Source organism: Quercus robur, chromosome 5, assembly GCF_932294415.1.
Source record: "Quercus robur chromosome 5, dhQueRobu3.1, whole genome shotgun sequence".
NCBI lineage: Eukaryota > Viridiplantae > Streptophyta > Magnoliopsida > Fagales > Fagaceae > Quercus > Quercus robur.
In genome coordinates, this window is record NC_065538.1 from 88618171 (window position 1) to 88690259 (window position 72089).

A 72089-nucleotide genomic window follows, 5' to 3' on the forward strand; every position below is an offset into this window, starting at 1 on the left:
GTGCAAGTAATATTTTTCTTTTTTCTTTTCAGTTCTTTTGCTAATATTGTTGTTGGGTATTGTTAGTGCTACTTTTTGATAGTTTTTTTTTTTTTTTTTGGATTGAATTTTGTGAATTCTAATATGAGTTCTTGTGAATTTATGTTTGGACATAGACAAAGTCTATTGTGACTTGTAAAACTAATTGGCAAACATGTCTGAGCTCTTGGGATTGCCATCATAGTATCAGCAATTAATTAAATATATAACAAGCATGCTATATGACCAGATTGTGCTTGTTATTGCAAAAACAAAGCCATATGATTCTTAGCTGATAATTTAATCAATAGTTTCACTGTCAGTTCCTTGTGTAATTCCAATCAGCTTCGATTTGGCTTTATATTTTTGAGAGCCAAAACCTACTAGATTTTGGCAGTAAAATCTTGTAGATGAATTAGCTGTTTATGCAAATGAATGTTCTACCTTGGATCTCTTGATATACTTGACGCAATTTATGTGCAAGGAGTTGTAATACTTATATTTCAACTTTCTTATCCTGGCAGGCAGGAGGAATTTTTGAGGGATGTAATGTAGTTTCTGACCCTCCGTGGACATACTCGTCTCATTCATCAAGGTGGGTTAGCTGAGTTCCCTGATGCCGTTCTCAATGCAAAGCGCGCCTTGACCTTTTCAACTTGTATAGAGAAGTAAGTTCTTTACCTTATTAAAGGTTATTGAAAATATGCCAAGAATTAACTTTTAAAAAGTTGGTCCCTCAGGTGGTTTCATGAGGAGGCTTTCATGTTGGGAATGGCATCAATTGGAAAGGACAAGTTTTCTCAAAGATGCATAATCACACATTGACCAATAGAATGGTTGTATGGTTTTTCAACTTTCATTCTTGAGATGCTTTATGTTGCATGATATGCAATTGAAGGTTAGACCTTAATTACAAAATTAATATTATGTCACATTGCATAATAAATGCCTTTTGTGATTGCAAGCTTATCTAATTGGGAAAATTTGAAGTATTTGGGAGATGGTGTTTGCTAATGATGATTTTTTACTATTTGTTTTCAAAATATTCTTGACACAAATTTATTTTCAATATTTTCTATTGAGCTTTATATCTTAACTTGAGGGGGCTAGATAGGCTGAAAGTAACTCTATTAGTTTTTTTTTTTTTTTTTTTTTTTTTTTTTTTTTTTTTTTTTTTTTTTTTATAAATTGCGATTTTCTCTTGGGATTGGTTTCATATGATGTTATTCTTTCATACTTCAAATTTCATTAACTTGTTGTAACTTACAAGGATTTTGGAAAACTTTTGGAGGACTCAAGTTGTATTTTTCTTGATAATTAGGGTGTGGGGAATACACTAAAAAGGCATTATGAAACTTATCTTCTAGAATATGAACTGGCTTATGATGCTGTAGATGGAGAATGCTGCTTGTTGTGTCATAGGTCTCTCTCTCTCTCTCTCTCTCCATGTTGCTGTTTACTGTATGCATGCACACAAAACTGGATGCCTTACTACATAATTTGAGTCTACATGATATAACAGTAGTGCAGTTGGTGATTGGGTGAACTGCGGAATATGTGGTGAATGGGCTCATTTTGGCTGTGATAAGCGGCAGGGGCTTGGTGCTTTTAAGGTATAGTTGCCTTATTTGAGTTCTTATACAAAATGTGGGTGAATGTTGTGGTAATTTACATGAATCCTTAGTAAGATTTCTTTTAATTCAGTGGTGTCATGAATTGCAAATTTACCTTAGCTTTTGGTTTCCTTATTATATCCATCTGCATGAAGATATAGACAGCATGAGTAGATTCGAAAATGTATATATGATGTCTTGACGTCTTTATGATGATTGGCAGGACTATGCTAAAACGGATGGGCTAAAGTACATTTGTTTGCATTGCAGCATCGCAAATTTCAAGAAAAAATCTCAGAAAATAATTAATGGATATTAATAGATGTCAGGAAGACATCTTAGGAAACTACTAGTGAATATTGATGAGCCTTAGCCCACAACCTGCATGCCCTCCCCATGCTCTTTTTGCTCTAGAAAATCCCCCCAACCCTCTCCCAAATATAATCTGAGGGAAGGTGGGTGTAGCCGTGTAGGAATGTAATTAGCATTTTATATTCCCATTATTTTTAATTATAGATAGATTATGCTCAACACAAGCCCCTTAAATTTTCCCATTGTTCCTCTGTACCCTACAGAAGGAGGAGTCTCAAAACAAAATTGTAGATGTCAGTTTTTGCAAATTAATTCAATAACATAGTTCTGTAGTTGTATGATATTGAAACAATCAAATAATTTCTCGTGTTAAGGTGTATTCCCCATTGTTACAAATCATTTTTCCCCATTAAACTAGGTATGCTGTCTATATAATACAACCTGCTGTTTAGTCCTAGCAATGACAGTTCTATCACATTTTAGATTTCATTTTCATGTAACTTAGAACTTTGCTAAATTCGTGTAACTTGATCATGATAACAATTTGATATGTATTTGATATGACATCAAGAGACTTTATCGAGTTATCATAACTTTCACATGCATTCTCCTTATTTATTTCTCCACTAGTGAGGAAAATACTGAAGGCTATATTGGAATATAGATTAATTAAGTTGTTATTGCTTGCTTAATTAGCTGCTAGAGCATTTTCAGGTCCAAACCTGTCTATTGGAAGCCATATCCTTGAAGTCACGTACAAAGTTTATAGTTATCATTTTGATCCAATTGCCATGCAGAGTTCAATTGTAGAGGTGATGGCTGAAGTTGCTCTCGGTTTGGCTCATATTAAGGCATACTTCCATAACATATTCTGATACAACTTATAGAGCACATGCTCTTGGGCATTTTGACATTAATCCACAACAAAGTGAAATAGACCTTTTACTGTTTAAAATATAACAACATTATCCATATTATTCACCTAGATTGAAACTTCTAATAGTTCTATTCATATTGTAATTACAAACTAATTATTACCATTGACACATTAGATTAATTAGAATGTTATTTAGATGCCATTAGAGCATTGGCATCATGTGTGCCAAAATATTTGGCATTTGGCACACCAAACACCAAAAACCATGCCTCATGAGGTGTTAGGGAGCTATCCATTTGATAAGCATTACCAATAGCCATTTGATAAGCATTGTATGATTAGCATTGTTAATTGAGCAGTGGCTATGCTGAGTTGTATTCAATTAGTTAGTTGAATTCTGTTAGTCAGTTAGTAGTTGCTGTGCTCAATTAGTTAGTTGCATTGTAGTTTAGATGAGAAAATGAGATTGAATTGTATAAGAGGAGATTTCAGATGTTGAATGGGAATTATCCAGAAAATTAATCACTTGCTCTTCCTATTTCTCTCTAAGTCTCTCTTTTCCTTTGTTTAAGTCTTTCCTTTGCTAAGGAGGTGGTTACCCTCGAAGTAACCAATCTTTCTTTCCCAAATCCATTTATGGGTTTGTTAAATTTTGGTTGTTTTATGTGTGATTTTGGTTGGTTCTTGAGATGATTTTGTTGCAAATTTGGGTTGTGGTAATGGGGGTCGGTGGAAAGTGGAGGTGGCTGTGGGTTGTGGGTTTGCTAGTTGTTATTCAAAATCTTCATATGAGAGAGGGAGAGACAGAGAAAGTGAGTTGTGTAAGAAATAATAAAAAATTAATAAAAAAATAATATTTAAATGAAAAGCTAAAGAAATAATAAATTAAAAGTGAGTTATATTGATTTTAGTGGGTTTTTCTTTGTTGGGATTTGTTGCTTGCAAAATGTTGAGACACACACAAATTTATTTCCTGTAATTGGGTTTATTTCATTTTTAATTGAAAGTGGGTCTTGATTTTGAGCTTTTATATTGTAACCGTTTGTGACATATTATTTATCTTCATTATTGTGAGTGGGTTCCTTAACTGGGTTGATTTATCTATTGTTTTGATGAATTCCAAACAAATATTTGTTCATTATTTTGTAAGATAGAGAAATTAAATGGCAAAATAGAAACCTCAAATTTTTTGTTTCTCTAATAATTTTTTTTTTCGACAGCATGGATGAGAAGAGTTGTTTCTGCATAGGTTGTATAAATCATCATTATGTGAGCTTTTGGGTTTATTTTGACTTTTCTATTGCATTTTGCCTATATTTAAAAGCTTTATAATTATCAAGTGATGTAAGGTTACAAGTAGAAGGCTATTTTTATTTAGAGGTTAGTAAAACTAAATATGTTTGTAGGGTGCAGTATTTTGGATGAAATATACTTGTTCACCTTGATTTTACTAATGTGTAGAGTTTCGTTCCATGTTTGGGAGACTGCTAATTCAATTATTGTACCTTCAATTATCTAGACATGGTTGTTATCTCTATTTAAATGTGAAATATGGTGAGGGGGTAGTCTTTGATGTTGCACTTAGACCCTTTATTCTTAATTCTCTCATATATGCTACTATCCACAATTCCACATTCCTCATCATAGCCATACAATTCTTTAGGTGGAATTAACGTGTTAAATGGTAGTCTGGCTTAGTTGATGATTAAAATATTTATATTTTTGTACATATGTGGTAAATAAGTCTAGGGAGGGGTTGTTCGTTTCTCTTTCTCAGTTATGTTACTTTTACATTTTTTAGGGCATTCACATCTCAGTATATTAGACTATTACTCTATTTTAGGTTGCGTTTGGTATTGACTTAAAAATTCAGATTTTTTCACTATTTAGCTTATTTTGCTATTATTCAATTTTTTTGTTACTATTCATAGATCCTATTGTACTTTTTAATACTATTCATAGATCTCAATATACTATTTCAGCTACCTTTTAGCTCTATTTATAATAATTTCAGCAAAAAAATTTTCAGTTTTAGCTATTAAGCTATTCTCAAACGGACTCTTAGTATAAAAATCCTTTTTTAAAAAAAAAAAAAATTTACCTGTCCACTTGTCAAAAACTCGCATCAAATTATCTATTAGGATACTTTATTTCATTAAAATACTAATTCTCTTTATTTTTTTTAATATTTCTCTCTCTTTACCCACAACAATCATCATTCACTCTTTTTCTTTTTCTAAGGATAATAAGCAAAGAAATAATAAAAAATTATTTTTTCATAAATACAATAACTTGTAAATTTACATAAGCACAGTAGTTAAAATCCGATTTGCCCTATAGATACATAAGCCGATGTACGTGTCTTTTGGGGTTCATTAGGAAAATTTTGGGTCTTATGTTAACACATCACAAACACTCGCCATTCTTATTTTCATTTTTTTTTAATGCTTTGTCTTTCTTCTTTGTGAGTACTTCTACTGATACATCAAAATTTTACAAGAAACTTGAGTTATCAGCTCATCATATGTCAAAATAAAATAAGATTATATCAAAACTCATTACAACTCAAAACAAGATTGTTGTGAAAATGTTACTAGATTTTATTGTGTCCCTATACTATCTATTTCTTTATTCATTTTTCACATTTTTGGATTGCGTAAAAATAAGGGGATCTCCAAAGGCAACTCAATGGCATCTTGTCTTGTTCATGCACCCTTATAATGTTACATGAATGATTGTGATGATTGACAACCTTTAACATAATCTGCAAACATAACACAACACGACTAGTCAATGTGTATTATGTAAGTTTCTTGACACGGGATGATGGCTCATGAGATTGAACCATCAAGACAAGGATCGCCCCTATTAAATCTCTTGCATGAACTGCAAGATGAGGCCTGATTGGAAACATACAAGACAATGCATGGAGGACATATAAAATCTAAAAAAAAAAACAAAAAAACTACATGTTAGATCTGAATGATCAAGTAAAAGCAGTTGTTACCCAAGTCATATTTTCCTTGCTCCATGACCTTTTCTCCAACTCCAGTTTTAGTTTACCATGTTCAAACTAGTTAGCAAAACTGGACTCAAACCTCGTCGCATCATCAAGCCCTTCTATTACTCTCTCTCTGTTTTTTTTTTTACAAGATAGAATTCTACTCTATCCTAATCTAAGTGTATATGTGTGTGAAGCTCCCTCTTGGAGACTTGAACCTCGGCCCTTGCCCCTCACACACCCCATACTCCACAAGCACTTATACTTGTGGAGTAACCATCACACCAAGGGTGTGCGGTGGTGCCCTTATATTGCTCTTAACATTGATGGTAGTGTCCTAGCCAATCCTAGTAATAAATAAATAAAACTATGCCTTTCGTTTTTGTACTCCCCATATAAATAAATAAAACTCCCCTTTTCTACCAAAAACATAAAAAATGCATTCTTTTCTTATTACATTTTATGCAATATGTCCCCTACTTCTCAATGGCTGACCCCATCAAGATTAAGGTAGCAAAAATGTTTAGTCGATTCCTTGATGGCTCCTTCCTAAATTCCCATGACGATAATCAATTCAAATTTTCATCCGTTCCTAAACTCCAATTACTTCAGTATTTTGTCTTATGAACCAAAACAAAACAAAACACATGAAAATTCTACAAGAAAGAACTATAAAAGCCCACTGTATTTGTATTAAAAAATTAAATTAAATTAAGAGTATCACCAATTTTAGATTACGAAAGAAAACTTCTCTTAAACACTAGAACAACTATCAAATTTCATATTCGAAGCTTCTTTCCTTCCAGGTTGATAGTGGTTGGCACCCTCACCAAACTTCATCTCTTTCTGGTAAGTATCTTGTTAATCTGGTGCAGCTCATTATTGAGCTTCTGGTCCCTGTTTTGTTTCTGTGTTTCGACCATCTTGCATCTTCACGCCAAACTGAAATGCAGCTTTTGGCATTGCTTCTTTCTGCTCATTGTAAGTTGCCCATTCCTCCTCTGTCTCAAAGTCCCACCGATGAAGACAGCCCTTTGCCTGTTCAAAAATGTATCAATAATGTAATAAGCATCAATTATTATGAATACCAGACCAGTCACTTTACACAGTAGCCATTTATAAATAAAAAAAGAGTGCATCCGAACAAGAATATGGCATTGCAGCATAGAATAAATATTCCATATTATTCAAAACCAATTAAAAGGTAAGTGATTAAAATTTAAGCATCGATTGAACAAATTCAATAAACTAAATGAAATTATTTCAATTAAATTGGACAATATTTTGCTCCCACAAATAAGAAAAGAAAAGAAAAAATTGCAATTTTTATTAAAAATAATTACTGAAAATAAGAACATTTCAGAATTTGAAATTAGACTTGCACATAGAGTAAGAATAATAACAAAACCTTCCAGCTAAAGTTTATTAAGAAAGAAAAATGTGAAAATGAAAAAATATAAAGAAAGAGCAAGATAAGTGAGAAATAAAGCAGGTAGATATGTAAAGGAGAGTTTTGCAATATGACAAAGTATATATATATATATATATATACACACACACACTGTCTTACAAAATTGGGTTTCCAAATTAAAATATCAGTTTGTGTCTAGGTCAAGTCTGTTTGGTGCCTTTGGGATTATGGATAAAACATATTTCATTGTCAATTCATTGACTGTTAGCAAGGGGAGTATGTCTTTCACCAAATCAAGTTTTACCTCACGACAAGCTCCTATGTGATGAATAAATTTGTTATTTCTTAATAATATAAGACAGAACAAACAAGATTACATTTTTATTTTTCTTGACTTTTGGTTGATAGTGACAATATTGAAGAATAGATTCTTTAGCATGATTAAAAAAAAAAAAAAAAAATATATATATATATATAGTACTGCACCTTGTTTCCACCATCATTGAAGCTGCTTCAAGCAGAAGTCTTGACTGATGATCAGTGTTATAAGCTCTAGCATGCATAAGCCACATTATCCAAGACATCAGGACCATCCAGTCCAAACTTGCAGCATTCAAAACCATTGGCTATAAATAACTCACACTGCAGAGAAGCATATTCAATTTAAGGTAGCTATATGACACCTTTCTGCTATCTGTAAAAGTCTCTGTGGCCGGCCTAAATGTGCCCTCTGCATCGATGTACATTGCTTTTCCCTCTCCAGTCTCCACCTCCTTAATCTAATGGAAGCTGAAATGTCAAAGTGTATGCATTGAATAAATTGATATCATATGTAGCAGACGGGCAGTAGCATGCAAAGAATAGAGATTGATTAATGCTGTACCTACTCTACTCAACAAACTGACCTTTCAGATTAGTAATGAAATATCATAAAACCGCTGATAAGAACCTTGTTCTTATCTTTGCTTATGTGATTAAGAAAATGGCTTCTTAAAGGGAGCTAGCCAGGCCTCCAAGATAGAGAGAAAATTCTATTATCAAATCCTCCTTTTATCTAAACAACTCGAGCACTAACTACAAGAATAAGTTAGTTAGTTACTCTAACTACTCCTTTGCAACTAACCACCTAACTACCTATCTATTTAACCACATGACTATTTACAATTATCCACACATATATTGAGCAGGAAGTTACAACCAGATTCTCTATGCTATCAAAGAGTGCATAACATCTGCTCCACTATACAGTACATAACATGGAATGGCATTACTTAAGCTATCCAATACAATAGTATCATCTGGTAACAGCAAGGTCAGGTGCACATCACATCACAGCAACTAGGCTTATTGCAGCTGAGCTAACAGCTCAATTAAGCATAGCAGCCAAGCACAATCATTCACAGAATCCTAACAAGTGCACTGAATTATTATTATCATTTTGGATAAGTAAAAGTGCACTTAAATTCTAATTTTACTTTGTAAAGCGAAAAAGAAAGTATGCATCTATGGCATGTGGCATTTGATGAAGCTGCTTTCTTTTGCAAAGCAAAGGTGCAACATGTAATAAAATGGGGAGGGGGGGGGGGGTAAAATAAGAAGAAAAAAGAAGAAGAAGTATTACCTGGCAAGTGACACACAGACAGAGTATGTGACACAGTTGAGTCTTTCCAGAGCGAAACTCACCATATATGTTGGTAATAGATCCTGTCTCGATTCCTCCTGTCATAAGCTAGCCATGTCAATTGTCAAGTTACAAATACAAAACATCATGCCAATAATTCTTGGCACAAATAAGTTAACACTTCCTCACCTCACAAGTTTGGGTGGAGGGTGAGGTCATGGATTTTAAACCCACGATTAAATTATCTTTAAAACGAAAAACAAAATGAATGATCATTTGATCTCATGCAAAGGGAATTTTAACTAGTGAAAACAAGTTAATGAGTTTGAAGGCCAAGCGCCCCCTTCAACTCCAACTCTAAGAAGGACTCTGACGATGACTTTGCTGACAACATTGTCATTTGTGAGGTCCTTGTCTCTCTCTCTACCTTTGTATCTATCTTTCTGTGTATGTATATATTTCTAGGGTTCCTAATCTATGTTAGGTTCTAAAGACTTAGGATTTTATGTGTTTAGAACTCTAATTTTTATTGTTGGCAAACCATGATCAAAACAATGTGTTTAGAAGTGTTTTAGTCTTGCTCAAAGTTATGCATTTATGTAAAGTTGGAATCGAGCTTAATGCAGAAAAGATTAATGCATTTTGGCTTGGCTCGATCGATCGAAGCTTAGGCTCGATCGATCGAAGCTCGAGCAGAATGTTTTTTCTGCAGAATTTGCAACTCAGCCCTAGTTGTTTTAAAACGTTTTTAGGGTTCTAATTTGTCCTAAGTATAAAAGGCAAACTCTAGCCACGTTTTAGTGTTGCTCATATTGCGGTTTGTGTAAATCTCTTGTGAGATCTAGAGGAGCTTTCCTTTACACAAACTTAGGGTTTTTAAGGAGAAGATTTATCTACACCTTGATGATCAACTCAGTTGCTATCATTGAAGCTTAAAGAAAACACAAGCGGGTGTGCTTGTATCTAGTGGTGAATCCAAGAAAGAAGGAGTCCGTGGATTTGGAGCTTGCACGTGGTCGTGTCAGTAAGTTCTACTGGTTGGTAGTAATAAGAAGTCGAGTGTGGGGGTTTGTAAGTCTTATTGTATGAACTTTGATTCTTTCAAGATAGTGGATTCAAGTTTACCTTGAGGATAGCTAGGTCAAATCCTCCCCAGGTTTTCACCGGTTTGGTTTCCTGGGTGATCATATTTTATGTTATTTATTTTCCACTGCTTTGCATGATTTGATCTTTGTTATTGTGAAAACCTAGACTTGTTAAATTGGACTAAGTAACAACTTGGCTAATTACCTAGGTTAAATCAATTGTTTTTAAGGGGTCTAAAAACCATCAAGTGGTATCAGAGCGGGTTGCTCTTTTGTTGTTGATCTTTTGATCACTGAGCTGATCCTTGACCCCTTTGTTATGGATTCTTGGAAATTCTTTTTGCTTATTCATCATCTTGCTTATTTTGTGTATTTGTTACTTGTTGAGTTTGTTAAATCTTTCCTTGGACGTCTTTGTCTTATCATATGTGGTAATAATTATTTGTGTTATACTGCCTTAACCGCATTAAAGACACGTGATTCTTGTCTTTGGTATTTGGATAGTGGTTGTTCCAGGCATATGACAGGAAACAAAGGATTATTCAAGACCCTCTTTGAAGGAAAGATTGGGATAGTCACTTTTGGAGATGGAAGCAAATCTGTCATCAGAGGCATTGGAACTGTGGACATCCCAGGGTTACCGGTCTTTGAAGATGTTTGGTATGTTGATGGACTGAAGGCAAATTTACTCAGCATTAGTCAGATTTGCGACAATGGACTGAATGTTCTCTTCACTAAGTATGAATGTGAGATACTTGATGGAGGAGGTGACTGTATGTGTGTTGGTGTAAGGACAGCGGACAACTGTTATGGATTGACACCAAGCATAAGCAACAAGTGTTTTAGTGCAAAGATTGATCAAGTTGATTTGTGGCATCAACGGTTGGGGCATGCAAGTCATAAGCAGCTAGAAAAGATTTCCAAATGTGATGCTGTTGTTGGTTTACCTAAGTTTGAGAAGATAGATAAGTGCATATGTGGACCATATCAGATAGGTAAACAGATAAAATCTAAACATCTGTCTATGGCTAGTGTTCAAACTTCAAGACCTTTGGAGTTATTGCACATTGATCTTATGGGTCCTGCTCGAGTTTAGAGTTAGGAGGGAAGAAGTATATTCTAGTGGTTGTGGATGACTTTACCAGATATACTTGGGTTGTGCTTTTGAAAGATAAAGCTGAGGCTCCTGAGAAAATGATACATCTGTGTAAGAAATTGCAGGTTGAAAAAGATACTGTGATAGCCAGAATTAGAAGTGACCATGGAAGAGAATTTGAGAATACCAAGCTGGCTATCTTCTGCAATGAACAGGGCACACATCAAGAGTTCTCTTCACCCAAGACACCACAACAAAATGGAATAGTTGAACGGAAAAATAAGGTTGTTCAGGAGATGGCACGTGTCATGCTGCACAATAAAAAATTGCCAAAATCTTTCTGGGGAGAAGCAGTTAACACTGCTTGCCATACACTCAACCGGGTGTATTTCAGACCTGATTCCAAGAAGACTCCTTATGAACTCTGGAGATGAAAGAAGCCGGTCATTAAGTATTTCAGGATATTTGGTAGTGATTGTTACATTCTACGTGATAGAGAGAACCTAGAGAAATTTGATGCAAAGAGTGACAAGGGATATTTTCTAGGGTACTCCTCTACTAGTAGAGCATATAGAGTGTATAATTTGAGAACCAAAACTGTTATGGAATCGTCAAATGTTGTGATCAATGATGAAGTATGTCCAGAAGCACATTCATAAAGTACTACTCCGGTTCAAGATAAGCCTATGGAGGTTAATGACTCACTTCCTATTGATTATGTTGGGAAACATAGTGATGAGGAGCTAATGGTGTTGAATGATGCAATTTCTGTGCCATCAAGTCCTGAACCATCCACTCCGGTTCATGAGACTCAACAGGTTCAACATGAGTTTAGTCCTTCATCAGAACAGAAAGGTACATCCACATCTCTAGTTAAAGGTCCTTCTTCTAGAGTAAGGCTTAATCATCCCTCCTCAAATATATTGGGAAGTCTGAATGATAACATGAGATTAAAGTCAAAAGCCTTAAGTGTAATTACACACTCATGCTATCTGTCCCAATTTGAACCAAAAAAGGTAGATAAGACACTTCAAGATGCTGATTGGGTAAACTCTATGCATGAAGAACTTCATCAATTAATTTGGAATGATGTGTGGGAATTAATTCCTAGACCAAAGGGTGTAAATGTAATTGGAACTAAATGGATCTTTAAGAACAAGTCAGATGAACATGGCACTGTTATCAGAAATAAATCAAGACTTGTTGCTCAAGGCTGCACACAAGTGGAAGGGATTGATTTTGATGAGACCTTTGCACCGGTAGCAAGATTGGAATCCATTAGGATACTGTTGGCTATAGCTAGTCATCTGAATTTCAAGCTATATCAAATGGATGTCAAAAGTGCTTTCTTGAATGGAATGCTGCAAGAAGAAGTATATGTTGAACAACCTAAAGGCTCTGTTGACCCTTACAGACCGGATGATGTGTATAAATTGAAGAGAGCTTTGTATGGTTTGAAACAAGCTCCACGGGCTTGGTATGATAGATTGACTGCATATTTCACTGAGCATGGCTTCAAAAGGGAATCTGCAAACACTACTCTCTTCATAAGAAAGGATAAGAACAGTTTTGTTGTAGCTCAAATTTATGTTGATGATATTGTTTTTGGTGCTACTAATGACTCTCTTGCTCATTCTTTTGTAGATGAAATGAAGGCGATGTTTGAAATAAATATGGTTGGTGAACTAACTTATTTCTTGGGATTACAGGTGAAGCAAACGGACTCAGGGATCTACATCAACCAAGCAAAATATGAAAAGAATCTAGTCAAGAGATTTGGATTGGACAATGTTGCACATGCCAAAACACCAATGGCCGCCAATGCAAAATTAACAAATGATCCGTCAGGTGAGTTTGTTGATGTTACATTATACAGAAGTATGATTGGATGTCTTTTATATTTAACTGCTAGTTGGCCTGATATTGCATTTAGTGTTAGTGTTTGTTCTAGATTTCAATCTAATCCTAAAGTTTCACACTTAAATGCTGTCAAAAGAATAATTAAATATGTTGCTGGAACTTGTGATTATGGATTATTTTATAGTAAAGAGTCTAATCTATCTCTTGCTGGTTTCTCTGATTCTGATTGGGTTGGTAATGCTGATGATAGAAAAAGCACCACTGGTGGGTGTTTTTATGTTGGAGCTAATCTCGTTGCTTGGATGAGTAAAAAGCAAAATTCTGTGTCCTCGTCTACTGCTGAGGTAGAATATATTGTTGCTGGAAGTTGTTGCTAACAACTTCTTTGGATGAAAAAGGTTTTAACTGATTATGGGATATCCCAAGATACCATGGCTGTTTATTGTGATAACTCTAGTGCTATTGACATATCTAAGAACCTTGTTCAACACTCTAAGACTAAGCACATAGAGATTAGGTATCACTTCATTAGGGATCTTGTTGAAAGAAAGATTGTGTGTCTTGAGTATATTCCTATTGAACGTCAGAATGCCGACATTTTCACCAAACCCCTTGATAGAAGTAAGTTTGAGACTCTTCGTCAAGTAATTGGTGTGATTCTGTGTCCCTGATCGGTCTTGGTCTTCATGGTCCTTGTGCTTCATTACTCTACCCTTTGTGACCATTGTTCTTTGGTTTTGTTTTTTTATTTTTTGTTTTTTAGGATTTGCATTGCATAACATTCATGCATTTCATTCTAGGTGTTATTTATTTATTTTTTTTTAAAAGGGAAGAAAAAGGAAGCAAATTGTATTTTGTACTATCCTTCTTGGTTTTTGAAGAACAAGGTTGGTCAATTTATTTTCACATAACATGTCGTTTGTACATTGTTTAGCTTTGATGAGCTTACTTATTGCACTCTACTAATTGAAGCTTTGTAGTGCATGTTGTGTGGGAAAGATGTTTATGGTTTTTGATTACTCTGTCTTAATCTTAAAGTCACATGTTTTTCACTGTCGGACTTGAACTTTTAGAGAAAGGCATAAATAACCATCTCACCACTATTCACTAGCCAATCATGAACACCTTAGTGCATATCATAAGATTTTGTGCTCAAGAAAGTGTAGCACATGCACGAAAAGAACATAAGGTGAAGCCTCGGTTTAAATTGCTTAATACTTAAAATTGGGGTGTACTATTAGGCTTGATGCCAAAATCGCATGACTTAAAACTGGTGTGTATATTATGAGACATAAATTCAAGAAACTTACATGATTGCAAGCTTATGATCTAGGAGACGTGGGAGTTATATGATGTAACTCTTTGGGTGATAGTCTCTTTTAAATTCTCTGTGATGAATTTTGTAGACTTTTTGATTGATTGCTATTAACATATCACCTCACATGTATCTCAAGTTTTTGCTAGTTGCACACATTACACGAGTTACTCTTTGCTAAACTTTGTACATGTTATTGTGTGTGTTTATGCTCTGACCAGCCATGTTTTGCAAATACTTTGAATTTTGTGCAAAATTAATTTGTTGCATGAAAATTTATGGAGAATGCAAGAGATTTTATTTTTGGGGAATTTGGGCTTAAAATTCTTGTTTTTTGAAAGTCACATCATCACATACTCATGCATATTGCTCTTAAATTTCAATGCTTTGAGTCAATTCTGAATTTTTTTTTTCAAAAAACTGTGTTTTTCCTCAAAATTAGTGAGCCTCTGCCCATTTTGATCGATCCATTTTATTTTTCGATCAATCGAAAATTTTTAAAACTGTTAGAGAGAGACTCTGTCTGTTTCGATCGATCGAAACTGATTTTTGATCAATCAAACTCTTTTAAAATTGTTTTGTTAAAGTCTCTGTCTGTTTCGATTGATCGAGGCTGTTTTTCGATCGATCGAAACTCGTGAATCATGTTTTTTAAAAAGTCAGATTGGACTTTTTCAAAACTTTTCAAACTTTCCTCTCTTTCTCCGACTTGGCTAGGCTCCACCAAGGTTTTTTTTGTCATTTTCTTCCGCAATTTTTGCAAGGTTTTTGTCTCCCAAGGCCGGTAAGTCCTTTTTGCCCTTCCTTTTGCATTTTATTTCATGTTTTCATGCATTTTTCATGCATATTCATTGGGTATTTTCGGCACTTTTCATATTTTGGGGTTTTTGATGATGCAAACCATTTTTGGTGAAATTGATCATTGGGTTTTTGTTCTAGGATGTTATTATCATGATTCTTGTAGTTTAATTTGATCAATTTTGTGGTTTTTGAAAAATTGAAAATTCTAGGGTTTGAAATTGATCCGAATTGGGGATTTTGTTCAAATTGGGTTAAATTGATGAAATTGGCTTGTTGATTTGATGTATTTGGTCATTAATTTTTGAACTCTATCATGTATAATGATCAATTCGTCAATATCTTTCAAATTGATCAATTGGTTTTCCAAATTTTGGGGTTTTTGTGTTAATACCTCTATGTTCAAGCCAATTTTGTGAATTTGAACTTTTTTGGACTTAATTGCACTGCATTAGGACATGCATCATGCCATTTAAATTGTTCATGCATCGTATAGATTTTTGTTCTATATTTTTTATGTGCTAACTTGCAGTCTGCCCTTGGTTTTGTCTTTTGTGTTTTTGTTCCTTTGCTCTGTGTTTTGGTCCTTATCCTAGTACCATGCCTAGGAAAACTAGAGCTCATAGGACCCCTTCCACTTCCTCTGAGTCTCCCTCTACGAGTGAGGGGTTTAGGAATGATAAGTGCAGAGAGGCCTTTGATACTTTGAACAGTAAGTGTAAGATTTAGGCTGAGCGAGCTATAGTTTTAGATGAGATTGATCCGGCCATTAGGGCTAACTTTGAGTCTAGAGGTTGGTTGCCTCTCTTAGAGATAGATCATCCACCCCCGACCGCCCTGATTATAGAGTTCTTCTCGAACCTCTCTTGCCACGTCTATGATTCCAACACCCTTGTTAGGAGTTGGATATGAGGTGTTAAGTTCACTATTACCCCTCGGGTAGTGGCTGATGCTCTTGGGGTTCCGGTTGTTCGGGAGCCTGACTATCTCTTTGATGAGTCACCCTCATTAGATGTTGTCATGTCATACATCACTGGGTCATCTATCCAATGGGGTTCTGATCCTCGGTTCACGTCCGCTGAGCTTACCGAGACTGCCTATCTTTTCTTTAGGATAGCGTGTCATTCATTGTGGCCTATTTCTCATTTCCACACCATCCCTCTAGAGCGATGTGTGTTTTTGTATGCTTTTGTTTCTGGTGCGTCGATCAGTTTCCCTCATTTGTTCCTTCGTTCTTTGAACGAGGTTCATAGGAGTTCTGCCGTAGGGCATGCGCTTATTCATCCTATTTTCATTCATAGGATATTGCTTTTTTTAGGTCTAGATAGTTTCCCATCTGGTGAGCCTGTTCATATAGTTGCTCCTATAGGTGCCACATTTCTTAGACAGAGGGCTGCTTACCTGCGAGTTGCTCCTTCACATCCTAGGGGTGCGTCATCTAGTGCTGTTCCCCCTCCTCCCTCTTCTACAGGTGTTGATACTGTTGAGACATTGGGTGCTGCTGTTGATGCTGTTGTTCCTCCATCGACTGCTTCGGATGATTCATACATTCGACGTACGTTGGATCATGTCTTGACCATTCAGGCGGCTCATGGTCAGATTTTGGTGGACGTGCTCGATGAGATCTGTGCCTTGCGTGCGGAGTTGGCGCAGTTTAGGCCACCTCCCTTTTGATGATGGATTTTGTTTGCCCATTGGCATTCCGTCACAAAAAGGGGGAGTACTTTGTAGAGTTTTTGTTTTCAGGGGGAGAGTATTTTCTTTGGTTGGAGCTTGTGGAGTTTAGATTGTAACTAGGTGCTTCACATTGTATTTTATTTTTTAGCTCTTGCCATGTTTATGATGGGATATTCATGTTAGGGGGAGTATTTTTTGGTACTTTATATGTTTCTTGTTTCAAACTGTTTATTGATTTATGTTTATGAGTTATTCATTGATATATGTCTTTATTGTGCGTTGTTTGAAATCAAGAATTTAATTTGTTTACTTGTATTGTTTCCACACATGTGATTATGCATTTTGTTTAGTGTTTCAGGAAATATACAGGTTGATTCAATTGAGCTGCTGTCTACACTTGCAACTGATGGATAGTAGTTAGGATTGAATTTGTTTTATGAGCATTATTTTTGCAAAGGACTTTTAATTTGTAAACTTTGAGCTTCTAGTTGTGTTTTGTCACGGATTGCCAAAGGGGAAGTTTGTTAGGTTCTAAAGACTTAGGATTTTATGTATTTAGAACTCTAATTTGTATTGTTGGCAAACCATAATCAAAACAATGTGTTTAGAAGTGTTTTAGTCTTGCTCAAAGTTGTGCATTTATGTAAAGTTGGAATCGAGCTTAATGTAGAAAAGATTAATGCATTTCGGCCTGGCTCGATCGATCAAAGCTTAGGCTCGATCAATCGAAGCTCGGGCAGAATGTTTTTTTTGCAGAATTTCCAACCCAGCCCTAGTTGTTTTAAAATGTTTTTAGGGTTTCTAATTTGTCCTAAGTATAAAAGGCAAACCCTAGCCACGTTTTAATGTTGCTCATATTGCGGTTTGTGTAAATCTCTTGTGAGATCTAGAGGAGTTTTCCTTTACACAAACTTAGGGTTTTCAAGGAGAAGATTTATCTATACCTTGATGATCAACTCAGTTGCTGCCATTGAAGTTTAAAGAAAACACAAGCGGGTGTGCTTGTATCTAGTGGTGAATCCAAGAAAGAAGGAGTTCGTGGATTCGGAGCTTGCACGTGGTCGTGTCAGTAAGTTCTACTAGTTGGTAGCAATAAGAAGTCAAGCGTGGGGGCTTGTAAGTCTTATTGTATGAACTTCGATTCTTTCAAGATAGTGGATTCAAGTTTACCTTGAGGATAGCTAGGTCAAATCCTCCACAGGTTTTCACCAGTTTGGTTTCCTGGGTGATCATATCTTGTGTTATTTATTTTCCGTTGCTTTGCGTGATTTGATCTTTGTTATTGTGAAAACCTAAACTTGTTAAATTGGACTAAGTAACAACTTCGCTAATTACCTAGGTTAAATCAATTGTTTTTAAGGAGTCTAAAAACCATCAATCTAAATTGCTTCTGTGTTTGTTTAGATATTGAGGAATAGGAGAGTGACGGTGAGGACTTGGCAAGGGAAGGTTGCGGTGGACATTCATGAGTATTACAACAAAGATGGCAAGCAACTCCCTGGAAAAAAAGGTCCCTTTTTTATTATCATTTTAGGATTAATTTTTCAATATTTGGTTTTGTTGAACTGGGTTTGTGTTGGATTCTGTTTGTTTGTTACTGTTGGTTATTTATGTCCAGACTGACACTTTTATATGCTTTCCTATAAATTTGGGTACTACTTAGGGTTTTTATAAAGAATTTGGGAACTCTCTCTCTCTCTTTAAATAGAATGAATGATCTTTATTGATTGAACATGAGAATACAACTTAATTTGTACACTGTAGCTATCTATATATACAATCTGTGGAAGTAAAGGAAAGTAACTAATTCCGTAAAAAGAGGACAAATGGTTACAACAGTCCCACTTGTGCAAGTGGCCAAAATGGCCATATACCACCTTTTTTGGAAATTTTTAGCAAAAAATCACTTTTTTGGAAATAAATGGCAAACTACCACTTTTTCTAGAACTTGAGTTTCAGAAACTCGAGTTCCTCATTAGTTCTACCACCGTGGCACTGTTGAGTTGGATTTGTGCGATTAAAAAAAATTATGTGGTACTCGAGCTTGGTAAACTCGAGTACCATTTACACAATACTCGAGTATACCAAGCTCGAGTACCTTTTATAAATAAAATGCAAAAAAAAAAAAAAATTTTTTTATACATTACTCGAGTTTGGTAAACTCGAGTACTGTGTAAATTTTTTTTTTTTTGTTTGAGGATAAACAACAAATAAACATAAAGATAAAAATAAGTAGCTTTTTTTATGTTTTTATTTATTTAAATAGAAGCATTGTAAAATATAGAGATTTTAATTTCGAAATATGAATTTAATTTCTACATTAATTAAAATTGTTCATTGTTTTCTCATAAAAATTGTTCACTGTTTTCTGTATAAAAATTGTTCACTGTTTTCTGTATAAACAATTTCTACGATTTTGCATAAAATTATTTTTTGTTCAGCATTATTTAAGAAATTCTTCGCTCTTTTTTTGCATAAATTATTTTTTGTTCACTATTTAAAAAATTGTTCACTGTTTTCTCATAAAACACCTAGTGAAATTGTGTTTTCTAAATTTAAACGCCAAATCTGAATGCTTTTTCATGTTTGAATTTCACAATAATCGAATATATTTTTCTGAATTGATAAAATCTGTTTCTACATTAATAAAATTTTCCCTCTGCACATCATATTTACTGTATATTCAAATCTGCTTACTGCATTCATAAAATCAGTTTTCTGCATTAAGTTAAACTGTTCACTGTTTTCTCATAAAAATTGTTCACTGTTTTCTGCATAAACTATTTCTAACTTTCTGCATAAAATTATTTTCTGTTCAGCATTATTTAAAAAATTGTTCACTCTCTTTTCTATGTAAATTATTCTCTGTTCACTGTTTAAAAAATTGTTCGCTGTTTTCTCATAAAACACCTAGTGAAATCATGTTTTCTAAATTTAAAAGCCAAATCTGAATGCTTTTTCATGTTTAAATTTCACAATAATCGAATTTGTTTTTCTACATTGATAAAATCTGTTTCTACATTAATAAAATTTGCTCTCTACAAATCATGTTTACTGTATTTTCGAAGCTGCTTACCGCATTCATAAAATCTGTTTTTTGCATTAATTAAAATTGTTCACTCTTTTCTGCATAAATTGTTTTTAGCATTGGCGCAGTTATTGCACTTATATGGTTTTTGTGTTGTTTTTAAAAAAACTATGTAACCATATGAATAATGGACAAACTCCATGAAAGAAAAATGAATGATTCGTATAAATCACCTAATGGTAAATGCCTCGAAAAATTCGAATTTGTAAAAAAGTTCGAATTAGTTGAATGTAGAAATGTTCACTAAGTAAAACTATTTTCTACATTAAGTGAAACTGTTCACTGTTTTTTGCATAAACTATTTCTAGCATTCTGCATAAAATTATTTTCTGTTCAACATTATTTAAAAAATTGTTCACTCTCTTTTCTACGTAAATTATTCTCTGTTCACTGTTTAAAAAATTGTTCGCTGTTTTCCCATGAAACACCTAGTGAAATCGTGTTTTCTAAATTTAAAAGCCAAATCTGAATGCTTTTTCATGTTTAAATTTCACAATAATCGAATTTGTTTTTTTGCATTGATAAAATCCGTTTCTACGTTAATAAAATTTGCTCTCTACACATCATGTTTACTGTATTTTCGAAGCTGCTTACCGCATTCCTAAAATCTGTTTTTTGCATTAATTAAAACTGTTCACTATTTTCTCATAAAAATTGTTCACTCTTTTCTGCATGAATTGTTTTTAGCATTGGCGCAGTTATTGCACTTATATGATTTTTGTGCTTTAAAAAAAAAAAAAAATGTAACCATATGAATAATGGACAAACTCCATGAAAGAAAAATGAATGATTCGTATAAATCACCTAATGGTAAATGCCTTGAAAAATTTGAATTTGTAAAAGAGTTCGAATTAGTTGAATGCAGAAATGTTCACTAAGTAAAACTATTTTCTGCATTAAGTAAAACTGTTCACTGTTTTCTCATAAAAATTGTTCACTGTTTTTTGTATAAACTATTTCTAGCATCCCGCATAAAATTATTTTCTGTTCAGCATTATTTAAAAAATTGTCCACTCTCTTTTCTACGTAAATTATTCTCTGTTCACTGTTTAAAAAATTGTTCGCTGTTTTCTCATAAAACACCTAGTGAAATCCTGTTTTCTAAATTTAAAAGCCAAATCTGAATGCTTTTTCATGTTTGAATTTCACAATAATCGAATTTGTTTTTCTGCATAGATAAAATCTGTTTCTACATTTATAAAATTTGCTCTCTACACATTATGTTTACTGTATATTCGAAGTTGCTTACTGCATTCATAAAATCTGTTTTTTGCATTAAGTAAAACTGTTCACTGTTTTCTCATAAAAATTATTCACTGTTTTCTGCATAAACTGTTTTTAGCATTGGCGCAATTATTGTTGAAAACAGTGAACAATTTAAAACTATGTACTAATGTACTAATCATCCTGATTTGATGAAAATTTCAAAATTGTTGAACGTACAAAATCGTGAAATCTTAATAAAAAATCGAAATTGTTGAATGTACCAAATCGTGAATATTCAATGGAAAATTGTGTACATTGGATCTACAAATATTCTAGACTTGTTGAGAAATTTGATTTCGTTGAACGTACAAAATCGTGAAAATTCAAGTGAAAATTGTGTATATTAGATGTACAGATTGTTCGAATTTGTAAAAAACAAAATTTAGATGTGCAGATCGTTCGAATTTGTTGATTGTATAAAATCTTGAAAGTACAGAATAAAATTGTGTAAATTAGATTTCAAATTTTTCAACAAATTCGGATGATCAGTACATTAGTACATAGTTTCCCATTTAATTTTCACGATTTTGTACATTTAGCGAATTCAAACTTTTCAACAAATTCAGACTATCTGTACATCTAATTTACACAATTTTCTTTTGTACTTTCAAGATTTTATACAATCAACAAATTCGAACAATCTGTACATCTAAATTTTGTTTTTTACAAATTCGAATGATCTGTACATCTAATGTACACAATTTTCTCTTGAATTTTCCCGATTTTTTACTTTCAACGAAATCAAATTTCTCAACAAGTCCAGAATATTTGAACATCTAATGTACACAACTTTCCATTGAATTTTCACGATTTGGTACGTTCAACAATTTCGATTTTCCATTAAGATTTCATGATTTTGTGTGTTCAACAATTTTGAAATTTTCATCAAATCAAGATGATTAGTACATAGTTTTAATTTGAATTTTCACGATTTTGTACATTTGACGACTTCAAATTTGGAAACAAATTTGGATGATCTGTACATCTAATGTAATTAATTTTCCATTAAGTTTACTCAATTTGTTATGTCCTTCAATTTTCATTTGAATTTTCACGATTTTACACAATCAACAAATTCAAACTTTTCAACAAATTCGTACTATCTGTACATCTAATGTACACAATTTTTCCTTGAGTTTTCACAGTTTTGTACATTCAACGAATTCAAATTTTTAAACATATACATATGATCTATACATCTAACGTACATACTTTTCCATTGAATTTTCATTATTTTGTACTTTCAACGAAATCAAATTTCTCAACAAGTCTAGACTATCTGTACATCTTATGTACACCTTCACGATTTGGTACGTTCATTGATTTTCCATCAATTTTTCTAGACTTTCTACATTCAACTAATTCGAACTTTTTTACAAATTCAAATTTTTCGAGGCATTTACCATTAGGTGATTTATATGAATCATTCATTTTTCTTTCATGGAGTTTGTCCATTAGTCATATGGTTACATATTTAAAAAAATACAAAAACCATTTAAGTGCAATAATTGCGCCAATATTAAAAACAGTTTATGAAGAAAACAGTGAACAATTTTTATGGGATAACAGTGAACAGTTTTACTTAATGCAAAAAACAAATTTTATGAATGCGGTAAGCAGCTTCGAAAATACAGTAAACATGATGTGTAGAGAGCAAATTTTATTAATGTAGAAACAAATTTTATCAATGCAGAAAAACAAATTCGATTATTGTGAAATTCAAACATGAAAAAGCATTCAGATTTGGCTTTTAAATTTAGAAAACACGATTTTACTAGGTGTTTTATGAGAAAACAGCGAACAATTTTTTAAACGATGAACAAAGAATAATTTACGCAGAAAAGAGAGTGAACAATTTTTTAAATAATGCTGAACAAAAAATAATTTTATGTGGAATGCTAGAAATAGTTTATGCAGAAAACAGTGAACAATTTTTTATGAGAAAACAGTGAACAGTTTTACTTAATGCAGAAAATAGTTTTACTTAGTGAACACTTCTACATTCAACTAATTTGAACTTTTTTACAAATTTGAATTTTTTGAGGTATTTACCATTAGGTGATTTATACGAATCATTCATTTTTCTTTCATGGAGTTTGTCCATTATTCATATGGTTACATATTTAAAAAAAAACCACAAAAACCATATAAGTGCAATAACTGCGCCAATGCTAAAAACAATTTATGCAGAAAAGAGTGAATTTTTTTTATGAGAAAATAGTGAACAGTTTTAATTAATGCAAAAAACAAATTTTATGAATGCGGTTAGCAGCTTCAAAAATACAGTAAACAAGATGTGTAGAGAGAAAATTTTATTAACGTAGAAACAGATTTTATCAATGCAGAAAATCAAATTTGATTATTGTGAAATTTAAACATGAAAAAGCATTCAGATTTGGCTTTTAAATTTAGAAAACACGATTTTACTAGGTGTTTTATGAGAAAACAGCGAACAATTTTTTAAATAGTGAACAGAGAATAATTTACGCAGAAAAGAGAGTGAACAATTTTTTAAATAATGCTGAACAGAAAATAATTTTATGCAGAATGCTAGAAATAGTTTCTACAGAAAACAGTGAACAATTTTTATGAGAAAACAGTGAACAGTTTTACTTAAAGCAGAAAATAGTTTTACTTAGTGAACATTTTTACATTCAACTAATTCGAACTTTTTTACAAATTCGAATTTTTTGAGGCATTTACCATTAGGTGATTTATACGATTCATTCATTTTTCTTTCATGGAGTTTGTCCATTATTCATATGGTTACATATTTAAAAAAAAACCACAAAAACCATATAAGTGCAATAACTGCGCCAATGCTAAAAACAATTTATGCAGAAAAGAGTGAAATTTTTTTATGAGAAAATAGTGAACAGTTTTAATTAATGCAAAAAACAAATTTTATGAATGCGGTTAGCAGCTTCAAAAATACAGTAAACATGATGTGTAGAGAGAAAATTTTATTAACGTAGAAACAGATTTTATCAATGCAGAAAATCAAATTCGATTATTGTGAAATTTAAACATGAAAAAGCATTCAGATTTGTCTTTTAAATTTAGAAAACACGATTTCACTAGGTGTTTTATGAGAAAACAGCGAACAATTTTTTAAACAGTGAACACAGAATAATTTACGCAGAAAAGAGAGTGAACAATTTTTTAAATAATGTTGAACAGAAAATAATTTTATGCAGAATGCTAGAAATAGTTTCTGCAGAAAACAGTGAACAATTTTTATGAGAAAACAGTGAACAGTTTTACTTAAAGCAGAAAATAGTTTTACTTAGTGAACATTTTTACATTCAACTAATTCGAACTTTTTTACAATTTCGAATTTTTCGAGGCATTTACCATTAGGTGATTTATACGAATCATTCATTTTTCTTTCATAGAGTTTGTCCATTATTCATATGGTTACATATTTTTTTTAAAAACAACACAAAAACCATATAAGTGCAATAATTGCGCCCATGCTAAAAACAATTTATGCAGAAAAGAGTGAACAATTTTTATGAGAAAATAGTGAACAGTTTTAATTAATGCAAAAAAAAGATTTTATGAATGCGGTAAGTAGCTTCGAAAATACAGTAAACATGATGTGTAGAGAGCAAATTTTATTAACGTAGAAACAGATTTTATCAATGCAGAAAAAAAAAATTCGATTATTGTGAAATTTAAACATGAAAAAGCATTCAGATTTGGCTTTTAAATTTAGAAAACACGATTTCACTAGGTTTTTTATGGGAAAACAGAGAACAATTTTTTAAACAGTGAACATAGAATAATTTACGCAGAAAAGAGAGTGAATAATTTTTTAAATAATGCTGAACAGAAAATAATTTTATGCAGAATGCTAGAAATAGTTTATACAGAAAACAGTGAACAATTTTTATGAGAAAACAGTGAACAGTTTTACTTAATGTAGAAAATAGTTTTACTTAGTGAACATTTCTACATTCAACTAATTCGAACTTTTTTACAAATTCGAATTTTTCGAAGCATTTACCATTAGGTGATTTATACGAATCATTCATTTTTCTTTCATGGAGTTTGTCCATTATTCATATGGTTACATATTTTTAAAAAAAACACAAAAACAATATAAGTGCAATAACTGCACCAATGCTAAAAACAATTTATGCAGAAAAGAGTGAACAATTTTTATGAGAAAACAGTGAACAATTTTAATTAATGGAAAAAACAGATTTTATGAATGCGGTAAGTAGCTTTGAAAATATAGTAAACATGATTTGTAGAGAGCAAATTTTATCAACGTAGAAACAGATTTTATCAATGCAGAAAAACAAATTCGATTATTGTGAAATTTAAACATGAAAAAGCATTTAGATTTGGCTTTTAAATTTAGAAAACACGATTTCATTAGGTGTTTTATGAGAAAACAGCGAACAATTTTTTAAACAGTGAACAGAGAATAATTTACGCAGAAAAGAGAGTGAACAATTTTTTAAATAATGCTGAACAGAAAATAATTTTATGCAGAATGCTAGAAATAGTTTATGCAAAAAACAATGAACAATTTTTATGAGAAAACAGTGAACAATTTTACTTAATGCAGAAAACTGATTTTATGAATGCAGTAAGCAGATTTGAATATACAGTAAATATGATGTGCAGAGGGAAAATTTTTTATTAATGTAGAAACAGATTTTATCAATTTAGAAAAATATATTCGATTATTGTGAAATTCAAACATGAAAAAGCATTCAGATTTGGCGTTTAAATTTAGAAAACATGATTTCACTGGGTGTTTTATGAGAAAACAGTGAACAATTTTTTAAATAGTGAACAAAAAATAATTTATGCAAAAAAGAGAGTGAAGAATTTCTTAAATAATGCTGAACAGAAAATAATTTTATACAAAATCGTAGAAATTGTTTATACAGAAAACAGTGAACAATTTTTATGAGAAAACAATGAACAATTTTAATTAATGTAGAAATTAAATTCATATTTCGAAATTAAAATCTCTATATTTTACAATGCTTCTATTTAAATAAATAAAAACATAAAAAAAGCTACTTATTTTTATCTTTATGTTTATTTGTTGTTTATCCTCAAACCAAAAAAAAAAAAAAAAAAAAAAAACATAGTACTCGAGTTTACCAAACTCGAGTACTGTGTAATTTTTTTTTTTTTTTTGCATTTTATTTATAAAAGGTACTCGAGCTTGGTATACTCGAGTATTGTGTAAATGGTACTCGATTTTACCAAGCTCGAGTACCACATAATTTTTTTAATTGCACAAATCCAACTCAGCAGTGCCACAATGGCAAAACTAATGAGGAATTCGAGTTTCTGAAACTCGAGTTCTGGAAAAAGTGGTTGTTTACCATTTATTTCTGAAACATTGTTTTTTTGCTAAAAATTTCCAAAAAATGTGGTATATGGCCATTTTGGCCTGTGCAAGCTGTATTTCTGCTTATGTCATCCTTTTATCCACGTGTCATCCTTCTATCCACGTGGCAAGGCTCCTTCATGCATGTGAATAAAGTGTTCATGATAAGGGACGAATTGAATAACTTCTAACAGTTTTGGACTAATCCAATTTCTTTGAGTTTCAGTTCCTTGAGTGCTGCCCTGTTCTCTGTCTCTGGTCTTGTATCTGTTAATAGCTTGAGTGCATTCTTCCTTGCTTTTGACACTCCCCCTCAAGAGCAAAGCTCTTGCTTCTTGATTCAAGGATAGATACTCAGGATATTGAATGGTTTGTGCAAAAATATTGATAACTCCCAACCTTTTTTGCAACCTTAGAAAGTTATCCACACCTAGAGCTTTAGTAAAGATATCTGCCAATTGATTCGTTGAATTAACATGGAAGGTCTTAATTGTACCATCTAAAACCCTATTCCTCACAATGTGACAGTCTGCTTCCATGTGCTTGGACCTTTCGTGGAAGACTGGATTTGCAGCAATATGTAACGCAACCTAGTTGTCATAGTACATCAAGGCAGGTTTGTTATGTGGGACATGAAGGTCCTTCAACAGGTACATCAACCAGAGAATTTCACATGTAGTTGAAGCCATTGACCTATACTCTGCCTCTGTTGAAGACCTTGACACCACAGCCTGTTTTTTTGACTTCCAAGAGATCAATGCATTTCCAAGAAACACACAATATCTAGTTAATGACTTTTTGGTATCAGAGCAGCCTGCACAGTCAGCATCACAGTAAGTTTTAAGTTGCAAATCTGACTCCACAGGAAAGAAAACTCCTTGCCCTGGTGTGCCTTTGAGGTATTGTAATATTCTTGTTGCTGCCTTTATGTGAGGGACTCTAGGCTATGATAAAAACTGACTAAGTCTGTGAACAGAGTAGGTAATATCAGGCCTGCTAAGTGTAAGATCCATTAGCTTCCCTATTAACCTTCTGAATTGACCTGGCTCCTTAAGTAACTCACCATCACCCTTGGACAATTTTAACTGTTGTTCCATAGGTGTTTCTTTAAGTACTTCAAGAACATATTTTCTTTGATTTAGACTAATACCCTTATCACTCCTTGCAATTTCTAAGCCCAAGAAGTATTTGAGAGAACCTAGGTCCTTAATTCCAAACTTCTGGTCTAGAACAGCTTTAACTGAGGCAATACAACTTGGATTATTACCTGTTAGAACCATATCATCCACATATACCAATAATGCAGTGAACAAATCACCATTGGAATGAATAAACAAAGAATGATCTACCTCAGATTGAATGAAACCAAGCTGTAGGATGGTGGTAGACAACTTTGCATTCCATTGCCTTGATGCTTGCTTCAATCCATAAAGGGATTTCACAAGTTTACAAACCAAAGGGGCAGAAGAATGTGGTGAAGAACACTCCCCCTTACTGTAAAAACCAGGGGGCAAACTCATATATACTTCTTCATCTAAGTCTCCATGCAAAAAAGGCATTGTTAATGTCTAGTTGATGAAGAGGCCAACTTTGGCTGAAGCAAGTGCAAGAAGAACTCTGACAGATACAGTCTTTGCAACTGGAGAAAAGGTTTCCAGAAAATCTAAACCTTCTCTTTGGGTATAACCTTTGGCCACAAGTCTGGCCTTGTATCTCTCAACACTACCATCTAAGTTAAACTTCACCCTGTACACCCATTTACAGCCAATGGGGGTCTTTCCAATAGGTAAAGGAGTAAGAATCCAAGTCCCAGTCTTCTCCAAAGCCTGAATTTCCTTATCCATTGCCTCTCTCCAAACAGGAATTTGAACTGCTTGGGGGAAAGTAGCAGGTTCTGGATGACAGGCATTGACAGTCATGAGATAAGACTGATAGGAAGGATTAATGTGTGAATAACTGAGAAAATCAGCCATATCATATGGGCAACCTGAATCAGGAACTTTTGCAGCTGAAGTGCAACCCGGATCAACAACTATTGCAGCTGAATTGCAAGCATACTCTTGCAGGTAGGCAGGTGTTTTATGGACCCTGGTGGATTTTCTGGTGTGTGGAAGTGCAGTAACAGGTATAAGAACAGTAGGTGAAACATAAGTAATTTCTAAAGAATTTGAATTAGACAAAACAGTGTCATGGGGAATGGATGTAGAACTGTTAGTATCATTGACAGATGGAGGCAATGTAATTGGAATATTTGAAGTATGAGGTGGAAGCCCAATGACATCTGAAGTGTGAGATGGAATATAGACCTCTGAAATACTAACAGGAGTGACAAAAGAATCTAAATTGCTATCTGTGGGAGAATGAGAACCAACATCAGAAGTAACAAAAGGATCATTGAAATTAGTATTGCCTTGAACATAAAGAAAATGATTTTCATGAAAAACAACATCTCTAGATGTAAACACAGTTTTGGTAGACAAATCCAAAACTCTATAGCCTTTAACCCCTAAAGGATAGCCCAAAAAAATGCATTTTTTAGCTCTATATGATTGTCAACGTCCCTATTTCGCTTTGCAACTTGTTAATGTAAAACATTAACAAGTTTGGATGTCATTATCTTTTTTATAATTTGATTTCAAAAACATTGCAGATATATTTAAGTGTTGACAATAAATACCTTACTGATATGAGCACTTCTAGTTTCCTTTGCTACATTGCTTAATAGGATAAAAATTTCGAACTTACCATAGTTTCTGTATAGAAAAATATAGATTTTGGGAGGGCAATCCTATCTTTTCACTTGGAGAAAATGTAAATTTCATGCTAAGTAGGAAGAATAAAAGAAAACCAACACGAAATGAAGGGTAAGATCTCCATTGATAGTGATTATGTTGTGTTTCCTAGTCCGCCTGTGGACATTATGCATATTCTTGAGGCTGATGCCTGTGGTCTGGCTGTAAACAGGCTCTGTCCTGTATCTTTGTTTTCTGTTTTGTTTTTAATACATTCCTTTTCTACCAAAAAAAAAAAAAAGGGTAAGATCTTTTGTCTGCACATTGTTTTTGGGATGCAGTATGGTCAGCCTTTGATAGGTACAGTAGGGTTGGATTTGATGCTTTAATTTGGTCCCCCTGAGTCTGAGTGAGCCCAACCCTCTCTCTCTCTCTTTCTCTCTCTCAATTTACCGATTTTCCCTTAACGTGTGCGTTGGGTTTCTTTCATGTTTTGCCAAATTGGAATCTATTGTCCGGTGGTGGTGGGGTGGTGCCTGGTGAGTGACTGGTGTGGGTGGATAGGACCCACCTGCCCATCCATATCAACATTGACTCACTCTGGTCTTGGTTTACTAGCTTCCTTGCCTTTTCTTTTATTTTTTATTATTTTATTATTTTATTATTTTTTTTATGGGAACTTCCTTGCTATTTGATTGCTTTATTCTTATTAGATTACATATTCATACTTATTTTATTTTATTGTCTAATATTCTTGAATTTATTTAAAAGCTATTTGATTGATTTATTATTTTTTCATATATTGGCAACCAATTTGTCCTTCATTAATTTATGGTAATAATTAATAACTAAATTAAGTTCATAAAAATTTATGTTAATAATTAATAATTAAATTATTGTTGGAAAAATAGCATGGAGTGAATAAAAAATTGATGTTTTCTATGTTCACTTGAAGATATTATTATTAGTGGTGAAAATCCTTGAGTCCCACCTTGGAAATAACAGAAAATATGAGCTTTGGGTTGGATATTGGGTTGGGCTTTAGGCATGTGTGGACTAGGCCCACTTATCCAATTAATAATAATATTTTATTATTTTAATTATTGAGTCAATTAGTCTGTGCACAACAGTTATCACTGAAACAGAATTCCTGTTCAGTAACGTATAAGTTTCATAGTCCCTCATTCATGAAAACCACTTTTCACGCATAAAAAAAACTCTCAGAGTGAGAATATTTTTTGTTCATTCATTTTGTGTCAAAGAGAGAGAAAGAGACATTGAGTAGTTTGCAGAGCACGACCTTGTGTGCTTCGTTTTCATGCTGTAGATCATTTTATCCTAGGAGGTAGTCGTCTGCGAGTCTCAAAGCACCACAGTGATTGTGTGAGGGGCGAAATCTGCTTTAAGGAGATTGTGTCAAACACAAGACTTGATTTGAATTGTTCGTTCTTCACGCATTTGGTTTGTGAGTTTTTAATTATTAGCAGATTTCTTCTTAAATATATTCAGTATTTGTTTATTGCTCTTGTTTATCATATCTATTTGTGTTATTGTTTATATTTAGATTTGTGTATTATTTCTTTTACTTTATCACAAAAGTAAATTGTTGAGATATGTCTAACAATTATAACTACTAAAGAAAAGCACTAGTCATGTCTACGGTTACGCTCTAAAAGGGTCAGTCAAATCCCATTTCATATATGATTGTTCTCATTTATTTATTTATTTTTTTCTGCCGGCAACCTGTAGAGGTGGTTAATGAATAATAGAACATTTTTAATGATCGAGTCATGAACTAAAGTTTCAAAAATGGATGAAAAGAAAGAGATTGGGTCAGAGTCAGACACGAAATGTGGTGCGCGCAAGGAAATTAAGGAAGCGCTGTCCTAATTTGACCAACACATATATGTTGCTGTTAGATTGTTCACGTTTATTTCTTTCTTTTATGTAAAATGCCAAGAAGAAACGGACATTCTTTATTGCATTTGTGACTTTTATGAATTCGAAAAGCTAGCGAAGAATAGTAGAATACCAACTTTTTCTTTTTCTTTTCTAATTATTTATGTCATGGATATGACTAGTAGCATTTGTCAATTTCGTCTGCATCATTTTTGTAATTTTGTTGCACTACTTGGTGGCTATGGCTATATATAAGCTTATTATAAAAGTAAAAGCAGCATGAGGGGACATCCAAAGAATCTTCCAAGTGTTAAGATTTAATGTTTTATTTTATAATATTTAATTGAAAGTATCTTTGGATATTTGGTAGTTTGACCAAGTCTATAGGATATTTGGTTATTTGATCTCAGACAGATTTCATGACTGTGAAGTGTCTCACGTTATTATTCTAGCTTGTAGGAGTTGTGGATAGTGCTTTCCTATTTTATAGTAGTTGTGGTTAATGCTAGATAAAGTGTTGTGATGTTTTGTTTATCAATAATATATTCAGCTTTTATCATTCAGCAAGTCCCTTTCTGCCTTTTGTTTTTTCTTTGTATCAGTCCTGTGTTGGCACGTCTCTTGCTTTCTGTTTTTTCTTAACTCTGTATCACCAAGATGATAGTAGTCCTGTCCGGTGGGCTGTGGCTGCAACTGCCAGTTCAACGCTATAAAATTAATGCTTATGACTATTCGGATAAATATCTGTAGCTTTACTCCTCACACCATTCCTTCCCCACTGGAGTACGTTCGTTGCGCAATAGTTCATTATTATAAACTTTTTACTCAAAGACTTTGTTGTATTTGTAAAAAAACTCTCTAAATAGTGACTTTAGTTTGGTCGGGTGAAAAGTGGGAAATGAAAATGAGAGAAATAAAAGTGAGGAGAAAATAGGGAAGGAGAGGGTCTTTGGTGGTAAAGTACCCATCTATTCTCTCTTCCCTGCACACATATCTAGAAGTTTTTATTTGCTTATTTATTTATTTTATTTAATAGAAATATAAGAGTAAATTTATATAATTTATATTTTTTATATTCTCATTTTTTCAACCATGAAAAAGATATTTTTATCCTTTTTTTTATTCTCCCAACTAAATACATATGATAGAAAATTAGAAATTTTTTTTTTCTACCATATCCCGCGGTTAAAATGGCATAAAAAATTGTTTCTAAAAAAGAAATGGCATAAAATTAAAAAATATTTTACAATTATCTATGTGACAAAATATTAATGGTGGATAATAAAGTAATGATGGACCTATATAAAAACCAACAATAAAATAAACAATTATGAAGTTTATTGAGAAAAATATTGTCTATAGAATATAGATTCCTCCTTCAATATAATATTGTAAATTACTCATTCAAGATAAACAACGTACAGCATTTGGATATATATTTGCTTTACTTCTTTCTTAAGAAAAGAAAAATAGTACTAACTGATCATTAATTAGTACTAATTCATCAACATAAAAACCAAATAGGAATAATTACTTGCTATTTTTAATTGTGATTCGGACTTCTTCTTTTTTTAATTTTTTTCACGTTGCTAAATAATTACTTGTATTATATGAGCTATATCATATGATAGACTTTAGTCGATCGCACATTTTAATTTTATACAAATGCATCATCATCACTTGAACATATGTCTCTTTGGCTATAAAAAAGCCAAAGAGACATATATTGAAGTGAGATGATGCATTTGTATAAAATTATTGAAGTGATGATGATGCATTTGGCTATGTTCATCAAAATAAATGTCTCTTTGGCTATATTCGAAACGTACTATTTCTATGATCTATTTCTGCAACTTTGTCGGAAGCATGGTTAATAAAAGTCTAGGCAGCGGAATTTGATCGTTTCAGCGTATCTATTCTAAGTAAAAAGCCACCATAGGACGTTTGCAGTGCAAATTGAGGATGTGACAAGAAATACCCGTTCTGAGTCAAAAAAAAGAGAGAAGAAAATAAAAAATTACATTATAATAATGGGCCCATTTCACTAACTCCCTCGAATGCCACAAAGGACCATATAAGTTGTATGTACCTTGGGAGAAAGTATACCATATTTCGATAATATCAACTCAGCATCTGTTTTGGTATTTCCTATCTAATAAATGAGTGACACCTATTTCAAAAAACCACATCAGACTACTCCAATAATATTGAAGATTGTGATTAATTTATTGGAATAGTCTGATGTAGTTTTTTGAAATAAGTGTCACTCATTTATTGGGTAGGAAATACCAAAACAGATGCTGAGTTAGTATTACCGAAACATGGTATACTTTCTCGTACCTTGGACATACAGCAGGCATATCTAGCAGCTATATATAAATATGATTTTATATATATGATTTTTTTTATAGCTATATCAAAATTATCAATTTTGTTTGGTGGCTATTCCAATTTCCTTATTATAACATAACATTTTAAAATTGATTTATTTTGGTAAAATATTTAGTGATGTAACATTATTTAAAGTTACATCAGGTGTAACTTGAACTAAACTCTATTATTATTATTATTATTATTATTATTATTATTATAACACAAAATAATAATTAAATTTTTATCACATTGTGTTATACAATTTTCAGTATCTATCAATTCAAAATCAAATTAAAAAAAAAAAAAACACATTTTATCGGGCTTAAGAGCACTCACAGCAGATGTGCCATATGTGCCAAATGCTAAATATTTGGCACACCAAACACAATTTGACCCCATTTATCAGATGTGCCATATCTCATATTTTTTGCAACATGCTACAGTAGAGTCACAAATTTGCCATGGTACGGAACGCGTGTGGCATATGATTTATTCTTTTTTTTATTCCTCTTTCTCTCTCATATCTCCTTTAATCTCACCTGGTAAACCCCAATCCTCTCCTCTCTTTCTCACCTCAATCCTATCCTCTCAAACCCCAACTCTCACTGCTCTTCCACGCCTACGCCAACGCTGACGCCGATGATCACTTCCACGGTGACGCCGACCTCTCTCTAGCAATGGTTTTTCTATCTTTTTTTTTTTTTTTTTTTTTTTTTTTTTTTGTGGTTTGATGGGTTCGGTTCTGATGGAGGTGGGTGGGTTCAGATGGGCTAGGCTATGGGTCGGCGATGTCGGTGTGGGAGTAATGCCGGTGTGGGTCGACAATGACGATGACGACGATGAAGATGGTGGGTTTGGAGTCTGGGTTGACTTGGATTATGAAGGTTTTGGGTTTGGAAGTGGGTGTGGGTGAGGGTGTGGAGGCGGTGGGTTTGTCGGGGTTTGTGGTTGAGGTGGTGGGGCTTCCGATTTGGTGTTGGTGGGCTATGGGTTGTGGGTCAAGGTTTTGGGTCGGCAGCATTGTGGGTCGAGGTTGGTTGCGGCAGCGTTGTGGGTTTTGGTCCAGTGGTTACTTGAGTTTGTTTGTTGATGGGTTGGTTGGGTTGGGGTTTTGGGTAGGTGATTGGTTGAGGCAGTTGATGGGTGCGGAGGATTTGGCTGGGGTTTGGCTGGATTTGTTTGGGTTGGGTTTTGGCTAGGATTTGTTTGGGTCGTGAAGGATTTGGCTGGGATTTGATGGGTTGTTTGGGTTGGGGTTATGGTTGTTTGTTGTGGAATTTGGTTGGATTTGTTTGGGTTTGCTTTGAGTTGTGTTTTTGGTTGTGGAAGATGTGGTGGTTGTGTGGTGGAGGCTGTTGGTTGTTGGCAGCAGTGTGATGGCTGTTGATTGTGTTGATGAGTTGTAAATATTATTTTAATGTGTAGTAAATATTATTTTAATGTATAGAATTGAATGATAAAACATCTGATAAATGTGATGTTGTAAAATAATGTGGTAAAATAATAAAGTAGGCCTTTGGTGTGGTAAAATGACATAATTTTTGCAACAGCCGCTACGAATGCTCTAACAATATTTCCCTTCCTTGATTCGACAACTCCACCAATGCCTTCAAGTTAGGTTGGAGATTTTCTGATTTAAGAAAGTTGGGTCGGGTTGGAAAATACCCCAAACCTAACCTCACCTCTAACTGTGAGGATGAGCCATATATATAACTTTCCAAAACATGATTTGGTTACATGTAGACTACTCTTCAAACTTTTTTTTTTCTTTAGAAAAATATATTTAAATGACTATAAATTTTATTATAAATGATTTACAACTTAACATGAAAATAAATGCGATTGGTGATTTTTGTATAATGTTTAAAAGTTGACATATTGGTTTGTAAAATTTACGTAATGAAATTTGTAATATTCCTACAGAGTCATTTCTTTGATGTAAAATCCCTGTAGTATCAATCTTTTGAAGTTGATTTACATAATTGATGATGTGGCTTTTTTTTTAGTATTCACCAACATTACTTAATTGAATAACAATCACCGCCTATCATGAAGACATTAGGGAATTTTTTTTTTTTAAAATTTATTGCATATCTAGACTACTTATTGTGTTATAAAAAAAAAATTGTGAGTGGTTGACTCATATAAAAGTGATTTAGTCTAATCAAAACTTGGCATGTTAGCAAGTAATTTTTTTTTTTTTTTTTTTTTGTGTCCCTAGCATTTTCCCTGGAGTTTTTATTGTTTCTTTGGACAACAAAATAACAATAATAAAAGAGATGGTGTAACTATTGTCATGCAATTTCTTTGTTGTGAAAAAAAATTTTTTTTTGACAAACAATATGAAAGTAATAAACAATTACTCACAATTTATCATATCAAAGTTATAACAAAAGTTAAAAATTGCGACTCAAAAGTTTATTATAAGTCTAAGTGTAGTTAGGGTTTGACTTACTTTTAGTACTTTTTTAACTAAAATCTCATTTTATTTTAATAAGAAATTATCACATCGCCCACTAACTAAATAAAAGGTGGAGATTAAAGTCCACTATCACTTGCTATTGTGTATTTAAAACAAAATGAGACATCCAGTTAAAAAAGAATTGAAAATAAGCTAAACCCGTGTAGCTGATAGTGATATTCAGTATTCTTTTAACTGGAATCTCCATTTATTTTAATAAGAAACTGTCAAATCGCTCACCAACTAAATAAAAGATAGAGATTAAAGTCCACTATCACTTGCTATTGTGTATTTAAAACAAAAGGAGACATCCAATTAAGAAAAACTGAAAATAAGCTAAACCTGTGTAGCTGATAGTGAGATCCTCCAAAGTTCAGATTAAATTTGGCGATCAGGTGGTTGTAAGTGGAGTTAGTCTTTTTTTTTTTTTTTTTTGGATGATGAGAGTGAGTCCTTGTTAAGCTAGGTATATAAAATTATACAAATACACAGAAAGGGTCCAAATTAAATTATACATCCTTTGATTTCTTTGTTTATATTATTGATTTTTAAACAGGGCAGTTACTTTGTTGGTATCGCAAGGGCCGTAAATAAGTTATAAGTGTCACTCCCATGTTGGAGAAGCCAAAGCCTTTGTTTTGAACAATAAGCTACTGTCGTGTATAACTTTTTTATTTATTTATACGAACTCTCTTGTATTCCATATTTCTATTTTCTAGCTTTACTAGCTAAAAGATTCCCGCTTTTACCAAAAGAAAAAATGTTTATAAGAAGAAAAGATGTAAAAAAGTTTACCCCAAAAAACAAAGATGCATGTACAAATTAATTTTGGATAGTTGGCTTCATTGCTGCATAGCTCTTTCCTAGGTGTAATACATTTCTATTCTACAAAAGCCTACCTTGACTAAATGATTAATTAAGAAAAATCTCACACACAGTCCCACACAGGGGCCTCAATGGTGCGGTTTGGATTCGGCTGAAACTGTGTTTACATTTTCTACGTTTTTTTTTTTTTTTTTTTTTTTAAGCCCGCATTTGTCGACTTTTTTTACAGTAAATAGTATATCCATGCACTATTTACGAACCCATACATTTCACTTTTCAGTAACTTTTTCATCAAAAATGAGTCTCACGGCACTATTCATACATTTAAAAATTATTTTGCTACAGTATTTTCAGTTTTCAGTTTCAGCAAAATAAGTTTTATTTAAATAGACCCACTCCCCTATTAAACCCCATCAACCATATTTCAAAACTATTCTCTTATAGTCTCTTACTGTTGTCTCTCTTTCTCTCTGTAAACCTGGGTTCAGAAGGAGGAGAGTTGAATGTGAAAGTGAGCAAGAGGGAGGTTGTGGCAGCAGTGCTGCCACTGCAAGAGCATTGGCTACCACTATCCAACCTAGACTTGCTTCTACCCCCAGTTGATGTGGGTGTGTTTTTCTGTTACAAGAAGAACACCAGCTTACTGGGAAAGGACCTCTCTAATAATTTTGGCTCCATGGTTGGGGTTCTTAAGAAGGCCTTGGCCCAAGCTCTCGTGACATACTATGCTTTTGCTGGTGAGGTGGTGTCAAACCCTGTTGGTGAACCTGAGATTCTTTGCAATAACCGTGGTGTGGACTTTGTCGAAGCTTTTGCTGAGGCAGAGCTTAAAGACCTCGACTTTTATAAACCTGATGACACCATTGAAGGCAAACTTGTGCCCAAGAAGAAGCATGGTGTGCTCGCTGTTCGTCACGTGTTTCTTATTCCCAATGTATTCACGTACTCCCCACACGCACACAGCGGTAATATTTTTGGCTCCTGCTAGAGCGAAAATTATCTTAGCGTATAAAACGTCCCTATCACGTTATAACGTCAAATTTTCTCCAACCCCTAATGCATCTCAAATGAACCATTTTTTTTTTTCCCTTTAAAGGGAGAAAATCCTGGAAACTTTTTTTGGATATAATTTTTTTTCTCCCTAAAATGTGTTTTTGGAAGATGCTAGCCACATAATTTTACATGCAAACAATTCAATTTTAATAGCCAGTAGAGTATTTTGCGATGAACTAAAAATCTGAAATAATAAGAAACGAGAATAGTTTTTGAAACTACTTGGAAAGAAACATTATGCCTTTTTTATTTATTTTATTTATGATTAATTATCTATTTATAAATAAATAGATCAAAACCAAAAATAGATTTTATCTTAATTAAAACCACTTTTAATGAAGTAGTATTACTTAATTTGTTTTTAAATCAGAAATATTCCTTGTCTTTGTTTAGGCATCTTGTGGAACCCAGTTTGGATGTTACATTTGCTTTATTAAAAAATTTGTGAGTTCTATAAACAACACACGGGACCCAGGTTTGGACACAGACGCCAGCCACATTTGCTATCCAAACTCACACATATCCAAAATTAGGCGACTGATCAAAGTTTGAGGTACCATCCCCACACAAGAAACTAATATGAAAAAAATGCGTTTTACTTTTTGGCTTCTTCCCGAATGCCAAACTGCTGGTTTTGAAACTTTGAATGATATCTTTCATTTGGATTTTACGGTTATTAATTTGCCGCTTCAATTATATTATATTATGATCAATAATTGCTTTGAACAAATCCTAGCTACTATTTCTTATGTGTTCTATTTTTTCAGTTTTTTTAATTTAAATTAATTTATATATTTTTTTTGAGGGTGAAATTAAATTATATGGTTCGTGATATTGAACAATAACTCATAAATTGTTTTATTTTCTAATGGTCATGGCTTGTATGGAAAATGAAAGGTTAACTGTTATTGATAAGAAAATATCTTATCTGTGGGATATGTGTTCCTTAATAATTTGTAGGTTCCACGTGACTATAAAGTCTATGTTAAAGATGGAATTTAATATATTTTTTTTTTTGGTAAAAGGAATTAAATTTCAAATTATTATTAATATTTTTTTTTTTGTTTTTACTCACTTTAATTGAATTTGTCAAAAGTAAGGCATTATTTTTACACACGTGATATTGCTATAGTTAATTATTATTAACTATTTAGAAAAACAAGCTGTAAAAAATGGATTTCTTTTTTGTAATAAAAAAATGGAATCTATTATATATGTAGGACTAACAAACTTCATAAATTAATCATATTTCGGAGAGAAAAAAAAAGAATAAAATTAATTAAAAAAGAAGGGCTCCTTTTGATATTAATTATTATATACCAAAAGTCATAACCTACTAACCCAATAACTTGTTAAAATTAAAACAGCAACCAATCCAAATAAACGCAACAAGTAAATGAATTTGGTGAGGACGAATTAGTCAAATATTAAATGTTTGACAAGGCACGTAGTAAAAAAAAAAAAAAATACTAATACTGACATTTTTGGTTTTGTATTTGGAATATGCAGGTAACCGAGCTCAAGTGTGGTGGGTTGGTTGTGGCGTGCACGTTTGACCATAGAATTGCAGACGCCTACTCGGCCAACCTATTTCTTGTGTCATGGGCTGAGATGGCTCAGTCTAAACCCATCTCTACGGTGCCATGTTTTCGTCGTTCTTTGCTCAATCCTAGACGCCCTGGTTCAATTCATCCATCCTTGAACGACATGTATATTCCAGTGACCTCATTGCCTCCACCCAAAGACCCACAACGTGGTGATGATTATCTTATTAGCCGCATATACTACATTAAGGCTGACCAACTCAACCTGCTCCAATCACTAGCTACCACAACCAATGGTTGCAGGAGGACTAAACTAGAGTCCTTTAGTGCCTTCTTGTGGAAGATGGTTGCTAAACATGCTATTCTTAACAATGTGGACAAAAAGGTAACCAAAATGGGCGTTGTTGTGGATGGTAGGACAACGTTAAGTGATGGAGATATAGACAAAGCTTCACTCATGGGGTCTTACTTTGGAAATGTGCTATCCATACCTTATGGAGGCAAGGAAGTAAATGAGATTGATGAAAATCCATTGAGTTATGTGGCCAAAGAAGTTCATGATTTCTTGGATGGTGCAGTGACCAAGGAACATTTCTTGGGGCTCATAGATTGGGTGGAGTCTCATCGTCCAGTGCCAGGGTTGGCTAAGATATATTGTAGTGGGAGTGAAGATGGACCAGCTTTTGTGGTATCATCAGGGCAAAGGTTCCCGGAGTCAAAGGTGGATTTTGGATGGGGTAAGCCAATATTTGGGTCATACCATTTTCCATGGGGAGGTGATTTAGGGTATGTGATGCCAATGCCAAGTCCAAGTTGCAACGGTGACTGGGTTGTGTACGTGCACCTCTTGAAAGGTCAAGAAGAAGGTTCATTTGAGATGTATTAGGGGTTGGAGAAAGATTGACGTTATAACGTGATAGGGACGTTTTATACGCTAAGATAATTTTCGCTCTAGCAGGAGCCAAAAATATTACCGCTATGTGCGTGTGCGTGTGGGGTGTACGTGAATACATTGGGAATAAGAAACACGTGACGAACCTGGACAGCGAGCACACCATGCTTCTTCTTGGGCACAAGTTTGCCTTCAATGTGTCATCAGGGTTATACAAGTCGAGGTCTTTAAGCTCTGCCTCAGCAAAAGCTTCGATAGTGGTAGCCAATGCTCTTGCAGTGGCAGCACTGCTGCCACAACCTCCCTCTTGCTCACTTTCACATTCAACTCTCCTCCTCCTCCTTCTGAACCCATGTTTACAGAGAGAAAGAGAGACAGCAGTAAGAGACTATAGTCTATAAGAGAATAGTTTTGAAATATGGTTGATGGGGTTTGATAGGGGAGTGGATATATAGAGGCCCCTGTGTGGGACTGTGTGTGAGATTTTTCTTAATTAATCATTTAGTCAAGGTAGGCTTTTGTAGAATAGAAATGTATTACACCGAGGAAAGAGCTATGAAATATCGTCCACTCAAGGTTTTCTTTACATATCAGTAGAGCAATGTTTTTTCGTGCCCACAAATATTGTTTTGGTGGTCCTCCTCTTGGCGTGGAGATGGAGGAAAGGGATATACTTCTATCTTGTATTATCTTGTAGTCGGCCATTGTGAATTAAGAGTAAAGGGTCTAAGTGCAACATCAAAGACTACCCCTCACCATATTTCACGTTTAAATAGAGATAACAACCCTGTCTAGATAATTGAAAGTACAATAATTGAATCAGCAGTCTCCCAAACGTGGAACGAAACCCTATACATTAGTAAAACAAGGTGAACAAGTATATTTCATCCAAAATACTGCACTGTTCAAACATATTTAGTTTTACTAACCTCTAAATAAAAATAGCTTTCTACTTGTAACCTTACATCACTTGATAATTTACAAAGCTTTTAAATATAGGCAAAATACAATAGAAAAGTAAAAAAAAAACCCCCCAAAGCTCAGATAATGATGATCTATGCAACCTCTGCAAAAACAACTCATCTCATCCATGTTGTCCAAAAAAAAAAACATTATTAGAGAAACAAAAAAATTGAGCTTTCTGTTTTGCCATTTAATTTCTCTACTCTTACAACATAATGAACAAATATTTGTTTGGAATTCATCAAAACAAAAGATAAATCAACCCAGTTAATTAAGGAACCCACTCACAAATTTTTACAGTATAAAAGCTCAAAATCAAGACCCAATTTCAATTAAAAATGAAATAAACCCAATTACAGGAAACAAATCTGTGTGTGTCTCAACTTTTTGCGAGCAACAAATCCCAACAAAGAAAAACCCATTAAAATCAATACATCTCACTTTTAATTTATTATTTCTTTCGCTTTTCATTTAAATATTATTTCTTTATTAATTTTTTATTATTTCTTACACAACTCACTTTACCTATCTCTCCTTCTCTCATATGAAGTTTTTGAAGAACAACTAGCAAACCCACAACCCACAGCCACCTCCACTGCCCACTGGCCCCCATTACCACAACCCAAATCCACCAAATTTGCAACAAAATCATCTCAATAACCAACCAAAATCACACATAAAACAACCAAAATTTAACAAACCCACAAATAGATTTGGGAAGGAAAGATTGGTTATTTCGAGAGTAACCACCTCCTTAGCAAAGGAAAGACTTAAAGAAAGGAAAAGAGAGACTTAGAGAGAAACAGGAAGAGCAAGTGGTTAATTTTCTGGATAATCCCCATTCAACATCTGAAATCTCCTCTTATACAATTCAATCCCATTTTCTAGCCTAAACTACCCAACCAATGCAACTAACTAACTGAGCACAGCAACTACTAACTCATGACTAACAGAATTCAACTAACTAATTGAATACAACTCAGCACAACCACTACTCAATTAACAATGCTAATCATACAATCCTTATCAAATGGCTATTAGCAATGCTTATCAAATGGGTAGCTCCCTAACACCTCTGAGGCATAGTTTTTGGTGTTTAGTGTGCCAAATGCCAAATATTTTGGCACACATGATGCCAATGCTCTAATGGCATCTAAATAACATTCTAATTAATCTAATGTGTCAATGGTAATAATTAGTTTGTAATATGGATAATGTTGTTATATTTTAAACAGTAAAAGGTCTATTTCACTTTGCTGTGGATTAATGTCAAAATGCCCAAGAGCATGTGCTCTATAAGTTGTATTAGAATATGTTATGGAAGTATGCCTTAATATGAACCAAACCGAGAGCAACTTCAACCATCACCTCTACAATTGAACTCTGCATGGCAATTGGATCAAAGTGATAACTATAAACTTTGTATGTGACTTCAAGGATATGGCTTCCAATAGACAGGTTTGGACTTGAAATCCTCTAGCAGCTGATTGAGCAAGCAATAACAACTTGATTAATTTATACACCAATATAGCCTTCAGCATTTTCCACACTAGTGGAGAAATAAATAAGGAGAATGCATGTGAAAGTTATGATAACTCGATAAAGTCTCTTGATGTCATATCAGATACATATCAAATTGTTATCACGATCAAGTTACACGAATTTAGCAAAGTTCTAAGTTACATGAAAATGAAATCTAAAATGTGATAGAACTGTCGTTGCTAAGACTAAACAGCGGGCTGTATTATATAGACAGCGTACTTAATCCAATGGGGAAAAATGATTTGTAACAATGGGGAATACACCTTAACACAAGGGAAATTATTTGACTATTTCAATATCATACAGCTACAGAACTATGTTATTGAATTAATTTGCATAAATTGACATCTACAATTCTATTTTGAGACCCCTCCTTCTGCAGGGTACAGAGGAACAATGGGAAAATTTAAGGGGCTTGTGTTGAGCATAATCTATCTATAATTAAAAACAATGGGAATATAAAATGATAATTACATTCCTACACGACTACACCCACCTTCCCTCAGATTATATTTGGGAGAGGGTTGGGGGGATTTTCTAGAGCAAAAAGAGCACGGGGAGGGCATGCAGGTTGTGGGCTAAGGCTCATCAATATTCACTAGCAGTTTCCTGAGATGTCTTCTTGACATCTATTAATATCCATTAGTTATTTTATGAGATTTTTTCTTGAAATTTGCGATGCTGCAGTGCGGACAAATGTACTCCAGCCCATCCGTTTTAGCATAGTCCTGCCAATCATCATAAAGACGTTAAGACATCAAATATACATTTTCGAATCTACTTATGCTGTCTGTATCTTTTTGCAGATGGATCAAATAGTGAAAGCCAAATGGAAGGAAACCAAAAGCTAAGGTAAATTTGCAATTCATGACACCACTGAATTAAAAGAAATCTTACTAAAGGTTCATGTAAATTGCCATAGCATTCACCTACATTTTGTATAAGAACTCAAATAAGGCAACCATACCTTAAAAGCACCAAGCCCCTGCCGCCTATCACTGCCAAAGTGAGCCCACTCGCCACATATTCCGCTGTTCACCCAATCACCAGCTGCACTACTGTTATATCATGCAGACTCAAATTATTTAGTAAGGCATTTAGTTTTGTGTGCATGCATATAGTAAACAGCAACATGGAGAGAGAGAGGGAGAGAGAGAGAGAGAGACCTGTGACACAACAAGCAGCATTTTAATCTACATCATCATGAGCCAGTTCATATTCTAGAAGATAAGTTTTGTAATGCCTTTTTATTGTATTCCCCACACCCTAATTATCAGAAATACAACTTGAGTCCTCTAAAAGTTTTCCAAAATCCTTGTAAGTTACAACAGGTTAATGAAATTTGAAGTATGAAAGAATAACATCATATGAAACCAATCCCAAGAGAAAATCGTAATTTAAAAAAAAAAAAAAAAAAGCTAGAGTTACTTTCAGCCTATCTAGCCCCCTCAAGTTAAGTCATAAAGCTCAATAGAAAATATTGAAAATAAATTTGTGTCAAGAATATTTTGAAAACAAATAGTAAAAAATCATCATTAGCAAACACCATCTCCCAGATACTTCAAATTTTCCTAATTAGATAAGCTTGCAATCACAAAAGGCATTTACTACGGAATGTGACATAATATTAATTTTGTAAGTAAGGTCTAACCTTCAATTGCATATCATGCAACATAAAGCATCTCAAGAATGAAAGTTGAAAAACCATACAGTCATTCTATTGGTCAATGTGTGATAAAGCACTTTTGAGAAAACTTGTCCTTTCCAATTGATGCCATTCTCGACATGAAAGCCTCCTCATGAAACCACCTGAGGGACCAACTTTTTTAAAGCTAATTCTTGGCATATTTTCAATAACCTTTAATAAGGTAAAGAACTTACTTCTCTATACAAGTTGAAAAGGTCAAGGCGCGCTTAGCATTGAGAACAGCATCAGGGAACTCAGCTAACCCACCTTGAGGAATGAGACGAGTATGTCCACGGAGGGTCAGAAACTGCATCACATCCCTCAAAAATTCCTCCTGCCTGCCAGGATAAGAAAGTTGACATATAAGTATTACAACTCCTTGCACATAAATTGCATCAAGTATATCGAGAGATCCAACATTTTGATCCAAGGAAGAACATTCATTTGCATAAACAACTAATTCATCTACAGGATCTTACTGCCAAAATCTATTAAAACTAGTAGGTTTTGGCTCTCAAAAACATTGTGCAAAAATATAAAACCGAAGCTGATTGGAACTACATAAGAAATTGACAGTGAAACTATTGATTAAATCATCAGCTAAGAATCATATGGCTTTGTTTTTGCAATTACAAGCACAATTTGGTCATATAGCATGCTTGTTTTATATATATATATATATTTAATTGCTGATACTATGATGGCAGTCCCAAGAACTCAGACATGTTTGCTAATTAGTTTTACAAGTCACAATAGGGATAACACACACTCTTTGTCTATGTCCAAACATAAATTCACAAGAACTCAAAAAAGAATTCACAAAATTCAATCCAAATATATATATATATATATATATATATATATCAAAAAGTAGCACTAACAATACCCAACAATAGTATTAGCAAAAGAACTGAAAAGAAAAAAGAAAAATATTACTTGTGCAACAACAGTAATTCAGTCCTGGAATCAACAAAAAGAAGCAAAGCCAATGAACATGAAATAAACAAACTATCTGTTTGATTCCGATTTTGCTTTGCTGTCTCCTCTTCCTTCGTTCGTATTTTCTAATTTCTCATTCTTATTCGGATCTTAGATCTGAATTTATTTTATTTGATCCTTCTTGATTATATATATATATATATATATATATATATATTTATATATATGTATATTTCTATTTGTGTTTTGCTTTTGCAGTGAGAATTAGAAAACGGATATTCATTGCATTCGAATTCGAATTCCAAGTCTAATAATAAGGTATCGTTTTTTTTTTTTAATTTCCTTGAAATTAAGGTAACCCCAGTCAGTCTATAGAACATGATGTGATGTCTCTACCGTTTTCAAAACCCTAATTCTTTCTATGTTCTTCTTGTTCTAGGACCTTAACATGATTGCCAAGCTCATTTGAATTGAATACACTACTAAGCTTTATTATGAATTGTATTGACAGGCTTGCTTGCTTGCTTGATTCTATCTAAAAATGGGGGGGTTTGTTTATTATTGAATCTGTCTTGTATTTGTAGATGAGATGGGCACAAATGTTGTGGAAATTTATTTTAATTTATAATTCCAATCCTAGGCTAGGACCCCATCTGAAGTGGATAATTGGGTTTATGAATTTAATGGGTTTGCTTTGTTTTATTGTTAATTGTTGTATAATTTTTGTTGCTGAGCTGAGAGGGGCAATTATGTTCAAATTTCAGTGCTTTGCTTAGGCCTTTGCTGATCTCTGTCTGGTGGGGTTGGCTTTTCTTTTTATTGTAGAAAAAGAAAGAAAAGCGTGTGTATGGGCCATGGCAAACTTTGATTCAACCAGGGTTTCTTATTCTTCACTTTCTAAGGTTGTTGAAAAGGATAATAATAATAATAATAATGCCCAATTCCACTATGTTGATGACTACACTGACTCTCCATGGGACTCAAACTCAAAGTCCTCTCCACCGGATCACGCGTTTTACAAGGATGATTTTGCTGTTGATGGAGAAGAAGGATATGATTCAAGCGATGACACTCGTAATTTGGTGCAACCTTATAATAATAATAATAATAATAGCATGCATCATCCTGAGGTTAACTTGAAGAATGTGCTCAATGGTATATTTGCCATTGTGACTGGCCGGAGCAAACTTCCGAGTTTCATTTCAAATCAGCAGTCGCTACTCCCTACTTCAAATGTTTCATTTCTTGGGTCTGCAAAGGATGGTGATACCTTCTTGAACTCCTCCGTTTACATACCTAGCGCCCCACCACTCCTTGAGCCCAGTGGATCAAGTGGGGTTAATTATAGTGTTTACAAGGATGTATTGGAGGCTGAGCCTCCTGACTGGCTGCCGGATAGTTCTACTACAGTTTGCATGCAGTGCACTGCTCCTTTCACTGCACTTACTCGTGGCAGACATCATTGTCGGTTTTGTGGAGGAGTTTTCTGCAGAGTATGTACCAAGGGGAGGTGTTTGTTACCTGTTAAGTTCAGGGAGAGGGATCCCCAGAGGGTCTGTGATGCCTGCTATGATAGGCTTGATCCATTACAGGGTGTTCTTATTAACAGCATCAGCAATGCCGTGCAAGTAGCAAAGCATGATGTGATAGATTGGACTTGCACAAGAGGATGGTTGAATCTTCCACTTGGTTTGTCTATGGAACATGAGATATACAAGGCCTCCAATACTTTGAGAAGCTATTGCCAGGTTTGATTTTCATTTGCATCTCAGCTTAATTTTACATGTCAACTTGTTTTATCTTTGTAAAACTAACATCTCTTTCCTGCTTTTGTAATGTCAAAGAGATAGGATTGTAAAATTCTAGTGGGTAGTGCTTGCTAGGTCATAGCTTCTATTTTGGAGCTTTGTTTCTATGTTTACTCTTTGCTTCTTTTCACCTACTTGTCAACTGGACTATAATGGTATTTTAGAAATTCGTACTTTGCATCAACATTCTAAATATGCAGTCCTTTGTAAAGTGGTTTTCCTTCTTTTTTTTTTTTTTTTTTTTTTTTTTTTTTTTTTTTTTTCCTGACTTTATAGTTTTGATTGGAATTGACAGGTTGCCAGGTTGAATCCTGACAAGTCAATACCCTTAGCAATTTTGAAAGGAGCAAAAGTTCTGGCAATTTTAACTGTAGCTAAAGCTGGTGTTCTTCTTGCTTACAAACTTGGCACAGGCTTGGTCATTTCTCGAAGGTCAGATGGATCATGGTCTGCCCCATCGGCTATATTCTCTGTTGGTTTAGGATGGGGTGCTCAGGTAGCAACAAAATTGTCATGTTACTTCTAGTGTTCATTTCTTTTTGTTATTATTACTACTATAATGTTTGTAAGAGTCAATCTTAGGTAGAAGGCCTGAAAAAAAAAAAAAAAAAAAAAAATCTAGGATATGCACAAATTTGGCAAGAGTTCCTTTTAACTATTTGAGAAATTCTAATTGTTTATCAAGACTTCCTCAATTTATGTTACAGCTAATAATTATACTTATTACGTGGCTATAGATTCGTTTTCAGCTACATTTGAACAACCTATAGCCGCGTTTTATAGGTTTTTTTTTTTTTGCACTTTTATTTATTTTTTCCCTGCTATCACAACTACCTGCTAAAAAATTAGACAAAAATTATTAATTAAGGGGTGTTAGTTGAGTACCAAGTCCAAATCGGATTTTAATTTTTCAACCAACTCTAATTTAATCTAACACCCAATCAAGAAATTATTCTATAGTTCCTCAAAAAAAAAAAAAAAAATTTATTCTATATATATGATTTACTAACCTTTCTACACATAAAGATGGATGCTATATGTGGGATTCACATGTAAAGTCCACATTTTTGTCAGAAGAAGGTATATTATACAGAGCACATTAATAATTTCAACATCCTAATCGGAACATGCAAGACATTATTTGATACAAATACATTATAATGAATTTTGTTGCTTGGGATAATTACTAAAAAGTTCACATGTACAAACAATCAAAGTGTTCTTCCTATGAAGAGCCATTAATCTATAACCGAATGAAAGAGTCGTCCAAAGTTTAAACCTCATCATCTAAAAGAAAATTGAAAATATATATATATATATATATATGTATGTATGTATGTATGTATGTATGTATGTCGTATAAGTGGAAGGTGTTGTTAACCTACTCTATAAAGTCTTTTAAATTTTGGATGTAAAAAAATTTAGATTTGTAATTGCCCTGATTTTCTTTCAACCATGCATCTTGTTCATTGATGTTCTTAGGGTTTTAGAGACCTTGATTTATTTCTGCTTAGATATTTGAGAAGTCCCCCTAGATGAAAGAATAAGACAACATTTTTTTAATGAAAAAAAGAAAGAAATAAAGAAGGAGAAGAAACAAATGACATATAAGCTTGATTAATGAGTCACCAACAAATTCTATCAGGATGAAAAAAAAAAAAAAAACATATATATATATATATATATATATATATATATATATATATATAACATGACCATGTAAGGAATTAAAACATATCAGATAGAAAGAAAGTAATAATCCACATTTTCTTATCTTTCTGTCCAAAAAAAGAAAAGAAAAGATGAACCCATTATGAAGAAGCTAACTCTAAGTGAGATAAACATATCTTTTTTTTTTATTAGTAATAAGTTTATTGATATAAAAAAGGGGAGCACCCTAGTACACAGGGAGAGTACAAGGGGGCAAACAATCAAGAACAAAAATTACAAGAATGTAGGAAATCAAGAAAAGATAAAAATGATTGGTTCTGTAATGTAGCCAACCAATCCATTAAAGTTCTAAAGAAAAATAGCTTCAAATCTGATCTTGATCTCTCCTTATCTTCAAAGCACCTACTATTTCTCAGTGAGATAAACATATCTTAAAAGGGCATAAACAGCAAGATCAAGATAAATATAGCTAATTCATAAATAATAGCACTTTGATAAACACTGTGAACTAAATTCAATTATAAAATAGAACCTATTAGGTGCCACCAATTTGATTGAAATTATAGAAGAAACACCTAGTAACTTCCAATTCTAATACTTTCTAAAGTGTAAATAGATTGCCAATACAAATAACAACCTTATGCATTAGTCTCCAACAATAGACTATTAACCCATCACAAGTAAATCCACTTGCTAAAGCTGATTCCCAACAACTTTACAAATATTATCATTTGGTTCATCAACAACTACATGTGTTTTGACGTTCGCCTTCCTATAAAAGAATATACGCTTTCTTGTCCAATTAAATTAGCTAAAGCATATGGTACGACAACAAAATCATGGGAAGCACATACTCTGCCAATACTCTCAAGTGAAAAGTGAAAAAAGCCCAAAAAATTCACTCCCAAATCTTAGCACCAAAATGCTATTATATATCAAATAGCCATCCAGTACCATCTTGTCCCAAGACCCAGGATGCTCAATTTTCTATCTCACCCGCTAATGATTTATTCATGGTGATATTTGATTGGGATCTATTGAGGTGATTTTGGGTCAGCTTCCTCTAAAGCAATAAATCTAAAGACAAAATTGATTTTAAAATTTCACAACTACAGACGTAATTAACATGTCCTGATTGTTGTTAAGAAAAGTGGTAACAATAATGGACTCATGTAAAATTGATTTTGTTCTAATTATAACTTATCGTATTAACTAATGTAAATAAGATAGTGAAAAATTGAATGTCCCTAATATAATTCCTCCTGCAATGCTAACTTGGTGTTCTTTGAAATGTTATTAGGTGCTAACAAAGAGCCTTTTTCTTTTATCTATTTTCACAGTAATGCTGTGTGTGATCATCAAAAACTTGGAAAGAGATGGAAATACATAATCATAAAATTCACATCCGGCAGGGGATAATGAAATTTCCCATTCTAGTAAATCACGGTGACCAAAAGGAAAATAATGTTCAAGCTGGCTAGAGTCCCTTGGTTAAATGCCCCTACACTCCCTTCCAAAGAGAAAGAGACAGGAAAAAAAAAAAAAAAGATGGTAGGGTTTTGTCTATGATTGATGGAGACCACACAATTGAAACATTCCAAAGCTAAATAAAAATATACTTGCTGTAACTATAGAATTTGGCATTCTTTTTCATGAAATTATCACATCAGCATTAATTACAGTAACTATAGAACTTGTCAATTTTTTTTCTTGAAATTATCACATCAACATTACAACGATAGATGACCTTTAGGCTTGTTGGCATTTGGATCCCAACTGGGTAATCTTGTATAGAATTTAATGATTCAATTGACTGTTGGCAAAAAAATAAATAAGATCACATCAACATTGGTGACAGCTAGTTGTAATCCTTATATCCGAAAATTGAATACTTGTCAATATCAGCAAAATTAATTATAACCTTTACAAAAGGAAAAATAAAAAATGACTGAAGAAAAATATCAGTCGTTATAAGTAATGCTAAAGAAAAAAAAAAAAAAAAAAATGAAAGGAAAAAATTGACTGAAGAGCAGAAATTCCTTTATTGTTTTTATTTTCTTTAGGTTGTTTGCTGTTTATTTCTTTGGTTTTCATTTTCATTGGTTGTTATGGTGGGTGCGAAATTGTACAGCATTGAACAAATTCATGTTATGGTCTATCTGATCCCAAAAAAAATTTGGCAGAATAGATTCTTAGAGTTCACACTCAAAAAGAAGGTTTAGCAGTAGTCATGATACTGCTAAACCTTCATTTTGAGTGTGAACTCTAAGAATCTATTATTTTTTTTAGTAAGACCTAATGGGTTCTTCAGCAACCAAATTGAGTTTTATATGAATTTATTGTACCATACAAAACATTTTGCATATATAAAAATATATATTCTCATCAATCGTTAAGAATTTATGATGCAATAACATGATTTAAAAATAAATTAATCTAATCACTCAATTTTCTGAAACATATAATTACAACATGTATACAAAAATATTTTACAACATGGATACTAAAAATTACTAAATTTTGCAAATTTATAAGTGTGTATGTGTGTTTTTATGGGAAAAGGAAAATTACAAAAATCTTATGACCATAAATAAACTCTAGTAGAGACAGGAACTTAATCTTCAATGAACAAAAGGCCAAGAAACTCAAAGATCCAACCCTGAGTTTATGTCTCCAATGCTCTGTTATAATATTAACTTCTTGCTTACAAATTGTTGTATATAATTCCAAGTTTGAATATTTATTCTAATGAGGATAACAACGAAGGGAATGCAAGTATTTTGATGTTAAGTCTTATCATGCTTGAGGTGGTTGTATATGAATCCTACATGAACTCCAAATTTTAATGAAGAAAAATTGAAACTAAGATTATGAACCTGAATATTAGTCCTCATGCATTTTAAATTCTTTCTTGGATTTCATTGCTCTTTTAAATTTTCAGTTGTAATTTATTGAGTGGAAGTATTATAATATATCATGTGTGTTTTCATCACAGCCACACATAATATCCCATTCTTCTGATTTCACACCAAAAAAAAAAAAAAAAAAAAAAAAAAAAAAAAATTGAAAGGTAAAACACCACTCTATAACCCAAACTTATAAGATTCTAACTTATCCTGGACCAAACTGACTAACTACCTTAACCTCATCTTGATCCATTACTTAAAAAAAAAAAAAAAAAAAAAAAAAAAAAAAAAAAAAAAAAAAACCAACTTTTGCCAAAATTCAAAAGGATACATTACTGATATCCCAAAGACCAGTCCTTGCTTTGTAATCGCACAGCTCAGCTTGGTGGCTACAAATCTAATATAACAAGTTAGCACCCAAAAATTTTATTTCAACCAAAAAGAGAGAGAGAGAGAGAGTATATATATTCGTAAAAATAGAGAGAATGGCATGAAATTAGGCAAAAACGAACAAAAATGAACCAAATTAAACTGAAAATTTTAGAGAAAGAGAGACAGATGTTACCTGTCTTGTGTTAGCCAAAAATACCAAAAATGGAACCAAATCCTCCTTTCTTTATTATCTATTTCTCTATTCCCCTTTCAATCTAAAAAATTAGAAACACAAGCACCTAAGATCAATACATAAACCTAAAAGATCCAAATTAGCAAACAATCAAATATTGAAACCCACAAGGAAACAAATACAAACACAGATCTTAAGAAAAAATAAATAAATTTTGATGAAATGGAGAAATAAAAGAAGAAGAAGAAGAGATATCCCCCTTTCTTTATTATCTGTTTCTCTATTCCTCTTTCAATCTCTTCTAACCTAAAAAATTAGAAACCCAAGTAAAAGTTACGAAGAAAAAGAAGCCAAAGACACCCAAAATACCCACAATATCATAAACCTAAAAGACCCAAATTAGCAAACAATCAAAGATTGTAACCCACAAGGAAACAAATACAAACACAGATCTTAAGGGGAAATTTTTTTTTTTTTTGAAGAAATGGAGAAATAAAAGAAGAAGAAGAAGAAGAAGAAGAAGAAGAGATACTTATTGCAAAAAGGATGAGTCAGTCTTTCTTCCCTCAATATCTCCCATAGAAATTTGATTTGAGCGTAAAGCTGACTTGTTCCAGAGAGAGAAAAGAGAGAGAGAGAGATCCTAAAATAAAAAGTAAAAAAGAGAGAAGAGACATGGAGAGAGTTCCAGAACGTTTTGTTTGTGTTTTGAAGTGAAAGGGTTGTGTCCATAGAACGCGTTGTTTAGGCCTCAACAAGCCGACAAAAATTGACTAAACGAAAGTTACTGTACATAGAGGCATTTGCTCTTTTTATATAGTTAGTAGAAATGTTTAAAAAAAATTAAAGCTGATTTATTTATTAAAAAAAATTAGATTATTTAAATTTAAAAAATAACTGAGACAAAAATAATGATAATAATAAAAAGCTAAACTTTTTCCAACAATTTCGAAAACACACGAAAAGACTATTCCTTTTCAGTCCCAAAAAAAAGAAAAAGAACCTTAATAACTTTCACAAAGTAAACCTATTTGGCTTGAGGATCTTTAAGGTTTCATAATCAAGGTAGGTAGTTGCAGTTTAATGGAGGAACTTTTTCTTAATGCTATTGCTCATTTCATGCCAACAATAGCACCTGATTCTTTGAGACCTAGAATGTAAATCACTATGATATATACTAGAACATGATATGACAATTAGCTTGAACAGTGGAAAGGAGTATGCTTTCATCTAACTTTTCGTACTTGTTCAATTTTAGTTAGAATGAAATCAGTAAGATATAAATTACAGTCTTCATATTTAAAGCATCAATTACTGGAAAGCACTATGATCCATATAATATTTGGATAGTATTGTCTTCTTTCCTTTTGAAAATAGTGAAATAAAAGAAAGAGGACGAAAGTTTGGATTATCATGATCCATATGATTAAATTGGCACAATCACAGATCAATGTGACATGTAGAACCACCAAAGAAAGGAAGAGTAATAATTGAAGTTTTGCTCTTACAATCATATTTTGCTTCAGATATAAACTAGAACTACCATAAAGTTTGTAATCTAAATTACATATTTTTGTTTGCAATAATAAAACACAGATTATTTCTTATTTGATATGGTCGATCCTTTGACTAAACAAAGCATAAGCCACACAAAATTAATTAGATAAATCACGTTAATAAATTTCTCCACTAAGATTAACAATTACTAGACATAAAACAAAAGCTCACCTAGTTCCTTTAATATGAACATAAAGTCATAAACTATTACTATTAGTTTCCTTTAACAGTGAAATTAGATTTCTAGTGTTCACTATCAAGATCCATCTTTCTTGCTTTCTGAACAATCCTCCAATGTGAGATTTAGCAAGTGGGAAAAAAAGTTTATGAGGACTCTGTTGGTAAGCCCTCTCCCCTCATCCTAATTGAGACGGAGATAAAAAGGTTTTCTAGTACCAAAGTTTGGTTGGAATTTAAATTTCTATTGAATTAAGCAGTTCCTTCCTTCTATACAGACCTTTAACTGTGGATGAAAAACTCAATTGAGAATAATGAGCTATTGAGGCAATGCATTACTATACTACTTATATAACTATAAACTAAATAAACCTGACAAAGTGAATCACCCCAAGATGGTAAAAGTACTGGTGGTCCATTGGTTAGTCTCTTCCTCTTTTCACCCACAAAGGTGGTGATAACAAGTTTGCTTATCCTAGGCCTATCAATTTTGGGCGGATCTAAGTGCTTAATGGAATGAAAGAAAAATGCGAGAGTCCAAGTCAATAGAGGTAGGCAATAGCTCTGCCAAAGCTAGACTGATTTGCTTGAGGATCATGAAAAATTCGCAATAGGAACCTTTTCCTTAGTGCTATTGTCCATGACATGGCAGCAATAGCATTTGATTCGGTGCCACCTAGAATGCAGATTACTATGATATGCAGAGCAAGAACTAGTGTACAACTTTTTGCTAAAGAGGGGTAAGCTTACATACAAGTGTACAACTTTTTGACATTGTTTTAATTTCAATTACAATATAATCAGTAAGATTTAAGTGAAGACCTTCAAATAGAAAAGCATGTATTTTCTATAAACTTTGTGATCTATAAAAGACTTCTTTCACTTTGAAAAATGTAAACAAAGAAAGACAAAGAAAATTTGCATCAGCAATCTTATTGTAATAAAGTAGAATGTGCATTTTGTAGAGCAAGGGGATCCGTATCATGGTTCACTAACTCCTATCATAGTACATAGTTGCCTGATTTCAATTTAATCAAAAACTTCAAAAGTCAATAAAAACCAAAATGTTCTAGTAATTGGAGCTTCTTTAAAACAATAAAGAGGACATGTAGTATACACAATGTGCACCAGACACCAAAAAGATTATAAGGAATTCCCAAAAACATTAACTACACCAAAAATCTTATTACTACAGTACTAACAAGTCATAACTAAAATATCCACCACATAAAAAGCAACCTCAGAGTAGCATGAGAAGAAAAAACATATAACAAGAATGGTTTATACAATATTAAGTTTGTTTGAAAATTCAAAGCACTATTTAGCACCCTCATTAGCCACTAGTGAAAACATAAAGAGTAAGATTGAAGATTCTAAGAAAAAACTAAATGTTAATACCTCAAAGCTTAATTTGTCAAAATTGGGATTTGACTCATGACAGAATGATTCAATTACTAACAATTCTGGAAGAGTAGAAATCCAAAGCAGGCCATCTAGCAGTTCACCGATTTCGTATTTTGTAGATGGTGGAGGTATTACTATTATTGCCTTTAAATGCTTGACATTATATAATGGTGATGGTAGGGTTTCTCTCAATTCTTTTGATTCAAAATCAAACATACCATTATGATTGAGACGAAAGACATAAGCTGGCTTTATGTTTTGTTCAACAATTTGTCATGGTTGTTGATGGTAAGTAGGGTCAAAGGGGCATAAGCCATAAGCAAAGTCCACAAATTTATAAGCTAATAGGCTTATATTTACTAGTATAATGGATAGAAGTGAACTGACTATGGCACTATTGGACCAACCCTCAACCAAACCACCCAAGAAGAAATAAGATGGCATGGTCCTTTTCAGGATGAAATTACTCAATTGAAGTACATGGGTACTTGAAATTACTCATTTTATAAGGTCATAGGCTTATAGTTACTAGTATAATGTGTAGAAGTCATGACAAGCTAGAATAAAGAATTTGAAACTTAAATAGCCGAAATGAAAAAAGTCTTAAACTGTAAGAGTCAAAAGTATACTTTAGTCTAAATATTTCTCTGTTTTTGCCCTCTCCAAATCAAAACCTAATGTTACCCAAATACCTAAATAAAAACCAATCTAACCAAATTGAATGAAAAAAAGAAAAACTTACCGGTGGTAGTTCTCTCAATGTCTGTCTCCTTCTCATCTATGTATCGCAAGGTTTATTTTTTCCTCCTTCTCTATCTTTGGATCGCAAGCATCAGTGTTAAAAAATTGAAAAGGAAGTGAAAAGAAAGTCACATATTAAAACCTGATTTCCTTAGCCCTAATTTTTTAATCCAAATCTAGAACCTAATTGGAAAAATTGAACATTTAAACCCAAAATTGAAACCCTAAACCAAAAATGGGAACCCTAAAACACAAATCAAAACAAGAAAGGTTGAAAAACTTACTGTTAGTTGGCCTTCCGAGAGTGTCTTGAGTGAGATTGAGAGTTCGAGAGAGAGAGGGAGATACCCAAGGCTTTGTTGGCGCCGATTCTTCTCTATCGACAAATGCCTGCAAACCCAACTCAAAGTCAGTGAATCAAACCGTAAATATGTTATTGCATACAGAGATAGTGCAAAGTGTGTGTGTGAGAGAGAGAGAGAGTGTGTGTGCGTTACTGATCGATAAGAAGGGAATGGAGAGGAAGGAAGAGCGGAGGGAGGAAGGGGATTCGGAGAGGGTGGAAGTGAGGGAAGGAGGGGAGTGTGTTGGATCAAGATCAGGTAGCTTGAGATATCGTTGAGAGTGTTTTGTGGAGTTAGGGTTTTTTCAAGCGAAAATGCACTTTTGGTCCCTACATTTTGGGCCTTGTTACAATTTTGTCCCTAAATTGATTTAGGTCCTAGGTCAGTCCTTGATTTTCAAAAATCGTTTTTAAAATAGCCCCTACCGTCAACCCAGTGACAGAAAATGCTGAGGTGGCAAACGGCATGCCCTACTTGTTGACATGGCACTGACGTGGAAAATAAAATATTATTAAAAAAACTTATTTGGCATTTTTGAAATGCCATGTCAAATTTAAATTAATAAAAAATTAAAACAAAAATCCAGGTCATAAATTTTAAAATAAATAAATAAATAACCATTAATTTAATTAAATTAAGAAAAAAAAAGTTTTTTCAGTTTAAAAATTTGAGTTTAAAAAATGGGTTTGTTTTTCATTATTTTTTGGAAGAACATTGTTCTTCTTCTTCCCAGGACATGAACTTCATGCTTCATGTTCTTCCCCAAATCAAACCCAATAAATCCAAAAAACCAAACCCATAAACCTCTAGTAAATCAAACCCAATAAATCCAAGAAATAAATATACAAATCCACATCAGAAAAAAAAAAAAAAAAAATCCACAAACATGAAACCAAACTCACCGAGACACTGACAGAAACCCAGAAAAAAGCAACAAATACAAATATTTGTTCATTATGTTGTAAGATTAGAGAAATTAAATGGCAAAATAGAAAGCTCAATTTTTTTGTTTCTCTAATATGTTTTTTTTTTTCAACAACAAGGATGAGAAGAGTTCTTTCTGCAAAGGTTGTATAGAACATCATTATCTGAGCTTTTGGGTCTATTTTGACTTTTTTTTTATTGTATTTTGCCTATATTTAAAAGCTTTGTAAATTATCAAGTGATGTAAGTTTACACTCCATTAAAGTAGAAAGTTATTTTTATTTAGAGGTTAGTAAAACTAAATATGTTTGCAGGGTGCAGTATTTTGGATGAAATATACTTGTTCACCTTGTTTTTGCTAATGTGTAGAGTTTCGTTCCACGTTTGGGAGACTACTGATTCAATTATTGTACCTTCAATTATCTAGACATGATTGTTATCTCTATTTAAATGTGAAATATAGTGAGGGGGTAGTCCTTGATGTTGCACTTAGACCCTTTACTCTTAATTCTCTCATATATGCTGCTATCCACAATCCCACATTCCTCATCATAACCATACAATTCTTTAGATGGAATTAAAGTGTTAAATGGTAGTCTAGCTTAGTTGATGATTAATGAAAGTTCAAAAACGTGTACAAAACACCTTTGAACGTTTAGACCCCCAAATTACAACTTAACCAATACAAGCAATATGTTAAACAACTAGTGTGCGGAAACTTAACACATGCTATAATATGAAATTGGTTAAAAAAACTATCTAAGCCATAATAAAATAAAACCACAGCAGATAATATAAAGGCAAAGATAGAGAGGAAGGAAGATGCAAACACAAAGACAACACGCGATGTGTTATCGAAGAGGAAACCGAAGTCCTCGGCGAAAAACCTCTCCGCTGCCCTCCAAGCGGTAATCAATCCACTAGAAAATACAGTTGGGATACAAGGACAGCAATAGACCCTCCAAGCCTAATCTACCCAGTGCACCTAAGCCCTCTAAGCTTCTTGCTCCAACGAGGTTACGCCGAACCTTTTTCTTTTCTAGCTTCCCGGATTCCGCTACTAGACCGTAGCATCAACCAATGAAGATTGGCTCCTTCCTAACTGCTTCCCAGAAACCCAAACAACTGTCTCACAGTGATGATGATGGTGAGAACCAGGTTTGGTATAATGCCTCTCAAGGATTTGACAATGGAGAGGAAGAGAGTAGGGGAATTTGAAGAGACTCTAAGGTATAGATTGTGAGTGAAACAATCTTGTTTTTCTTTAGGGTTTCTCTCTCAAAATTCTCTCTGGAAGCTCTCTTTCAATCGTGGGTTAAAGGGGTATTTATACTGGAGTGGGAGAGGAATGTGAAACGTCAGGTTTTACAAAACAGGGGTGGCTCGCGGCTTGACCTCGCGGCTTGACCAAGTCGCGAGATCCAGTCGCGAGTTAACCGTATGGCCAGTTGTCCTGTTTTGTCCTGTAGTGCTCCAGCTAGCATGACTGTTCATCTTCCAGCATGCTTGGCACGTGTGCTACTTCTGGCGGCTTGCAGCCGCGAGTCCACCCGCGAGTCCTAGCTGCGAGTCTCTGTTTTCTTGCACACTCTTGACCATTCTTCACTCTATCTCACTCACTACCCTTACAACAAACCCACCTAAGTACAGGGTTACTAAATGCTGAATTACAAGCAAATTTGGCACGGAATAAAGCCAATTAGATGGTTGAATGAATTCAACCTTACAATCTCCCTCTTTGGCTATTCCGTGACAAAACCCTAAAACAGACTCTAGACTTAACAAGTGAGTTGGGAACAGTTGAACAAAACTCACTCACACCTAACTCTAGAAGCTGTGAAGCACTTGAATCATATGAACATAATACTCCTGAAACACAACAATACACCATGATCATTGTAAGCAGAAAATTATAAATGCATATGAAACAGGCAATATGTGATCAAGCAAAAATGGAGTTAATAAACAAACCATGGCTTGATCAACCAAGTGAACACCACAAGGTAGTGATCACAGTGCTCATTCACACTTGGAATGAACACAAGGACATACAAGTTAACAAGCACAAGGCAAGACACTTGTATGCTCAACACTCAACCAATGCATAACACACAAGGCATATGCATCTAGGAACAATCCTACAAGGGCACAAGAGTGACAGTACATAAACCAAAATGCAGAACATTTAGATTAAAGTACTGATTTCAACAAAGCATAAAGGCTGCATTAAGCAAGGTACATACCATAAAGCCTACAAACTATGCATAAAACATTAACCCTAAAAGCTTACAAAAGCACATGGGTACAAACACAAAAACATCCTGAATAACAGTTTACAAAACACAATATATCAACTTAAAGAAAAAAATTGAAACTGAAAAAGAATGTAAAGACACTCCCCCTTAAGTAATATTCTCCCCCTTTGATATATTCTTCCCCTTTGATCATGCCCATCACTCCCCCTTTTTGTCATGGAATAGGCTAGTCATCCTCTTCCAGCTTTCTCTGAATTTGATCCAATTGAGTCTGAAGAGAAGTAAGCTTCATATCCCATCGAGTGCTGTGATGGTGTAGAGAAGCTGTGAGTCCAGACATCTTTGTATTCAACTCGTGGACAGAGGATACAATGCGATCAAGTTTCTCATCTAGGGAGAGAGTGCTAAACTGAGAGTCACTGTGAGATGCAGAAGTTTCTGGTTTGGCTCTTTTCCGACCATGTCCAATTCTTGCATTGAATGTACGCATGTTGATTGGACTTGGTTTGGAGAGAGGAGTTTCATCAGCCGTTGGATAAATTCCCTTGAGCTTCAAGATCCGTGAGATGAGACTGCAGAAAGGAACACATATCCGAGACTCATTTCGAAGAACCGTTTTGCGCAGAACATGAAAGATATGAGCACAGATGTCTATTTCCACATCAGAGATTAGATCATGAAGAAACAAAGCACGTCCGAGGTTCATATACCCAGTGCTTGATAAAGGGTACAAATTGTGAAACATCACAATTGTAAGCACTCTCAGCTTTGGAGAAAGGGAGGAAACACTGATGGATTTGCCATTGGGTGAGAACTCCAAGTCTTGACCAAGACTTTCTTTGAGAAGCTCCTCATCAGGACAAAGATCATCATAGACCGGTGAATGTCGGAAAATGGGTCTGTTGATGTGAAGAATTTCTGCCAGATATGTAGGAGAGACAGAAAAACTCTTGTTCCGAACCCAGCACTTAAGTTCATCTCCTTCCACAATTGCGTTAGTATAAAATTCTTTTACTAACTCTTCATACACGTCATCCGGATCAGATAGAAGGTAATTCCAATCCTTGTGAGCAAACCATTTCGGAATGTCAGTGTCATGAAGTGAGGACTGATCCAAAGCTCTTTCTAGTAATGGTGTGGCATGTAGAAAGAAGTTCTCATAAGACTGATAGGCTGCATATGATCTGAACTTGTTGGGATCGAATCTCCTTGATGAAGAGCGAGTCCCTTTTGGCTGAGGTGGGTAATCATCCACATCAATTACGGGTTCCTTCCCTTTGGAACTACCTCCTTTCACAGCAGCTTTCTTGAATGGTGACATGACCAGTCTGCATTATGAACAAGGGAAATGACAGAACACATTCCAACAGACTAAATTAGCAGTGGGTTAGTGGAATTTTAGGGACAATGAAGAAACCCTAATAGCTGGATGAGAATGGTCAGAAAATAGCAATGAGGGACACAAATGGCCCAAATTGAACTACACAGTATAGGGAGACCAAAAAGAACCACATAATCAGTTGAAAAAGGACCCACATTCAACAACACATCAACATGATACCACACAGGATCATAGTGAAACACGACATCAACAGCAGATCAGACAAAAATAGCTAACCCTAGCTAAGCACATGATGAAGAACACAACCACCAACATAAACTAGCTCAAAAACAGAAACACAAGCATCCAAGCGAAGCATGGACAAAGAATAATAGTTGAGCTAAAAACCCATCACAAAATCACAATCAAATGTGAATAAACCAGAGGGAAAACCATAACAACAGGTAAAATAGAGTGCAGGACAGAAAACCATACCTGTTAGCTGACGATTTTGAGCTGAAAAGAGACAAGTATTGGAGATCGAAAATGGAGGCACGGTGACAATGTGTAAGAGCAGATGAGAGAGACAATGAACAGTCACAAAAAGATTGAGGGAAAAATAAAAAGTTTAAAAACTGCTCCTGTATATCCAAAACACGCGATTTTCGTGACTTGATTAAGTCGCCACACAGTCGCCAGCTCAAGCCGCCAAAGCGCTCAAGAACAAAATTTTGAAAAATTTTTCTAAGTGTTTTTCGCGACTGGAAGGTCTACCCGCGAGTGAGTCGCGAGCTGAGCCGCGAAAATCTCTGAGTGAACCTCGCGACTGGACCTTCCACTCGCGAACAAGTCGCCAAAAATGACCAGCGATGATGCGACTGAGGCTCGCGACTTGACATACCCGCGACTGAGCCGCCAAAACAGGGCAAAACTGTATTTTTGAAATTTTCAGATTTTTCAACAAAATACTTTCCAAAAACACCTAAAACACTCAAAAATATTTTTGTGCTTGAATTAACAAATATTGAGCATGTGAAAACAAATTTCATCAAGTACAATCACACAAATGAATATGGCATTTATTGAACATAAACTTGTGTGTAGTGTGTGGATATCTGAAAGTTCAAAAACGTGTACAAAACACCATTGAACGTTTAGACCCCCAAAATACAACTTAACCAACTCAAGCAATATGTCAAACAACTAGTGTGCGGAAACTTAACACATGCTATAATATGAAATTGGTTCTAAACTATCTAAGCCATAACAAAATAAAACCACAGCAGATAATGTAAAGGCAAAGATAGAGAGGAAGGAAGATGCAAACACAAAGACAACACGCGATGTGTTATCGAAGACGAAACCGAAGTCCTCGGCGAAAAACCTCTCCGCCGCCCTCCAAGCGGTAATCAATCCACTAGAAAATACAGTTGGGATACAAGGACAGCAATAGACCCTCCAAGCCTAATCTACCCAGTGCACCTAAGCCCTCCAAGCTTCTTGCTCCAACGAGGTTGCGCCGAACCTTTTTCTTTTCTAGCTTCCCGGATTCCGCTACTAGACCGTAGCATCAACCAATGAAGATTGGCTCCTTCCTAACTGCTTCCCAGAAATCCAAACGACTGTCTCACAGTGATGATGATGGTGAGAACCAGGTTTGGTATAATGCCTCTCAAGGATTTGACAATGGAGAGGAAGAGAGTAGGGGAATTTGAAGAGACTCTAAGGTAGAGATTGTGGGTGAAGCAATCTGGTTTTTCTTTAGGGTTTCTCTCTCAAAATTCTCTCTGGAAGCTCTCTTTCAATCGTGGGTTAAAGGGGTATTTATACTGGAGTGGGAGAGGAATGTGAAACGTCAGGTTTTACAAAACAGGGGTGGCTCGCGGCTTGACCTCGCGGCTTGACCAAGTCGCGAGATCCAGTCGTGAGTTAACCGTATGGCCAGTTGTCCTGTTTTGTCCTGTAGTGCTCCAGCTAGCATGACTGTTCATCTTCCAGCATGCTTGGCACGTGTGCAGCTTCTGGCGGCTTGCAGCCGCGAGTCCACCCGCGAGTCCCAGCCACGAGTCTCTGTTTTCTTGCACACTCTTGAGCAAACTTCACTCTACCTCACTCACTACCCTTACAACAAACCCACCTAAATACAGGGTTATTAAATGCTGAATTACAAGCAAATTTGGCACGGAATAAAGCCAATTAGATGGTTGAATAAATTCAACCTTACAATCTCCCCCTTTGGCTATTCCGTGACAAAACCCTAAAACAGACTCTAGACTTAACATGTGAGTTGGGAACAGTTGAACAAAACTCACTCACACCTAACTCTAGAAGCTGTGAAGCACTTGAATCATATGAACATAATACTCCTGAAACACAACAATACACCATGATCATTGTAAGTAGAAAATTATAAATGCATATGAAACAGACAAATATGAGATCAAGCAAAGATGGAGTTGATAAACAAACCATGACTTGATCAACCAAGTGAACACCACAAGGTAGTGATCACAGTGCTCATTCACACTTGGAATGAACACAAGAACATACAAGTTAACAAGCACAAGGCAAGACACTTGTATGCTCAACACTCAACCAATGCATAGCACACAAGGCATATGCATCTAGGAACAATCCTACAAGGGCACAAGAGTGACAGTACATAAACCAAAATGCAGAACATTTAGATTAAAGTACTGATTTCAACATTGCATAAAGGCTGCACTAAGCAAGGTACATACCATAAAGCCTACAAACTATGCATAAAACATTAACCCTAGAAGCTTACCAAAGCACATGGGTACAAACCAAAAACATCCTGAATAACATCATCAAAATATATTAAAGTTTAAACCAAGAGTATATGAAATGAGTTAGAAACAGCTATACACAAAAAAAAACCAAAAAAATAAGCAAATATAAACAAAGTTTCTGAATTTGACAACTATGACAGCTCCCCCTCAACACATTACTCCCCCTTAAGATTTGCTTTTCTGCTTTTCATCATCAATGACATAATTTCTCCCCCTTTTTGACCAGAATGGCCAAAGGGTCACTGGTCATGCTGAGTTGTGAAGCTGTCAAGTTTAGCAGCCAAGACATCAATCTGGTCTTGCATGGCTCTCATCCTGTCAGAGTGCTCAGTTTGGACTGCCCTGATCCCATCAAGCCTGTCCAGAATGATCTGGAAAGCATCTGGAGGTGTATCTGCAGAAGTTGAAGCTCTGTGTCTTTTACCACTCCTCCTAGGTGTTGAGGTTGATGCAAGCCCTGCTGTCTCTGCTTCAGTCTCCATTGGGACAGCCTCTCCTTCATCACCTTCATCTTCTTCTCCTGGAAGCCTAACACTTATCCTTTTGCAGGTAAGCTTGTTGATTGCAGAGGGTGTGGACATGGGACTGATGTCTTGAGGGATTGGAACACCCTTCCTTCTAAAAATCCTCATTAGCAAACTGGGAAAGATCAATTTAGGCCTAGAGGTTGTTCTAGTCTCATCCACAATAGTGTCATAAATGTGGGAACTTATGTCTATGAAATTCTTTTCTTTGAGATCCATCAGAAAAACTGCTCTAGCACAATTGATTGTAGTCAATTTCTTAATGGGATAGAGGTTAAACATCATGATTATTGTAAGGCACCTCATGTCCACTGGAAAGGCAGTGGTATTCAAACATTTCCCTTCTCTCTGCCCACCTATCCTTTGTTGAACTGTTTCAATAGAAACACTCCTATCCTTGTAATTGACAAATTCTTCATCATCTAATCCTTCAAGCCCTAATGCATCATCTATGACATGAGCATCCAAGACAAATTCTTTACCCCTCACCCAGCAACTTAATTCATTCTCCTTTATCACAGCATTTGAGTAAAATTCCCTAATTAGGGGTTCACATACAACAGGGAAACCACTCAGAAGCTTTTCCCATCCTCTTCCTTCAAAACAGCTAGGAATAAAGGTTTGTCTTAAGTCCTCCAAATCTACAAATCTTTCTTGAATGATTCCTGCATTCAAGAAGTTATCCTTGTATCTCTCAAAGTGGTGAACTGACCTAAACAGTTTAGAATCCATCTTTAATCTTTTGTCAGCCTTCTTTGCAGTAGATTTCTTCTTCTGAGGTGAGGGAGCCATCTGTGAACAATCAGAAAAGGCCACAACAGCATAGAACAATATATGTGCAGAACCAGTCAGTACCATGTAATTAACAAAGAGATATCATTCATACAAATTAACTTTGAACACTTAAACAATAAGCTACTTAATCAATCACATGGATAAACCAAGCCTAAGATAGGAAGCACATGAACAACATGGAAAAACTATCCTAAAGGCAAATATATGTCATTGAGACATATAAAAAAAATGACATGACACACAATCATTATTATGAGACTAACAGAAGCTCCCAACAGATTAACACAATAAAACATGCATATTTAGCACAGTAAAACTCACAACCTCAAAATGAACAGATAGAAACAACTCAATAGCTCAAAGTTCAGATTAACATAAAAGTAACACTTAGCTAAGCAGAGGATGAAGAGCAATAAGGATAAGACTATCATCAACACAAACTATAGCAACAGCATCCACAAGCTAAGCATGAACAAGGAGCAGAGACCGAAACATAAACCCATTTCAAAATCATAATCATATGTGAAAAAACAAAGGGGAAAAGCACAAAATCAAGTAGAAAAGAGTGTAAAACTGAAAACCCATACCTGTAACTTGACGATTTTGAGCTACAAGAATGCAACAATGAAGATTGGAAATGGGAGCATGGAGTGTTTGGGAGGGAGATAGTTTAGAGAGAAGATGAACAGTCACAAAAGTTCGAGGGAAAACTGAAAAAGGTTTAAAAACTGCTCCTGTATCTGCCAAACACGCGATTTTCGCGACTTGATTAAGTCGCCACACAGTCGCCAGCTCAAGCCGCCAAAGCACTCAAGAACAAAATTTTGAAAAATTTCTCTAAGTGTTTTTCGCGACTGGAAGGTCTACCCGCGAGTGAGTCGCGAGCTGAGCCGCGAAAATCTCTGAGTGAACCTCGCGACTGGACCTTCCACTTGCGAACAAGTCGCCAAAAATGACCAGCGAAGATGCGACTGAGGCTCGCGACTTGACATACCCGCGACTGAGCCGCCAATACAGGGCAAAACTGTATTTTTGAAATTTTCAGATTTTTCAAACAAAATACTTTCCAAAAACACCTAAAACACTCAAAAATCTTTTTGTGCTTGAATTAACAAAGATTGAGCATGTGAAAACTCATTTCATCAAGTACAATCACACAAATGAATATGGCATTTATTGAACATAAACTTGTGTGTTGTGTGTGGATAACAACAATGAGATAGCCCTTCGTCTAATGTGAAGCTTCAATGATCGATTCAACCAAGGCATACACAATTAGCACTAGATAATGTGACCTATCTCAATTATAGAAATATGTATATATGACCTCCCACACAACTTGATAACATAACTTGGAGCTTTACATTTGACTCCACTTTCAATCATAACATTTGATCTTTTTGATCTTTTGAGGCAATCATCTCTCATTGTGAGAGAGATATATAACATTTCTCTTTGAAGAACAGGCCTTTGGCCTTTTTGAATGAACATTCACTTTTAATATAAGGTCGCTTACCCTTTTTCCTAGTCAAATACTAGAATGTGCGACAGGCTTTTGCAGCTCAATATCTCTTTTCATTTGGAGATTTACATTTGGTGAGCTCTTTTTATCAAAACAAAAATAAAAAGTGGGAAGATATATAGACACAAGTCTATGCATGTCTCAAGATCAACATAACCATTCACTAATAATTCATGACAAGTTTGAAGATCTATTTACAACAATCACATAGATTTCAAGATTTTTCCCACAGTGATATGAGTGCATGTAAACAAGTAATGCTCGAAAATGCACAAAGCCATTAGCACAAAGGTACAAGGCAAAAAAAGTTTTGAGACAAAACTCAACAAAGTCAATCAAGCTTTTTGATTTTCTAATTTTTTATGTGATTTTTGGATTTTTGACACAAGAAACAAAAAGATTGATACAACAAAATTAAAAATATTCACAAGTAGACAAGCAAACAGCCAACATCAAAAATAGCAAACATTCCAAACAAACATTGTCGCAAAGCATAGGAAGTATTAATGCAAGGACATGTTGTAATGCTTATGCATGAGTACCCTTTTTCACCCACACGTCACTTGCGTTTGGGGTGATTTCCTTATTGGATTGGGTACGAGAGTTAGGGCTTTCAAACCTTCGTGAGAAACTTTCCAAGCAGTTGGTGAATGCACCAATCATCTTCATCACGTTCATCATTCCGGGATCTCCATTTTGATCTCTTGATTGATCACCTGCCCAAATTCTCCTGTCATTTCTGGGTCCTCCTGACCTTTGAGGAGTTGCACTGTTCTTTGCTCTCAGCTTTTGGCAATTTGGTCGAGTATGTCCTTGAAGTCCACAATAATGGCACACATAAGTTCCTCTAGGACCTCTTTGTGGTCGTGGACGTGACTTGGCACGGGATTCAGACCTGCCCACAGACTGATTACGATGATTCAGCATCCGTTGGTCCACCACATTCTTCTTCTCCTCCACCTCGAGCTTCTCACCAGTAGGGTCAGTTACAACTGGATCTTTGGCTTTTACAAACTTCACTTCTTTAGTGACATTTCGAGATGAACTACTTCCTCCGGTATATCCCAATCCGGATTTGTCTGAAAAGCTCTTTTGAGATGAGATAACATCATCTAGCTTCTTGGTGGTGACCCTCTCTATTTTAACATTTGCTTGCACAACCTCATTCTCAAGAAATCTCACTTTTGTGTAAGTTTCGGACAACTCACCATTCAGTGTTTCTATCTCACATTTGGCCTCCCTATATCGAATTAGGAGACTTTTGTAGTCTTCCTCAGCCTTCTTTATTTTTCTCACAGCAGCCTTGGCCACCCTTGTGTACTCACCCGACTTCTCCAAGAGTGAGTTATAATTCTCTTGAAGATTTGCTGTGCTTTCATCTTCTTCAGCATCTGATTCTTCAACAATTCCTAGTGATTCATCATCACTATGTTCTCCAAGGTCTCGTACAAGCAGATTCAACTCGTCCGAAGACTCAACATGAGCGATAGTCATAAAAGCTGAATAGTTCCCCTCTCCATCACAGCTCTCTTCAGATTCTGAGTCAGACGAATCCGAGTCACTCAAGGTCGTGGCATACACTTTGCCTTTCGATTTCAAATAATTCGGACATTCCTTTTTAAAGTGTCCATGCCCGTTACATTCAAAACAAGTGACACCTTGTGTGGGTTGGGATTCTTTTCCATCTTTCTTTTTGAAATCCCTCTTCTCCCTTCCAGAACTTTGGAATTTTCTTTTATCATCAAATTTGCCATTATTTTTGAATTTCAAAAACTTTCTGAAATTTTTGACAAGATAGGCTACATCTTTGTCAACCACATCTTCTCCCGATGAGTCTTGATCTTCCACCTTCTCATTAATGGTCTTTAGAGCAAGGGATTTACTCTTCCGTTGATTGGGCAGCGACATCTCATAAGTCTGCAGAGAACCAACCAGCTCCTGTACTTTGATGTCGTCAAGATCCTTGCTCTCTTCAATGGCTGTCACTTTAGCACGAAAACTTTCCGGCAATGATCGAAGGATCTTCCTTACAATCTTTGAGTCCTCCGTTTTCTCCCCCAAGTTGAATTTACTGACAACCACCTCATTTAGTTTTCCATAGAAAGAGTCAAAAGACTCATCCTCACTCATTTTGAGTTCCTCAAACCGAGTGGTCAACATTTGTAACTTGGTGTCTTTCACTTTCTTCGTGCCTTCATAAGTTGTTTCCAGAATCTCCCATGCTTCTTTGGCAATGGTAATGTGAGAAATCCTGTGAAATTCATCTGGAGACACACCACAGAAAATAGCATTGAGTGCTTTACTGTTAGCATTAGATGCAGCAAGTGCTGCCTTATCCCATGTGGATTTGGCTGCCTCAGGTTTGGTCCAACCAATCTCAACAGCATCCCAAACGGATTCATCAATAGAACACAGAAAAGCTCTCATGCGAACCTTCCAAAAAGCATAATTACTACCATTAAAATATGGAGGTGCATTTAGGGATTGAGACCTATCCATCTCAAAAGGGAGTCAAGGATCACACAATGGTAATGAAACCAACAGTAGTGTACCCGTTCTGATACCAATTGAAAGTTCAAAAACGTGTACAAAACACCATTGAACGTTTAGACCCCCAAAATACAACTTAACCAACTCAAGCAATATGTCAAACAACTAGTGTGCGGAAACTTAACACATGCTATAATATGAAATTAGTTCTAAACTATCTAAGCCATAACAAAATAAAACCACAGCAGATAATGTAAAGGCAAAGATAGAGAGGAAGGAAGATGCAAACACAAAGACAACACGCGATGTGTTATCGAAGAGGAAACCGAAGTCCTCGGCGAAAAACCTCTCCGCCGCCCTCCAAGCGGTAATTAATCCACTAGAAAATACAGTTGGGATACAAGGACAGCAATAGACCCTCCAAGCCTAATCTACCCAGTGCACCTAAGCCCTCCAAGCTTCTTGCTCCAACGAGGTTGCGCCGAACCTTTTTCTTTTCTAGCTTCCCGGATTCCGCTACTAGACCGTAGCATCAACCAATGAAGATTGGCTCCTTCCTAACTGCTTCCCAGAAATCCAAACGACTGTCTCACAGTGATGATGATGGTGAGAACCAGGTTTGGTATAATGCCTCTCAAGGATTTGACAATGGAGAGGAAGAGAGTAGGGGAATTTGAAGAGACTCTAAGGTAGAGATTGTGGGTGAAGCAATCTGGTTTTTCTTTAGGGTTTCTCTCTCAAAATTCTCTCTGGAAGCTCTCTTTCAATCGTGGGTTAAAGGGGTATTTATACTGGAGTGGGAGAGGAATGTGAAACGTCAGGTTTTACAAAACAGGGGTGGCTCGCGGCTTGACCTCGCGGCTTGACCAAGTCGCGAGATCCAGTCGCGAGTTAACTGTATGGCCAGTTGTCCTGTTTTGTCCTGTAGTGCTCCAGATAGCATGACTGTTCATCTTCCAGCATGCTTGGCACGTGTGCAGCTTCTGGCGGCTTGCAGCCGAGAGTCCACCCGCGAGTCCCAGCTGCGAGTCTCTGTTTTCTTGCACACTCTTGAGCAAACTTCACTCTACCTCATTCACTACCCTTACAACAAACCCACCTAAATACAGGGTTACTAAATGCTGAATTACAAGCAAATTTGGCACGGAATAAAGCCAATTAGATGGTTGAATAAATTCAACCTTACAATATCAACAATGAGATAGTCCTTCGTCTAATGTGAAGCTTCAATGATCAATTCAACCAAGGCATACACAATAAGCACTAGATCATGTGACCCATCTCAATTATAGAAATATGTATATATGACCTCCCACACAACTTGATAACATAACTTGGAGCTTATCATTTGACTCCACTTTCAATCATAACATTTGATCTTTTTGATCCTTTTGAGGCAATCATCTCTCATTGTGAGAGTGATATATGACATTTCACTTTAAAGAACAGGCCTTTGGCCTTTTTGAATAAACATTCACTTTAATATAAGGTCGCTTACCCTTTTTCCTAGTCAAATACTAGAATGTGCGACAGGCTTTTGCAGCTCAATATCTCTTTTCATTTGGAGATTTACATTTGGTGAGCTCTTTTTAGCAAAACAAAAATAAAAAGTGGGAAGATATATAGACACAAGTCTATGCATGTCTCAAGATCAACATAACCATTCACTAATCATTCATGACAAGTTTGAAGATCTATTTACAACAATCACATAGATTTCGAGATGTTTCCCACAGTGATATAAGTGCATGAAAACAAGTAATGCTCGAAAATGCACAAAGCCATTAGCACAAAGGTACAAGGCAAAACAAGTTTTGAGACAAGACTCAACAAAGTCAATCAAGCTTTTTGATTTTCTAATTTTTATGTGATTTTTGGATTTTTGACACAAGAAACAAAAATGATTGAACAAACATAAAAAGAAGCAACAGTATTCACAAATGGACAAACAAACAAGAAACATGTTGCACAAAAAGCTAATCAAAGAGGTGTGTGCCCCAACTCAGACAGACTTATCATATTATAAATATGTGAAGCACACAACAAACAAGAGAGTCAAGGAATTGTACCAACACCAATGGTCTTACGGAGTGATTCAAACCGTGGACCATCGAGAGGCTTGGTGAAGATATCCGCCTTTTGATTGTCGGTGTGTATGAACTCAAGACACACAACTCTTTCCTCTACCAAATCCCGAATGAAATGGTAACGTATCTCTATGTGTTTGGATTTTGAATGCTGGACAGGATTCTTGGAAAGATTGATGGCACTGGTGTTGTCACAGAAGACACACATCGTTTCTTGAGGAATTCCATAGTCATGAAGTAATTTCTTCATCGAAAGAAGCTGAGTGCAGCAACTTCCAGCAGCGATATATTCTGCTTCTGCAGTAGATAGAGACACTGAATTCTGCTTCTTGCTCATCCACGAGACAAGATTGTTATCAAGATAAAAACAGCCGCCTGAAGTGCTTTTCCGATCGTCTACACTGCCAGCCCAGTCAGCATCTGAATACCCAGCAAGACAAGCATTTGAGTCTTTTGAATACCATAGACCATAGTTTGCAATACCATTCACATATCGAATGATTCGCTTAGCAGCAGTCAGATGAGATTCCTTCGGATTAGCTTGATACCTGGCACAAACGCCCACACTGAAAGCAATGTCCAGTCTACTTGCTGTAAGGTAGAGCAAACTCCCTATGATGCTCCTATACAATGTAGGACTTACTTCAACTCCCGACGAATCCACATTCAGTTTAGTGGAAAAGCTCATGGGAGTGGAGGCATGTTTTTTGGAGTCTAGTCCAAACTTCTTGACAATATTTCTGGCATACTTCTCTTGAGATACAAATATACCCTCCTTCTGTTGTTTGACTTGAAGACCCAAGAAGAATGTGAGCTCCCCCACCATGCTCATATCAAACTCCTTCTTCATCTCCTCAGAAAATTCAGTAGCACGATCT

General features: G+C 34.6%; 3 protein-coding genes, 1 long non-coding RNA gene and 1 pseudogene across 4 annotated transcripts; 3 read left to right on the forward strand and 2 right to left on the reverse strand.

The window, feature by feature from the left end:
* Positions 1–8493: 8493 nt before the first annotated feature.
* LOC126728923 (RNA polymerase II transcriptional coactivator KIWI-like) lies at positions 8494–26747 on the forward strand. Its single transcript, XM_050434672.1, has 4 exons — positions 8494–8549; positions 9185–9260; positions 18089–18204; positions 26624–26747. The coding sequence occupies exons 1-4, from the start codon at positions 8494–8496 to the stop codon at positions 26745–26747; spliced, it is 372 nt and encodes a 123-aa protein (XP_050290629.1).
* Positions 26748–34206: 7459 nt separating this feature from the next.
* LOC126728924 (coniferyl alcohol acyltransferase-like) lies at positions 34207–40261 on the forward strand. Its single transcript, XM_050434673.1, has 3 exons — positions 34207–34310; positions 37132–37603; positions 39250–40261. The coding sequence occupies exons 1-3, from the start codon at positions 34207–34209 to the stop codon at positions 40168–40170; spliced, it is 1497 nt and encodes a 498-aa protein (XP_050290630.1). The 3' UTR covers positions 40171–40261.
* Positions 40262–43208: 2947 nt separating this feature from the next.
* On the reverse strand, positions 43209–45093 carry LOC126728925 (AT-rich interactive domain-containing protein 4-like; annotated as a pseudogene).
* An 808-nt stretch (positions 45094–45901) lies between these two features.
* Positions 45902–47641, forward strand: LOC126728926 (uncharacterized). The gene is made up of 2 exons (XM_050434674.1): positions 45902–47055; positions 47411–47641. The coding sequence occupies exons 1-2, from the start codon at positions 46162–46164 to the stop codon at positions 47639–47641; spliced, it is 1125 nt and encodes a 374-aa protein (XP_050290631.1). The 5' UTR covers positions 45902–46161.
* A 3643-nt stretch (positions 47642–51284) lies between these two features.
* On the reverse strand, positions 51285–56211 carry LOC126727665 (uncharacterized). The gene is made up of 3 exons (XR_007656368.1): positions 56138–56211; positions 52258–52339; positions 51285–52081 (listed from the first exon to the last, which is right to left on the reverse strand). It is a non-coding gene; the product is annotated as an uncharacterized LOC126727665 (long non-coding RNA).
* Positions 56212–72089: the final 15878 nt, after the last annotated feature.

What these genes read in the sequence shown, in the direction of transcription:
- LOC126728923 (XM_050434672.1), top strand. Translation starts at nt 8,494, where the DNA reads ATGGCATTACTTAAGCTATCCAATACAATAGTATCATCTGGTAACAGC. An exon ending in TCTGGTAACAGCAAGGTCAG is followed by an intron (nt 8,550 to 9,184) that starts GTGCACATCACA and finishes ATGAGTTTGAAG; the next exon opens with GCCAAGCGCCCCCTTCAACT. An exon ending in ACAACATTGTCATTTGTGAG is followed by an intron (nt 9,261 to 18,088) that starts GTCCTTGTCTCT and finishes GTGTTTGTTTAG; the next exon opens with ATATTGAGGAATAGGAGAGT.
- LOC126728924 (XM_050434673.1), top strand. Translation starts at nt 34,207, where the DNA reads ATGCCGGTGTGGGTCGACAATGACGATGACGACGATGAAGATGGTGGG. An exon ending in GGGTTTGGAAGTGGGTGTGG is followed by an intron (nt 34,311 to 37,131) that starts GTGAGGGTGTGG and finishes ATTCTCTTATAG; the next exon opens with TCTCTTACTGTTGTCTCTCT. An exon ending in GTGTGCTCGCTGTTCGTCAC is followed by an intron (nt 37,604 to 39,249) that starts GTGTTTCTTATT and finishes TGGAATATGCAG; the next exon opens with GTAACCGAGCTCAAGTGTGG.
- LOC126728926 (XM_050434674.1), top strand. Translation starts at nt 46,162, where the DNA reads ATGGCAAACTTTGATTCAACCAGGGTTTCTTATTCTTCACTTTCTAAG. An exon ending in CTTTGAGAAGCTATTGCCAG is followed by an intron (nt 47,056 to 47,410) that starts GTTTGATTTTCA and finishes TGGAATTGACAG; the next exon opens with GTTGCCAGGTTGAATCCTGA.